This window comes from Sylvia atricapilla, chromosome 18 (genome assembly GCF_009819655.1).
Source record: "Sylvia atricapilla isolate bSylAtr1 chromosome 18, bSylAtr1.pri, whole genome shotgun sequence".
Classification (NCBI taxonomy): domain Eukaryota; kingdom Metazoa; phylum Chordata; class Aves; order Passeriformes; family Sylviidae; genus Sylvia; species Sylvia atricapilla.
The window spans coordinates 7251677-7318248 of record NC_089157.1 but is presented as its reverse complement, the minus strand read 5'-3'; the positions used below and the strand labels follow the sequence as shown (position 1 = coordinate 7318248).

The 66572-nt window shown below is 43.0% G+C and overlaps 2 protein-coding genes across 3 annotated transcripts; one reads left to right on the top strand and one right to left on the bottom strand.

The window, feature by feature from the left end:
• Positions 1-5178: 5178 nt before the first annotated feature.
• MMD (monocyte to macrophage differentiation associated) lies at positions 5179-22825 on the top strand. Of its 2 annotated transcripts, none has more exons than XM_066332154.1 (7): positions 5179-5342; positions 11340-11421; positions 17952-18112; positions 18849-18923; positions 19330-19431; positions 19821-19890; positions 20628-22825. In XM_066332154.1, the coding sequence occupies exons 1-7, from the start codon at positions 5314-5316 to the stop codon at positions 20826-20828; spliced, it is 720 nt and encodes a 239-aa protein (XP_066188251.1). In that variant the 5' UTR covers positions 5179-5313; the 3' UTR covers positions 20829-22825. The 2 variants fall into 2 exon arrangements, with proteins under 2 accessions (XP_066188251.1, XP_066188252.1); XM_066332155.1 differs by lacking the exon at positions 5179-5342 and adding an exon at positions 8818-8908.
• An 11836-nt stretch (positions 22826-34661) lies between these two features.
• HLF (HLF transcription factor, PAR bZIP family member) lies at positions 34662-66201 on the bottom strand. The gene is made up of 4 exons (XM_066332151.1): positions 65867-66201; positions 64369-64704; positions 38118-38338; positions 34662-34927 (listed from the first exon to the last, which is right to left on the bottom strand). Exons 1-4 carry the CDS (start codon positions 65970-65972, stop codon positions 34712-34714), a joined length of 879 nt encoding a protein of 292 aa, XP_066188248.1. The 5' UTR covers positions 65973-66201; the 3' UTR covers positions 34662-34711.
• Between the last annotated feature and the right edge of the window lie 371 nt (positions 66202-66572).

The window sequence follows — 66572 nt, the reverse complement described above, 5'->3', positions numbered from 1 at the left end:
CAGTTACATGAAGCACCTCCTGCCCTCATGTCAGCTTCTTCATTTAAGGAGAAGGTTATATTCAGAACAAGCAACAGCAAGGAATTTGATTAAAAAGATGAATAAATATAAAATTTGACCTTTATTGGTTTTCCCAATATGCATTTTGAAATCTTTGAAATGACCCTTTGTTTATTGGAAATGCAATACAGGACTATTGCAATACACAGGCCAGATGACTGCGAAATAATGTTTCTCCATTATTCTACTGGATTTAGACTTCATTAGTCACATAGATAATCATATTATAATTTCATGTTTGTCTCATGTTTTCAGGAGCTTCATGCTTATTGATTTGAAGTTCCTGAATCAGATACATTCTCTTTACATTTTGGTTCAAGATTTTTAAACAATCAGAGCTTACATTTTTGATGAGACATTTAGGTTTTATTTTCATTATAAAATTCCAGTCTCACACCAGATTCTAAATGTTAATAATTCAGCCATTACTTTTGAAGGGGTTCAATGGCTCCATTCACTGATGATTTAAACAGTCAATTTTCGATCATCACTTTCTTTTGAGAGTTTATAGCTGTGCTATTCCTTTCCCATTAATTGCTGCAATAGTAAGGATTCCTATTGACTGGAAGTACTTTGATTTTATTCCCCATGGTAACTGTTTATTATTCTCACAAAATCTTGTGGGTTTGTGGGACATGAAAAATATACCTTCCTCAGAAAAAGTGACAAAAGAGAAACCTTCAGCAGAATTTGCCATTTAATTATCCAGACTAATGTAATCTAATACGAGGCCCATCCCTCTCAAATCCCTTGTTTCACTTGCAGGAAGTCCTTCTATGATGTGGGTAGCAATGCTGTAATCCTATTTCAGGTTTAGTGCTGGCAGCAAAAGCTGGACATCAGGTAAATGTTTATGTTTCAACATTTCTTACTCTAAGTGCCTGTCAATGCCAAGAAGCCAGCCCTTCTTCGATACCTGTGTCATCCTGGAAAAGTTGTCCAGGCCAGAACTAATTCCATTAGTGTTTGGAAAGCTATTTATAAGCCTGCCTTCAGTGGGATGACCTTATTAATTAGATTGGGGGAAGGCTGAGGGAGGGAGAGACGCTCATTTCACAAGACCATTGACATGCATTTCCAGAAGCTATGCTTCTCCTTCACACTAGGCTCAAAAAGACTGTCAAATAAAGCAGAAATCTGGGTCAGTTTACAGCAAGAAAAAAAAGCTGTATCTATGCTGTCTGCAGGACCCAAAGCATAAACTTTTTACAGGGTAGTTCTGCTGCCACATGTCCTTGAACATGCTAACTAAGCCCAAACCCTCTGTTCTCTAAATCCAAGAAAAGCAAAGAGCTTTGCCACTAAAGCTTCTAAATCAAACCTTAATGAAACCACTGCCTTCCTCCATTATCATACACACCCCTAACACAGGAAGGCTAAATCCTCATATTGTTTTTTATGAAGCCGAAAGAAAGCAGAAGAATACTTCTCTCCCCCTTATTTACCCCAAATGCTTGATTTACTCTCCAGTGTAGACTGGAAGTGGAGTTTCACCTGCCAAACCCATTTCCTGTGCCTCACTAAGGCCTGTGCTGCTCTGCTCCCTCCCCACTACCTTTAACTGGCTCCCTGAGCCATGGTGTCGTGCTCTGCTGCCTCTGAAGCCAGCCCACCACCACTGCCAGCTCCAAAAAGTGAGTAGCTGGGAGCATTAGGAATGTCTTGTCACTAATACATCCATTCTGGCAGCTGAGGAACTGCTTCTCTGTTATCTGTTTAATAAATCAGAGGACTGGTTATTGTGCAGACCTATAACAAGAACTCATTTGTGCCAAGCAGCCAAAAAGAAACTCAGCTTTTGTGCAGATATTTACTGTTATCAATATAAACTGACAGAATCTCATTCACCACTGGCATCCCAGTGGCAATTACATTTTTCATCTTGGGTGGGGAAAAGGAAGTTTTCAGCAAATCCTGCCTATTCATTTGATGGATCTGTATAACCCAGGACAATTTTGCAATGCAGAGAAAACTACAGACCCCACTTCTGTGTCCCTCTTTGCATAATCCTATACAGATATTTAATGTCTCTTTCAGAATTCAGTATGTCTTTATGTGACAGTTTAATGCTCATCAATAGTCCAGGAGTACAAACTCCTCCACCACTAAAAAAGCAGTTCTTGTAAAGGGCTGGCAGGAGACTGTACATGGGTAACATTTGACCTAAAAATACTAAGGGCAAACCCCACAGCTCATGTGCTCCTAAGTGTCAAGAACTGTAATTAGTAACAGATTTGCTATGCAAATGTCTGTGAGGTACCAAATGGGTGTCTGTTGGGTATCAGACTGGGATTGCCTGGTTCATTTTGGAAACCCATTTTACAAAAACCTGACAGAACTAAAGTCTCTTTATCTCATGAAAAAAATAACAGGTTAAATGTCTTATTAATCAGCCCTTGGCTGTTCACGTTCAGTACATTGCTCCTTCCAAGCACACTACATGACTGGACCCCACAGCAGGAATGCATTCCGTAAGAAAAGTTCTTTCACCCTTCTTGTAACCCTGACTCATTTATTAAAATGCATTTCTGGCTGAGAAATATGCACAATGGCATATTTCTAGTCTTAGAACATTTTTAATCAAAATTACTTCAGGTATTTGAAGGTTCTGGTTTTTCTTACTTTGTAAATAAGAGTAACTAAAATTTTTGCTTCCTTAACTTTGCATGCTGAATACCAATTTTTAGGATTTAGACTTAATGGTTCCTTGGTCTCGTTTATTGTGATTTTTTTAAGGCACTCTGACTCATTCGATCATCAAAAGCAATTACAGAGATGAGTTCAACAAGAGTCACTGGTACTAAAAATATGTTATTGGTCAGGACTGCAATACCTGTGCTGAGTAATTAAGTGCTCTCCTTAATAGACAGAGACTTCCAGTAAAAAAAACTCCTTCCAGTTTTATGACCACTGTCATGATGGTTGGGGTGTTCTTAACCTAGTTCCATTCAGTTAAGCTTCATGATAAGAATGTTGTTATTTTCATTCAAAGTAAACAAGTCTGAACAGTGATTTTTTTTTTTTTTTACTGTATCTTGAATATGTATATCTTTGATGCTCCAGCAACAGGAAGTTACACCGGTTTCAGATCTGTGTCCACAGAACAAAGGTGGAAAAACAGGCTTTGAAAACTGCAGGGAGAAAAACTCTGTGACACCTTTCCAGGCAGAGTCTAGATCAAATGTCCAAGGCAGCGGGGAAAGAAATGAAAACGACAGTGGCTTGGGAGAAGGCAGAAGAAAGAGTCAAAGAGGAGCAGAGGGAATGAGAGGAGATGGAGACAAGATGCAACACCTCTGTGTGCACCTTTGAAGGTGTCAGTGCACTCATTTTACAGGAGTCAGCCCAGCTTTTTGCCAGAACCACAAAGCAGCCAGCCTTCCACTCACGGTGTACATATCACATGTTCCAGAACATTTCTACAACCTGAAAGTGCAAATTACTGGGGAAGTTGCAGAGGAATGCAAGGATGGGTGTGTGGTACTGAGCAGGAAGGCAGCTGCCTCACCACAAGCCCTACCTCAATATAAAGCCAGGATATTGGATACTGCTGGCACTTCAGCTGTTGAAATGCAGCTGTGTGCAGGTCTGGGCTCTTCAGCAGTGTCTTCAAACTTTGCTCCTTTTGGATTAACAGATAACACAGGCAATATGAAACTTTATTACCAGTGACACTGTTAAATCGGATGACAGATTGTACCAACATATTAACAGTGATACCTCACTGAGATTAATGGGAATATTTCTCAGGGAACTACCTTGGCTCTGCATCTCAGGAGTTCTCCTTTTCAGCACCAAGCTCTGCCCTCCTCTTTCAGAAAAGCTGAGCAGCTGTCCACAGAAATCTGCTGGCCCAGCCTCACCTATCTAGCAGCAAGCAAGCCCCTGTTGGAGAACAAAACCTGCAATTTGTATCAGAAGAGCATATTCTTTACTGGAACTACAGAAACTGAGCTGCAAGTCTTGCCACAGCAGTTTACAAAACTGTTACCACCTAATCCTTCTCTCACTGCTGGCACCAGGGAACAGTTGGTAAATGGGACTGAGAGCCACCAACAGTCAGATTGACCCTGACACGCAGCCAAGCTGTGACCTCACACTTCCCTGTGCTGGAGGTGGTTACCTGGCAGAGGTGACACGTTTAGCTCGGGAGATGACTTATAAACCATGGCACAGCTGCCAGCAGATCCCGTCTGTCTCAGTCCTACTATGAAAGATGTTGACATTGCGTATGGTTTATTTGTCTAAACCCGTGGTTGGTTTTGGTGTGCCTCTACTAATCGCTTTTGTTGAGGGCTGGAACTATTCGAAATCCCACTGTAAACAAGATATTAGATTAGAAGCATAGCGTGAAGAAAACTTAATATTCTCCTAATTCATGCCCTGATTTGTACTGTACAAGCAACACCACGTTCACCTTCCAGAAATATGCTTGACATGGTCCCTTCACTTAGGGAAATAACCTTGCTTAGCAAAGTTGGGTTTGAGTAGGTAAGATTAGGGCACAGAGATGGGTGAACTCCGCCAGCGTTTATCACAAGGAGTCTGGCCACTGTAACCTCGATTTGGAGCGGAGTAAATGACCCCACGTGCAGGTTTCTGTGACAGCAAAGCCACGACGTTTTGCTGTGCTCTCCTTTGAAGTCAGCCGGGTCAGTCTGTGCCGAATCCCTCCCAGAAAGGCTCCTGCAGCTCCCAGACTGGGAAGAGCCAAGCCCTCCTGTCTGATGAACGAGCTGTGACACTGAAGCGCTGTCCCCACCAGCCCCTGAGGGGCTGCGGGACGAGCTGCAGCCGGGCCCTGGGCACCGCCGGCCGCGGCCGCAACCATCCCCTGCCTCCGGAACGCCAGCCGGGCCGGGCCGGGCCGGGCCGCCCTCGGGAGCCAGGCCGCGGCTCCAGCCCCATTCTCCAGCCCCATTCTCCAGCCCCATTCTCCAGCCCCATTCCCGGCTCCCATCCCGCCGCTCCCCCGTTCCCCGCCGCAGCAGCAGCAGCCCCGCTCCCGGCCTGTCTCACAGCCGGCTCCTCCCGCGCCGGGGCCGGGCCGCGGTGGGCGGGCCGGGGCGGGGGTTGCGCGGAGCCAGGGCCGGTTAAAGCGGCCGCCGCCCGCCCGGCTCCGCGCTCAGCCCGCCCGGCGCCCGCCGTCCCCCGCGCCGTGGCTGCTCGGTCGCCAATGCGGGCCCGGAGCCCGGCCCGAACCGCCCCCGGAGCCGCCCGCAGCCCCCCGGCCCGACCCCCCGCCCCGGACCCATGCGGCGGCTCCGGGAGCGGTTCCGGAGGTGAGCTCGCCGCGACCCCCGGCGGGGATGGGCTCCGCCTTCGTGCCCGAGCCGCTCCCCGCGGGACGGGACCCCCGGGCGGCCTGAGGGGAGGTGGGGGAGCCGCGGTTTTCTCGGCGGTGCCGGGCGGGGAGGGCAGCGAGGTCCTGAGGGATGCGAGTGGGTGGTGGCGAGGAGGGTCTTTTGTTCGCGTGTTTGTTTGTTTCATCGCCGCTGTTAACCGGGTGAAGGTTCGCGCATCCGGCCGTGTGTCACCGCCGCGCATCGCGGGGCCCGACCTGTGGCTCGGGGCCGGGTCAGCGCCCGGCGGCTCCGTGTGGGGCCGTGGGCGCCGCTCCTTCTCCGCGGGCGCCTCGGGCATCAGTCACAGCGTGCTCCGGCTTGGAAGCGCCTTGGAACTAGTCTCCTTCCACCCCCTGCCATGGCCAGGGGTACTTTACACCAAACCTTGCTCCAAGCCCTGTCCAGACTGGTCCTGGGCACTTCCAGGGATGGGACGGCTGCAGCTTCTCTGTGGCAGGGCCTCAGCACCCTCACAGGGAAGAATTCCTTCCTAGTATCCAATCTAAATCCATGCTTTTTAAAAATCAACTCTCGTTCAGCTGAAGATGCTGCTGATGTTCAGCAGAGGTCCATTGGGTGGCTGCAGTCGTGTTCTTGGATAAACATCTGTGGGCTTTGGTTGTTCATTGCCCGGAGTGCAGATGGCAGCCCATCTCCTCGGTGAGGCCAGGTTCACTGTGCCTTCCCTGGCCGGGGACCTGCCCTAGGGCTGCCCTGCTCTCCTTTCGCCAACTTGCTCAAGAAACTGAAACCCAAGTATTAAAAGAGAAGTAAAACTGAAAGAGAAAAATATGAATGCGGTTGGATGTGGTTTCTGTGCTAGCCCACGCCTCGGTGGACTTGGTCCCTTGCCCCTAAGCTCGGATGTGCTGCAGCACTTGGGGTGACTTGTGATTGCTGCCCACTCTTTCCTACAATTGCTGCCTTACATACTTGCCAGAGGGCTGAGGAGGTCAGTGGGATGCACAGACACTTTTTTTCCATGACCCAGTCTGTGTATGATAGCAGAGTTGTTTGTGGGTTCGCAGAGTATTGCAGGTTTCCTTTTATCTTTAGTATCATGCTGTAAGTACTGAACCTTCACATTGCTTGTGATTTCACTGATATTTCCAAATAAGGGTACTGCTTCTGCTCTGATCTGAATTATTTCTGTGCCTCAGATGATCAGTGTTAGTAAAGATTACGTGAACAGTTACAAACAACAGCTAGATATTTTCAAATCCAGGAAGGAAGGTGCCTAGTGCAGAGGAATATGGATCTACTTTTAACTGAATGAGTTTGTAAAGAGGAAATATCAGCCAGTTTGGTCAAAGCAAGCAAGCTTTTTATAAATCCCTTTAGTTTCTCTTCAAAATCTAATCTAGATGGTCATCAGGAAAATGTAGTGAAGATCTGTTTTGACCTGCTTGTAATTTTTTTTTTGTTTTCCTCTTGACAACAAAGAGCCTAGATAACATCCTAGATATTGAAGCATATATTTAGATAATGAAGTAATTTTAACCCCATTTGGTGTATGCTACTGCTGGTTTTGTAGAGTTACGCCCACCTTGTTGCAGTTTCTCATATGCTGTTGTTTGTGGTTTGTTAGGTCTAAATGGCTTCTCCTGCTGCTGGAAAGCACAAAGAAAGGAAGGCACAAAAAGAGAGAACGTGCTTTTAAGCTGGTAAAAGGAAGCATGAAGTCTCTTGAGTCGAATAAAGGAAATATACTATCTAAAAAGACTAAAAAATCCAGATCTTTGAGGCCATTATCAGTGCTTGCTGTTTTTACTGACATTTTTCTTTGTGCTTAAAACAGTAATTCATTCAGCAGATGGGAGTCATCAATAAGGCAGGATTTGATTTCCCTTCTGCAGTTTGGGGTCTAAGCTTGCTGTGATGCCAGGCAAATGCCATACAGATATGTGCAATGGATTTGGGGTTTTGTAATTTATTTTTCTAAACTAGCTTTGCATGCAAAGACAAAGCATTAAGAACCCTCGGATTTTCCTTCTGCTTTGTCTCCCAAATACTATCTTCTCCTACTTCTGGAATCTCTGTGAAACATACAGCATCTGTTCCTTGGAAATGAATAGGAGCTTGAGATTAGGGTCTGTCACAAAGGATGGATCAGCCTGTATGTTTAGTATTTAAAATATTTGAAGTATTTCAAGATCAAAGCTCAAGTAGTGTGAATGGGAGGATATGAGTTTCTTCCCTCTTGTTTTAAATTGCCGTATGTCTCTCTCAATACCTTTCTTCTCCTGCTTATAGTGGGAATATGTTCATCAAAAGCTGCTTGTTTGCTGTGAAATTCTGAATCTTGGACTTCCTTGGCCTTGTGCAGATCCTGAGCATTAAGAATTTAGATTGTGAGAAGGAACTCACAGCTCAGTTCAGTGTGAAAACATTCTGCTCTGCTGGCTACCTGCAAGCAGTTCTTAGTCTCTTAATTTTGGAGATTTCGTATTCTGGTACTGAAGGCATTAATATTTTATCTTGGATATCTTGGATTGTCAGTATCTTAAATGGAGAAGTATTTATGCATCCTTGTGAAATGTGCTGCATATCCTCTGATTAAATGACTCTGGCTTCACCAGATTTGCTATTAAAGAATACATTAGAGATCTGCTAGACAATCAAAAAGGCTTCAATTAAAGGCATTTCCTGTAAACTGTAGTCCAGTTCAGTGGGATTTTATCAGACTGTCTTGCATTTGATAATAACCTTAATGGCTGCGTTATAGAGAGCCTTTGTCTAGGAGTAAACAGCATCTGAATGCTCTTCACCGAGCTTCCCCTTTTAGAAAGGTGAGATAAAATTCCCACAATTATCTTTTCCAGAAGAGGCAAATGTGACCTGTAGATAGGAGGAAGAACAATGTCCCTGTGTTGGAGTATTCACAAAGCAGGAAACAAGAAGCATCATTGTTGGTGTGGCATGAGGTTTATTTGCTTCTTTCTATATCTTTAAGAAAGAGCAGAGCTGTTTTGCCTCTAGAATGTGAATAAGTCTGCAAGCACATTCTTCTGCCTTCGTGTTGCAATGTCATACGTGTCTATAACTGCAGGAGTATATGACTGATTTCAACAGTGTGTGTCAGAATAATTTTCCTGGTTTTGATGAGCACATCAGTAATGTAACAGAGCAGCTATTTTCTGAATTCACATCTCTTTAGACATTAAACCTAAACTGCCAAGCTGGAAATGAAATGAACTTCCCAGAAGCCCTGCCTAGCATTATTGCCCTTCCAACCATCTTGCTAATGATCCTTCCTCTGAAGTTGTTCCTGATAATGTTTATAAATAGTTAATTATCAAAAGGCAGAGGGGAAGAACTGAAACTTTGCTTTACTAAGACTATTGCCTGTGAGTAGTGACCTGAGCAGATGCTTTCCTGTGTTGGGCATCAGGGTCTGCAGCCTGTTGAAGGCAATCCCTCTCAGAAGGGAGAGGTGCAGGTCCATGGAATGTGCAGCAGAGTTGGTGCTGGGGCATTGTGAGACCCATTTCTGCAAGGCAGAGGTAAAGCTGAACACTTCCCCTCCTGCCAAAACACACTGGTGGTGTTGGTGTTATTGGTATAAACACTGAGGTGAAGGGGATGGGTGAGGTGTTGCTAATGCTGAAGTTCTGCTGGAGCTGTGGTGCAGGATATTTGCATCACTCCTGTGCTGCCACAAACAAAACAGGAAAAAAAAAACCCAACTCTGTGTAGGTAACAGCAAGGATAGATTTGTTACTGTCTTTGTGTTCTACAGCTAATGTCTTTAAATTAGTGACAGTAAGAGGTCCTAATTTCTAAGGTGTTTATTCATAATTCTAAAATCTAACATTACTCCTAAATCCAATGTGATTGCTTTAGGAAGATGCAGTGTATTTCCTACTGAAAAAAAGGAGAACAAATTTAAAGTAGTCTATTGTAGGATAATAGAAGATCCAACTGGGAGCATCAATTATTTATAGATTTTTATATGAAAGTAGTATCTTATATAGAAATTTGGAGCAACAGGAATTATAAAGCTCCTGCAGAGTACAAGCTTATTCCTTTTGGCTTGAGTTTGTTTGACTTTTTTTATTTTTTATTTCTTGTGAGACTTCCAAGGTACCACCACAGAGAAATGTAATAATACTCTAGATGTGATAAGTGAAAAGTTTCCCATGACTTTGAATTTATGGAGTTGGACAAGGGCAGTCCAAGCCTGGCCACTCGCTGAGCCAACAGATGCTTTTATTTTTAAACATTTTCCTAACTTGGAAGCAGAACTTAGCAAACTGAATGTTCCATCTTTAGAGGAAGCCGAGATGGTGTTCAGCAGCTGTTGAAGACATACACTGGGAAAAAAGTAACTTTCCAAATATTCTGCAAGCCTTTGTGATGACAGTGTCATTGTCTTCTTGGAGAGGAGAGCAAGATGCCATTTGTCACAGACAAAAGAATTACCATTTTTAACCATATATTAACTCCTGCAGGATTACTGTTCTGCTAGCAACCATTTATGTTCTGTGTCTGTAAATTAAATCCACATTTTCTGAGCCTTTGTATTAGTAGCAATGAAACTGTTTCTTGAAATTGCCGGTTTTTGAGGAGGGATCATGATACAATGTTATTTTCCCAAGGCTGCTACATTTTCATTTATTAGTTTAGAAAGAAATGGTTTACAAGTCACTTAATAAATCAGTCAAGAAAACCAAGTGAAATATCCCAAAAATCTGGAACTGCTTATGCCAACTGTAAGATTTTGGTGGTGCTTTTTTAGTTGTCTGTTTGTTTTTCCCTGGTTTGAGGTCGGCCAATATTTTATAGATGTCATAAAAATAGGACTCATTGTGATTTAAACCAGGGAGGACATGGGGAAGAACCAAAGTTTGTATAACAAGCTATTTATATAAATCTTGGTAACAAAGGTGCTCTCCTTTCTGAGCATGCAGACATGTTCTGTATTTCTTGTGAAGCTGTTTCTGGCTTCTTGGATACCTGACTAATTGTCAGTGCATAGTTTTAGAATAGCCTGAAGTAAACTGGAATTATTGGTAAAAGATAATAACTTTTATAGGAGAGTCAGCAGTGCTGGGATAACAGACTGGAGCTGGAGGAGTTCACAGCTTTCATTTAACTGTTGCATATAGGTGTGTGCTGTCTTTTACAGGTGTTCCAACACAGATTTAAATTGTTGAGTTTCACAGAAACAGCTCAAGTGTTTGGGTTTTTTAATGCTCTTAAATGAAGCGTTTGCATTGGCAAGTTCTTCTGAAACTTTCTCAGGTTTCATCATGCTCTGTTCAGCTTGCATGGACTGCATTTGGTGTGATTGTTTGTTTGTTAGAATGTTTGAAAATTCTTAGAGAAAAGGGTGGAATGTCTGTGGCAAACCTCTTGAAATGTTTCCTCTTTGGAATTGACCATTAGAGTTTCCTTTCATCATCCCTGTGTAGGGGATGTTTGGGTCTTGGTTACAGACACAAGATTGGAATAAATGAGCCACTTCATGCTCCAAACACAAATACTGCTTGCTATAAGAGTCTAAAAGTCAGTGTTCCAAACTGGAATATTGCTGCAGTTTCAAGAACTTCTTAAAAGAAGACTAACCCCTGACAGCTATGATAAACTCCATATTTCAAGAATAATTTGAGTTCTTGCTGTGTAACTTAAATAGGAAATAGTTCATTCTTCATCTGACCAAACTGTCAGAAAAGAGGGAGTCTGTTCTGTGTGAAGTCTTGATTAAAGACAACTATCCCTTGCACCAGGCAGTCACAAGAATTTATTTAACCTGTGTGTCTGGTAAGAGGCTTTACTTGGGAGAACTTGCAGTTTAAATCACAGTTACTTTGAACATATCTGTACTTATAATTCTTAATACTACTAGGTTGGAAGTATTCCTTCATTTCCTTCATGACACTCGGAGAGATGTGTTAGTACCTTTCCTAAAAGTACTTCTCAATTATTCAACAGGTTCATGAACCACCCAGCTCCGGCCAACAGCCGCTACAAACCCACTTGCTATGAACATGCTGCTAACTGTTACACACATGCAGTAAGTACATTCTAGGCTTCTTTTCCTATTTTTTTTTTTCTTTAACCAGATGTTTCAATAAATTTTTGTGGGTTTGGATTTGCTAAATGCTTACCTTTGCCTCACTGTGTTCATATCTACAGCCTCTCTGTGGTTTTGTGCATGTAAGTGTTAGCTGTAACTGTCCAGAAAAGTAGACGTTTGGTAATGTTCTGAATCTCTTGAAGCTCCAGAGATAAGATTCCCTCTTACCAATGTTAAGGTCTTTTCTTGATATTTTCCCTCTGTTCTAGTCAAAGGATGCCTACAGTAAAGAGGGTATAGGCCACTTCTAGTTAGCCTGCAAGGTGGATTGCCCACGTCTGTGCTGATGTACTGTGCAAATTGTAAACTGGAAGTAGAAGAAAGATTTATCCATGTGGGAAGTGGGAAGGCTTCATCAGACTGGCTGTGGGTATGAGCTACAGGAGCTGGAATGTTTTAATTCTGATACCTACTGACTCTTCAAGAAATCTGCTAGTTTGCAAGAGGCCCCAGTAATGCTGACAGCCCTCCTGAAATTTCAAGTCTTTCCTTATTTTCGTGATGTAAGGACTTACTCTAGATTTGAATATATGATATTCACAAAAAGAATAACAAAAGCAATACCCCCCCCCCCCCCTTTTTTTTTTTCCTTTTAGTAATTAGGAAGTTTAATTTGCTGTCTGGCACTTCGAAGAGGACTTAAAAATGTGTTTGTTTGCTTTTTAAGATAGCATTTGCCCTTTTATAAAAGCAGCTTGTGCGTCTCCTCAATCCTTCAACTCCAAACATCTGAAGTGTGTTTGACTTTGTCCTCAGTCTCTTATCTCCAGTGTGTCTGAGTGAGTTGCAGATATGAAAGCTCAAAGTAGTGCCCAGGACTCTTCAGTTCTAGAAGTAGCTGTGTTCTTAAGGATCCCTTGTATGTATTTCATAAATAACCAACATACAGCTCCGTGGTGCTGGTAAAAACAGAATCACCTTGGTTTTGCATATAAACATAAAGTTAACTGAAGCGTCTGTGTTCTTAAGCCAAGGGTCTCATGTACAGCATTATGTAAATATATGCTTATTTGCCTAGGGAATGAAGCAACATTCTGTTAGTTAGCACAAATATGTAGTTTATCTCATAATCCTTGTGCAAATCTTGTTTGCTCTGGCCAAAAGGCTAGATTTCAAAATATCTGGCAGATGTTGCTGTGCTCCTTAGCAATTTCAGCTTTACCTAGTTGAAAAACAGGTATGTTTTACTCCTACCTGTTAGCAGGAGGTGACAGCCAAGGTGGATCAGTGTTTTCTGGTAGGCTGCAGTTTGTGGTGGAGCTAATTTTCTGAGCAAACTACCTGCTAAAACCTACTATGAACTGTTAACATAAATATGCAATAACTTTTGATCAATATTTGAAGTATTGAAATGGGAATCTAAGCTGGGAAAGCACAGAAAAAGCTCAGGGGGACGTTTTTGTCTCTTTGGTGTTGCAAACCTATTAAATGTTAGATGGTCAAATGACTGAGTCTTTGCTGCTAGATTACAGTGCAAGTTTTCAATTAGACATTGATTATACAAAACAGAATTCAACAATGGTTCTCCAATGTGTTTTTATTCCAAACTTTTATTCATAATTCAAGAAGCAGTCAGCTTCGAGTGTGGCTGTACTTCTCAGTAGGTATCCCATCTGGTTTTGGACTTAAAAATACAGAGGAATCAGTTTATGGCAGCTGCTTAATAAAAAAAGCAAACAAGCAACAAAAAATAAGGATAAAGGAGGTTCTAGAATCTCAAGTACAATTTTTTCGTACAATACTTAAAAGGCAGCTTTGTGTGGCATGGTAAGGTATCTTCAATTTCTTATTTGTAAGGCTATTTTAAATGTCTTGGTTTGGTTTTTTTTTTAGCTTTAAATGAAGCATTGACTTGCCTTCAGACACTGAGAGAGAGGAATAGCAGCAAAGTAGTTGAAAACAGAAAAAAACTGTTATGTGTGTTCAGAGGAACAGGAAGGAAACAGTGCATGAGAAAAGCAGAGGTTGTGAGAATTGGAGGGGTGAGATGGCTTTTTCATTGTGGAGCTTTCTTGTGTATGTAAGGTTTATCAGACAAAAGGTAGAGCCTGTTGTGCTAAAAATTCAGAATTTAGACATGGCTTGCTTTATATTGCTTTAAATGTTTCTTCCAACTGCCTTAAAAGGAGTAACTAGTCTTAAAATTTACAGTCTGTATTCCAGGTTGGGTTAGTGAAGTGCATGGAAAAACAGAAGTAGCATAAATATTTTAAAAATGAGACCTGGAGCATTTAGAAAGCCATTTGAGCATGGAAGAAGGGGTCATGAAAATTTCAGAAGGGCTCTTTTGATCAAAGTGTCTCCATTCCCACTGGGTGGTAGAAGCAGTTTCTCTGCTCTCTGTGTGTTGCACAGCCCAGGTTGCTTGTGGGTCTCCCCCTCCATGTTCCTGGTCTCGAAGAAAACTGCAAAGATGTGAGATGGTAACAGGAGTGCACTCCTGGAGCAGGCAGCTAGAGATGGGCACAGCCCTTCATGGTTCCCTCTTGTTGCCTCCGGTTTGCCTGCTTTTCACTGTTTGCATTTTGTTCTCACTCATCTTCAAGTAAACGATGTGTATTTTTAGAATTTATCCATTTTGTTTACATATTTCTCCTCTGGGAGGAGAAAGATGATTGATGGTGATGTTCACCAATGAGGTGGAAGAGGTGTAACCAATCTTTGGCCTCCTTGTCAAAGTGTGTATATTGGAGTCAGAGAAATAAAGTAGGGAGCTTTTCCTGCTGACCTTTCTGCTGCGTGCTTCGTTCTTTTGTGTCCCTAACAGTGACACACTCTAAGTGTCACATTTTTTTGGGGCAGGGCTGGCAGCTTTATTGCTCTTTCTGTTGCCTTCCTTTCCAGAAAGGAAGTGGGTGGACCATCCTTGTGCCCTTAGTGTTTCCCTCCCAGTGAGAGGCTCGTGAGATTGCAGCACAAAGATCATGCTCTGCTGCAGTGGCTCGTGCATCAAAGGGCATTGTTGCTGCCTGCATGATGTGCAAGGAGAATAACTTCATTTTCCAGGAATGTTATATACAAAAGCAAAACTCCCAGCAGGTTTTTAAAGCTCTCCGTGGCAGGAGTTGTCTGGAGAAATATGGAAAGAATACAGGTAAAATACTGACCAGTGGAGCAGTGTGCTAAACAACCCCAGTCAGGTGGAAGGTTCTGGATATTTTGCTGTAAGTTGGTAACCAGAGAGTGTAACTTCCCTCAAGTGACCCTGATCAGGTTCTCAGCTTATGGTGTCAGCCTCTTTCCTTGTGCCTGAAGGCTTTTTGCTCGTTGTGACAGCAGGGTTTGTGGTAGTCAGTTCTCCAAAATACATCACACAGAGGTTGTGCTGAGATCTATTATGGAAGATTACCACCTGTAGATGTAAATAAACATGTTTTAGTTCTTTACCTTTCTCCTTATTGCAAAGAGCTTTTAACATCAATCTCTAATTTTGTTCTGGCATTTCTCTAGAAAGCTTAGGAAACTGTTGCCTTCTCTTATTCTGCAAATCTCCTTTCCAGCCCCACTTCTGATGCAGCCAGGATTAATCAGGGTGCTAAAATTAGTAAATTTGCACATCACAGTTCTGAGTTTGCTCAGAGTACATTGAGTTACTGGGTTTGATGATATTCATTTGGAAGATTTGCAGTCTATGATGAGATAAGCCAAGATTTTGTGACTTGTAGCTGGATTTTTTTTTTCCCCAAGGAATATTGGCAGCTAAGTAATGCTTTGTCATGCTGTAAAATGACACAGCAAAATCCCACTCACTCTGTTAGTTCTGATTCTCTGACTTCTTTTTTGGTAAATTCTCCTCCTTTTAAAGGGCTCGTTAATGACTTTTCCATTCTGAAAACTGAAGATTAAAATGCGATTCTTTACAAGTAATTTTTTCAAATAAACATGGAAAAATCTGCCTTTTTTATGAACTAAAGTTTTGTATTTCTTTTTAAGATGGGTAAAGCTCTCTCTTCCATATGTTACCTGTTATGGCATTGCCATCTAAAGAACTTCCATCCAGTTGGCTGGAACAGCAGGGTGTCATTTCTGGATTTTGTATTTAATCTAGCTATTTTTGGCCGAAAAAAAGAGTAATAAAACATCTCTTGTTTTGTCTGACTGTTCCCATGGTGCCTATCAGGGACAGAGAGGAAAATGGTTCCAAAAAGAACACTCAGAAAAAATAATCAGTCCTTCTCATGGAATACAGTGCTGTTCCCTGTCAGATGTAGAACTGTTCTTTAAAGCAGGACAGGGCAAAAAAGGGACTAAAGTCTTCTTTCATGTGCTGTACTCTTGATTCTGAAGGTGCAAAGAAAGAAGTGATACGAGAATTGCTTCTTTGTTTTAACCATATCAGTTTATACACTGGAAAAATTACTGGAAAAAGTGATTGACATGAACTTTGTTTTTGCCCATTTGAGCATGCCATGTCACAGCTTAGCTTGTGAAATATTTATTTGAGGAGATTAGTAAAAAGCTGGAGTCTCTGTGTAAAAAAGGCAGGTTATTCTGTGTAACATCTAAATCTGAAGCCCAAAGAGGCTCTTTTCCTATGCAGTGGTCTCTGAGCAGCTCATACCTAGGCTGCTAGAGGGAATTAGTAGGAATTTGCTATCTTACCTGGTATTTATGGGTACTTAATCTCTCTGAAACGTTTTACTTCTCTGTCAAATTTAGTCAAAACTGAAATTTGCGCCAAAAATTGTGAAGAAAAGTGAGGAATGAGATACAGTGGGACTGCACAGCTTAGAGCCATGGCCACACCACCATTCCTGGGGCTGCATAGCCTCCTGTCCCCTGCAAAAACTAAATGAAACAGCTGTCACATGTCATCAGTTCCTGGCTGTCCCAGGGCCTTCAGCCACACTCCATTCACACTGTGTGTCATGTGTGGGAAACAGGAGTGACTGATCTCCTGAGGAGTGACACATTTCAACCTTCCCTGAGTTCGGGGGCTGTCCAGGATGTGTGAATGGAAACTTAGGGTTGGTGATAAATGAGAAGCCAGGCTGGCAGACTATTTCTGGCCTTAACGTGCCCCAAGTCAACTTCCATAGTTTCATTACAAGGCTCAGGAAGTATTTTCACCTCTAGTCCCAATGCTGTGAATGTATCAATGCCATATTTTTAATTTCCATGTCTCTACAGCTTTTGGCACAAATACACTGAATTTTGCAAAACATAAGGAAATTTAATAGTAATGAAGTGACAGCTGATGTACTTCAAAGCCAGAGGGAAAAGCCACTTGTTTTTTGTTGTTATTCTCTGGCTCAACCAGCTGCTTCTCAGATCCATTCAGTTTGCTGTGCATCCTCTGCACTGAGCAGAACCTCTATTTCCTCTAGTGTGTAATTACATAAAGGACAGACAGGTCAGCCTAGACTAGAACTTTGCAGTCTGAGCTATCAAACCTGTAATGCAAAGTGGCCAGATTTGTTTAAACATTGCTTGTTCCTGGCTTTATTGTTTAACATATGAGACTTGGGTTAAATTACCAAGAATTTAACCTAAGAAGCTTATTTGCAATTCAAGGGAATAAATTAACATGTGAGACATGCTGTAGGGCCTGGAAGGGAATTTGTGCAGTGTTTGTAACTTAGAAGGCTGACTTGATAGTGGAAGGAGATGGGTAGAAGTGTCTGAGTCAGTGAGCTCTCTACTTTAAATACTTGTTGGACATAACATGTTTTGTAGGCTTATTTGGGTTACTTCCTTCTTCCCTCCCTTTTCTGTTTGCCTTTTCCTGAAGGAGATAGAGATATATCATGTGTTTTATTCTGGAAGGGAGTGTAGTTTTAGATATATGGGAAGCTTGCAGCCATTTCTTGGGTGCTTCATGCAAGTGTTGATGATTTTATCATAATGTTTGAATGGGGCCTGTTTTGGAAGAAGTGAATTAAGGATGGTTGAGAGGGAGGTGGGAAGGAAAAAAGAGTTGGATATGCTGCATTAGAAGAACATCTTTGTGCATTAAAAATCTATTAATGAGAGAACTTTGCAGCTAATTTATTTATGATAGCTTAAACCCAAGTCTGCAAAATTATTGCTTAATTCCTGCAACTGCACTTTGCTAAATGCTTTGTTTTTTTCATTTAGGATTCAAGTTTATTTTGATCTGTCATGTGCTCTCTGTCTATGCACAAGAGGTGACTTAAATTCAAGCCTAGAGTAAGATCAACATGTTTTTAAAACATGAGGCAGAATGTGAAAATAAAACCACTGCTTAATTCTTACGACATTAGACAGAAGAATTTGCTGAAGAAAAGGCTAGAGGAGGTGGTAACCTTCCCTGCTACCGTGGGAGGAGAAATTTAGCAAAGCCAAGTCTAACCTATGCCTGAGACATGGTTGAATTCTGGTGCTGATGCGTCAGCTTAAAACGAAATGACAAAACTCTGTGGCTGGGGCTGGGCTCTCTGCCTGCTGGTGCTGCTCCGTGGGTGGCACCAGGGCAGAGACCTGACAATGGCCTTTTGTTCTGCCAGTTCCTCATTGTTCCTGCCATCGTGGGCAGCGCCCTCCTGCACCGGCTCTCGGATGACCGCTGGGAGAAGATCACGGCGTGGATGTACGGGGTGGGGCTCTGCGCCCTCTTCATCGTCTCCACCGTGTTCCACATCGTTTCCTGGAAGAAGAGTCACTTAAGGTAGCAGGAGAAAACATTTCACTTTCTTGTCATGTTCCTCCATTTCTCAGTCAAAACCAATTTTGCAGGAGGTTGGAGTGATACTTTCTACTGAATCATGATTATAAAAGACCAACTTGATTTTTTTTTGAAGTAATAGTGAGCCAAGCTTATGTACCAATGAACTTGAATGTCTGCTGCCTTGTCACAAAGATGATGTGTTTTCATAGGCCCTAGTGGCTCTTAATCCAGAAGCAGGATGGGCAGAACATAATGTAAGTGTTGATGGACAATATCCCATTGCAGATATAAAGATATTGTCTGGGACTATGGCATGCTCAAGTGCTTTGAGGAACACAGCTTTTGCCAATGCCCTGCTAAGAAGCAGGAAACCTCCTTAGGACCAAGGCAGCAATAGAAAAGCTGATACGTGATTTATTATTTTTATTTTTCTCTTGTAAGACCCCTAAATAATTCTGGGCCATAAATTGGATTTAGCCAGTAGTCACTAAATAGTAACACTGTCTGGATTAGGCAGAGTTGATGTGACAGGGATGCAAGGTGGGGTGGAGAAGGGAAGAGGACTGGAGAAGTGCTCATCTCTTATATGTCTCAATTCCTCCACATGGTTTTAAGAGGGATGGAGGTGATGGTATTTCCCCCAAAGTAATTCCAAGGCATATCAGGAAAATGAGATGATGCAAAAATCTTTCCAAAATATGTCATGGTGACCTGTTCTGTCCCTCTCTCTCCCTAGGACAATGGAGCATTGCTTTCACATGTGTGACAGAATGATGATCTATGTCTTCATTGCAGCATCCTACGCACCATGGTAAGAAAAGGGGACCACAGCTGCAGAATCAAAGCGTGCCCAAAGTAATGGCATTGCAGCTTTCCAAAATCTGTAGATGCTTTCTTGGATGCAATTGACCACATTCTGTGTTGTGACAGACAATGTAATGTAATTGTAGTCCTGGGCCTTGCTGAACAGAAAGTGATGGTAGAAAACATCAGAAAGTAGTTTATGTATATTCCACATACCTCAGTTTGTGCTTTCCCCCATCAGTGCAAACACCTTCTGCCTCTCTGTCGGTTGAATGTCCCAGTGTTTGTTCCCCCATCATTCTGTAGTTAAAGCCCTGAGTATTTATTTGTTTTTATTAATCCTTGCTGCTCTTCTGTCAGTGTGGTCTGTTCACACTCATCACTTCTGTCTCTTGGAATCTTTGTGCCTCCAGGTTAAACCTCCGTGAGCTGGGACCTCTGGCATCTCACATGCGATGGTTTATCTGGCTGATGGCTGCTGGAGGAACCCTTTATGTATTTCTCTACCATGAAAAGTAAGAATTATTCCTTGCCTTTATCTTTAAACTGAAAATTACCCTCAGACAACAAGACCAGACTTTTTTTGTTTTGGAGGTGAGCTACCAAGGTTCTCATGAAATAAGAAAATTTAAGTTGTCTCAGTGCTTTATTTTCACTGGTACCTACTGCAAGTGAAGGCATCTAGGCTGTATTTAGGGAAGGTATTTCCTGCAACTCTACAGTGCAGAGATAAACTAGTTTTGATTTTGTCATAAAACACTGGTTATCTGTCTGCATGAAAAGCTTTTTGAATAGAGTAATGACCCCATAGCAACACATAGTTTAAAATGTCCTTTTTTGCTGTTGAAGGAAATGTTCAACCTTTTGTACACCTCCTTAAATGACTCAAATCTTTCCTTTTTAGGTATAAGATCGTTGAACTCTTTTTCTATTTAGCCATGGGATTTTCTCCTGCTCTGGTAGTGACATCCATGGTAAGAAATGTGACCATTAACAGTGCAAACAAACAAAACTTGCCTTTTATAACCAGCTTAAATTCCAGTGCAGCTCTTTCCTCTGCAGAGATGTTCATTTTAGTACGCTGTACTTATAAACGTGCTCTGCAGAGCAACCAAATACAATCAGTTATAGTTTGGATTTCTAGTTCACATTTCAGTGAAATGCTGCCTTGTTTTGTTCAATCTGGGCTGCATTGTGTAGATAAAGAGAGCCTGTGTTTCTTGGTGCATCTGAAAAGCATCCTACTCCAAACTTATTTATAGTTACACATTTTAAATAATATTGATTAATCCTCTCTGCTGCTAATATAAACCTGACACATTTTCAAGTTAATGCCTTAACTGACTGTATCAAAGTCTTGCTGGTAGGAGCTGCATTAAACTCACTCTTTGCAGAGTAATGTGGTTTTCTTTGTCTCCATGTTTGTCTGCTCTGCTGATGAAGCAAACCATCAATCTTGTTTTAGTTCTTGAGTTGTCCCAATATAACTTCTCTAGTGCTATGGGGACATAGTATATAAACACATTATTGTGCATTTCACGAAGTGTAGTATAAATACACTGCCTTTCTCACTTGTCCATCTGTCCCACCCAACATTTTCTGAGCTGTCACAGCCAGCTCCCTTTGCTTTGGGGAGAAAAGCACTTTTGCATTTTGCCCATAAATACACTTTTCTGCCTTTACACCTTGACCTGTCCTTGTTCCCTGGCAGAGCAACACCGAGGGCCTGCAGGAGGTGGCCTGGGGAGGTTTGATCTATTGCCTGGGCGTGGTATTCTTCAAGAGTGATGGAGTGATCCCCTTTGCCCACGCCATCTGGCACGTCTTTGTGGCCACAGCAGCTGCTGTCCATTACTATGCCATTTGGAAGTACCTTTACAGAAGTCCTGCAGACATCATCCGTCACTTGTGAGATTATGTATATCTCTATATCCATAGATATATACAAAAAAAAAAAAAATCTGCACTTGGCCTCTGTAACAGTATTATTTGACTTAAAGAATTTGGGGGAATTGGAGAAATTGCACAGCAAAACTGCACTGACTTTGGTAGTTCTGTGAACACAATTACTGTGAACTGATGTTTGTGTCCTGCCATTGCCCATCACATGGCACGTGCTGTAAATAAGATACTGTACTGCAGTAACCAAGAGTCCATTCCACGGTAAAAGAACTGGCTACCTGATGTTTACAAAACAAATTTTGTATGCTAGTTTAATTTTGCAATTTTTAACTACGTGAATTTTTTCTAAATTAGTGATTCAAATGGTGAAGTCAGTGCAATAGTGAAAATGTAATGCTCTTGACCTGAAATTGGTTTCTATCACCTTTCCACGAGTCATTTCTTAACATGAATCCGAGACAACTAATCTACTGTTACCACCCATTATCTTGGTATAATGTGACTTTTATAGGAACTTTTTTTGTGTTTTTTGTAAACTTTAAAAAGTACATTTACTGAACTGAAGACACACAACTGTCATCTATGCAGTTACTCATGTTGCAAACTCTTGCAAGAAATGGTTACATTCCACACCCTGTCCAGAGGAGCAGACGTTGTACCTCTTCTGAAGGTTGTATTGCAGCTGCAATTGCAATAACCACTTTCACTAACTAAAACCTAAATGTGATTCTGCTGAGTTCTAACAAGGCAGCATTCTGCTCATTTACAGTACCACTGAACCAGACCTTAAGTTGGCTTTATCCGTGATGAAGAGCTGTGAAAGGAATAGCTGAGGTGATTTTTCTCCTCCACGTTCCCAGTTGTACTGGTGCTGCCCAGGCTGGGGGCTCATGTGGGGACTATCCCCCATCCAGGCCAGGGCCACTCATTTCCCCAGCCCATGGACACACATGTGGCATTGAGGCTTAGATTTCCAAAGGGACATAAACTGACTGGTAACACCAGCTTTTGGTGGGGTGAGATCCGGGTGGGAGCAGCAGCAGAGCACTGCTGAGCACCTGGAGCTCAGGGTTCTTCTCAAGCACAGCCTGGCAGGGAGCAGAGCTTGGAGAACTTGATAGGGTGTCACTTGTCATCCTGGGACTTCACACAAAGTCCAACTGGTCTTTGTTACTGTCTGTACAGGAAATCCAGCTGTGGTAGCAAGTCATGACCGTAGAACATGTGCTCTAATGAACAGTGTAGAAAAGTCATTGTAATCCTGTTTGTCCCAGAATTGTATCCTGTACCACTATGTAATGAATGTCTTATATTAAGATTGACTTTATCCTTTTTATAATTTACTCAGTTTTTCATGTCAGTATTTAAAAACAAAACCAAAATGTGTTGCCTTTTTCAGATTTTGTTCTGGATATTGCCTGTCTGCAAACAATAAATAGCAAGATAGGGATGTTTTAAAGGTCCTGTTTCACTCAGATTTGCCAGAGGGTTTCAAGTTTTTAGAATATTTACATTTGTATAGGGAATTTACCAGAGGGACAAACTTTAAATTAAAGACACTGAAGAATTGCTGTGTGGTAGTAGCAGGTGAGCAGAGAAGTGGCAGCACCATAGCAAACTCATGAACTGCCCCAAAGGAGAGCAAAGGGAACAGCTGGGCAGGTGATTCTGCTACAACAGTTGCACATCTGGATGCCTCAGTTTTTTAACATTGTGTCTATTTTAATATTTTCCACTTTTTGTGAGTCCATATATTTTGTTGAAATGCAGTACTTCTAAAACCACTAAAATACATGTAAAGGTTTTCTGTAGTCAAAAGTTGAACTATTGCTTGAATATGTTTGTTTTAATTTTAAGTTAATTTTTCATGGCATTTGCTTTTTGGAGTGTTTGAAATGGTTTTTAAAAAGTTTCAATTCGCCAAAAATATTTTGAATTTACTGTATTCTAGTCAATATGATATTGAATGTACTAGACTAACAATAAACATTTGGTGCAATTTGAAAACTCTTGTATTCTTGGTGGTTGCTTTTTCCCCCTTCATCACCTGGGCAGGGCAGTCAGGGACAGATGCTGTGGCCACTCCTCTGACAAAGGGATCCTGAGCTGAAGCTTAGGATCCTCATGCCTCATCAGCCAGTGCTTGAAAAACAGTAGGAAAGACTGCAATACAAAGTATTCAATTTTTAGCATGGAAAAAAAATATTTCTAAATTTTGGGTAATATTTAGAACTTGCTTTTTCCCTTTTGCTGTTCTGGGTCAATTTTCTTATACCATTATATACTGGGAATTTTTTTTTTCAGCTTAGAATATTGAAATACATAATTTTGCTCCTATCCCTGGTGGCATATCATTGCATAAAATATAGACAAGCTGAACTAAAAATGCGTTTCTGTCTGAAAAGCAAGCATATCAATTAGTCTTTTCTTTTTTTCTCCCTCCATCTAATTGCAGCTCTTGAGGCTGATTCCTCTCAGGAGTAAGGATAGTGCTTTTTTTCCTGTAATGCTTGCTGCAGTACAGAGATGGGATTTTTTTTTTTTTTTGTCTTCCCCAGGCAAATGTTTTTGAAAGCACTTGCTTCTGTGTTTTCTATGTCTCTAGGTTTTAGAAGTGCAACAAGTAGGCTGAGTCTGAATGAAGCAGTGATAGCAAACATTTCAGATGGACCTTTCCAGAAGATGTCTGGAATGCAGCAGGTACTTTTAATACTAGATATATTCTTAGGTTATGTTTTAATAACACAATATCTTGTGCTTCAAAAAATAATTCTATTAAATGCAGGGTTTCATTTAAGGATTTGTCTAGGAGTGCTCGTTTGAATTGTGTTGGTTTAAATTAAACAGCGAGGAATGCACAAAGACAATATTCATTTTTCTTCCTGTTAATGAAAAAAGGTCTAAAAGCAGGCTGCTGTTCCAATCCTGTCTGCTCCACATTCCTCTTAATTATTTGTGATTATGGTAAGAAACTGTGCTGTCATCTCCCAGTTCTAGGTAAGTCAGTCCTTTCCGAGGAGGCTTGAGTGGCCTTATGGGACCCTTCCAACTCAGGATATTCTATAAAATGCACCTTGTTGGGGCTGGAATGAGCAAATTAAAGATACTAACATTTTTCATAGGTTTTTTTTCTTGCTTAAATGCCCCTCCTGCTCAGAACCTCTACACAGTTCTTTACTTGGGTCTGGTGTGTTCAGCCACGAGATGTCCCTGAAGGCCAAGGCTGTCATGGTCACATCATGTGCTTGATTAAATCTTTTCTCCATGCTTTGCTATTTTTAAAGAATGCAGGATGTTGGGCTCTGCTGATTGCTTTCACCCATCAATAGGTGCCATAATGTTAAAGTTAAAAATAGTGGACAAAAGAGTGATCAGGGTGGCACGGCAAAGCTGGCTCCAGGGTGTGGGTGCTTTCTGCCTTCCCTTTCTCAGCCTGTGCCATGGACCACTGTCCTCCAACAGCCAGAGGCTGCTCCTCCATCCTGCTGCTCGGGAGTGTTTCAAACACCATTCCTCTGAATAAACTCACCAACCACTGTCAGAGGGAGGGGAACAGACATGAGACACTGAGATGTTCTCTCGTGGCTGTTGGAAGTGTTGGGATGCCTTGAACGTGGCATTCCCAGCACTGCCCAAGTGGCACGAGCAGCAGGGGTGTGGTAACACTGTCCCTGAGGCTAAACACCCCAGGCTGCTCAGCCTTGGGCTTGGCATGAGCTTTGCAGCCTGCCTAGAGAGCTCCTGTCCCAGCTGAGCACACAGAGAAGTCCCACTCACAGGTCCAAGCCCTGGGGAAAGCAGGGCTCCCTAGATAAAAAAGTTTTCAGATTTGTATTTGGGTGGTGGTTGGTGGACAGTGGTAGTGAGCTGTGTGTCTGGCACTGGGTTGTTTCCACCCCAAGCATCCTCCTCCTGTCTCTGGTGAGCAGTAAGGGTTGCAGTGCTTGTTCCCTTTGCAGAACCAGGGTGCTTGCTCCTAAGGATAAACTGGGGAACCAAAATCCTGTTGCAAAAGGCTGGCAGAGAGGCCAGTTTTATAACATAAGTTACATCACTGGCTAATGAAGCTCGTGTGCTCTCAGGGATCTGTTCAGATGGCTGTTGCTTAGCAGCCCCAGCCCTGCTGGCATGGCTCTGAGTGCCTAAAGCCTTTAGGTGCCTTTGCAAATCTCTCTTAAATTTTCAGAGGTGAAAAGCTGTTGGTAGAGACTGACTGAACGAGTGGTTTAGCTCCAGCAGCACCTCCTCACTGTCTGGTGCGTGCTGTAACTTCCAGGAGAGGCCCAGAGGTGGCATGTGGCTCTGTGACACAGCCAGCAACTGAGCCACGCTCCAACAGGACATTCAGAGCAGCCCACAGGATGTTTGGATGGAGAGCAGTAGTTACTCTGGATGTTGAAACACTGAAACCCATCCCATAACACCTACTGACCATGGGGAACCTGTGGCACTTTTGGCTTCAACCAGCAAGGATTTAGTAGCATCTTAAATGCTGGAGGACTGAGCATTGTTGCTGTGGGAACTCATTGCCTTCTCTAATCAAAACCCGTGAACATGGGAAGCTCAGGATTGGTCCAGGAGGAGAATATGGATTTTTTTTTTTTTTTTTTAACATGTGTCTTAATATATGAATATGTTTGAACAAAAATGGCTTTTGTCTTTAAGCTGATGGTGGTGCTGAGCAGCTTAATCAGCCTTCTGCCAAAACACTGAAAATAAAGATTGAAAGGACTGTGAGATATTTTTAGCCCCTCCTCTGCCTGCAGGCGGAATGGACTCTGCCTGTCAGTCCTGACAGGCTTGTTCTGAAAAGCCTCTAATAATGGGGATTTCACAATCCTTCCAGGCAGTTTATTTCAATGTTTCACCTGCTGACCTCTTGATTTTTATTTATTTTTTTTTTCTGGCTGCCCAAGCATTGTTTTCTTTGCTGTATTTTAAGCCTGTTACTCCTTGTCCTGTCTGCAGCAGCTCAGAGAAGAGCCCTTCCAGGCAGGTTTGCTGTAGCTGAAGACTCACTTCTTCCCTTGCTTTCTTCTCCTCTGGATTTAAACAAACTCAGTCCCTTCAACCTTGCTTCCCTGCTGCCTTGTTTGACAGAGCCAGAAGGGTGTTCCAGGCTCCAGACACTTTCCCCAGCTGATGCTGTGACACAGGGACATGAGAAATTAGTGACAGTGCAGAAAGAAGGAGGGAGAGGTGGAAACACGAGCTGTAATCCCACGTTTCAGGAGAGGGGCATCAAGTCAGAAAATTAACCCTACCCCCAAACCAGCACACACAGCATCCCAGGAAGGCAGCTTTTCTTTCTTTGTAGCAATGAGGAACAAAGACACATGAACCTCCTTCTTGCTTGCTCTGAGAGAAACCCTTTCTTGCAAAAACCCCAAGCCTTTTAATGCTCTAAACTTAAGCAAAACACGCAAACATTGGCTGCCTGCTGCTGTGGTGTCACTGTTCATGTGACTTTACCCAACCACCTTTTTGATCGAGTGTCCACATATCTCCCCAACCCATCCCTGCCCCACACACGAGGTGCCCACATGCCAGCCATACAATTTGTTCTCTGCTTACATGACCTATTTGTTACCTCGCTGTTAGCTGAACCTTTCCCACAGTGCTTTCTGGTGAGCGAGAGCGAGCAGAAGTTAACAGCATTTCTTATCTCCCACATCTCCTCCTTCTTGGTTTAATCAATAAAATCACACCAAAGACAATTAGGCCTTATACTACTACTAAATGTTTAAACCATACCCCAAGGAGGCTGCAGAGGTGGAGATGGAAAACAGGGAATGAGACACAGGTTAGAGGGATTAGGCTGCTGGGCCAAAATCCTGGTTACAATAAATTACTTCTGACTGGTTTCATCCATCCCAAATGAAACCCGGCTGTTGGGTGCTGTCTGTAGGTGGGGCTAATTCTCACATTTCAATTAAAATTGGGGCTGTGAATGTTGCAGAGTGAGGCAGTAGTGCTCATGGAGGTTACAGCTGCCGGCAGGGTAACAGAGGAAACAAGTCTTTGTTTTGTTAAGCTCGAGAATCCAGTTTTATTTCACCCCGGGCCAGGGAGGGAGGAGAAGACAAAGAGCCCGCAGGGTCGAGGGCTTTTGTGGGGTATCGCAGGGGAGGAGTGTCAGGGTGTGGGTCAAGGAAGGAGATAACACAAAGGAGAGCAAGTTCAGTTTTCACCCTCCTCGAAACAAGAGCACTCCACACGTGGGTGTGCAAAATGATTGAGCATCAACCTTTTAAATGTTTGACCCTTCCGGAGAGCAGCCGGGGCACCGTGGCCCCTCCAGCCCCCGATGTGTCACTGGCAGAGCAGTGGCCTGGCGAGGTGACACTGTGCCTGTCCCCTGGGCACCGGGGACTCAGATCTTCACAGGGTGTCACCGCAGCGAGGGAGGAACACCCGAGGGAGGATAAAGGCGATGCTCAAGAGGAAAAGCTGCCGGTGTTTTGGAGCAGATCCCGGCGCTCGGGAGCCGCTCGTGGCTCTTGTGTGACCTCTTGTGTCGGCTCCGAAGCGCTCTCAGCATTTCCACCGTGGAGCTCTCCCATTCCCCACTGACATTTGCATTTAGGGAATGATTGATTACATGTTAAAAAAAACCCCTAATAGCTGCCGAAACGCGCTGACAGTCACAGTGACAAATCCTATTTATTCCTCTTCAATGCAGTATCAAGGATTCATTTTTCACCGTGCAGACTTCCGTGGGTATGGCCGTGTCTTTGGCTCCTGAAGAGTATTTTTAATATTTTTAAGTAGCTGGGCAAGGCTGATAGAGGATTTAAAGCATCTCAAAGACACTGACATTCTCACAGGTTTGAAAGAAGTTGAAAAGAAGCAGCAAACCCAACTCTAAAGCAACGCTGGATGCCCCAGAACAGCCAGAGCTGGGGAAGTGCCTGGCCAAGGGAATGCCTTAGGATCGGACTTTTCCAGTCTTTTTTAAAAAAATATTTTTAAATCATAGATTTTTTCTGGGATCATGTCATCCATGAATGACCCCACAAATGTTAAATCCACCAAATTTATCCTGAGGTCAAAGCAGATGGGTTTAAACGAAAGTGCCAGCACCTCAAAGTGGCAAAAGCTCTGGAAAACTACTCCAAAATATGCTCTTGGCTCTTCATAAAGATGTTTTTGGGGTGTGTCTCCGGGGCTTGGAGTGGAGAGAAGACAGTTTCTTTTAAATACTTACATACTACAATATATTTATGCTATTTCTTTTAAATACTTACATATTAAAATATATTTATGTATTAATAATACTTCTTTAATTCTCTCTGGATATGTAAATGTGTACTAATAAATACCTCATCATATGTGAAAATCCTGTCATATAAAGTAAATTAACAACATCCCCAAAAGCATGTTTTATGTGTTATCTGTTCTATTCTTTATATAAAAATGCAACAATAAAAAGGCTGATTAAAGCACACACAGAGGCAGTCAAGGTCTTGTGTGTTTCTGCATAATAACAAATATATTTAGTACATAATAAATAACTTATATAGCAAATATAATCTTTGTAGCAGTAAACTGTAAATACAAATAGCTCTAAATTCATATTAATGAAGAAAATGCTGTTGAGTTGGCAGTGTGAAATATAATTATTAAAGTCTCCAGTTGTGTGCATGTAAAGATAAATGTGCATAAACACCTAGACAGGGTGAATGTGCATATTAGAAGAAACACATATTGTGTCCCACACATCATGTAATAATCTTAATAATAAAACCTACTTCAAATATTTTTGAAAAAAATGCAAAAATATAAATCTAGCCTTTAAAAACAACATCAAAATATAATTTTTTAAAATCCTTTAAACCACATTATTTTATACACGTGTCTCTGGGTAAAAATATTTCCCTTTTTTTAAACCTATGCTGAGTGTATACATAAAAACCTTTGTGACAGAGACACATTTGTACAGAGGGCTGCTGAGCACGAGAGTATTTCTGGGTTATTGAAACATTTTTGGTGCATAACATATACTGTATATTTACACTCAGATCTTTACCTGTCAGTGATGACAACTTTTAGATGAATCTTCATATAAAAATACTAGAAACCTTATGAATTGTTTCATATGCTATATGGAAATGAAATTATTTCTGACTAGACAGCTGGAGGGAGTGCACGTGTGTATGTGTGCACATATATGTGTACTATTTTTACAGCAAAAAAAGACTTTTACAGCAGGTAAAAATACGTAAAATTAGAAATATAAAAACCTTAACCTAGATTATTCAATGCTGCTAAGTGTGCTGTTTGAAAATATGACTGAATTTATATCAGTGTACACATCAGTATATGGACACACTACATATATACACACACATATATATGTATAGTATATATATACATATATATCTATAGATGTGTATATAAACACAAACACTTTCTCTCCAGTTTATAGACACCCAGAGCTATATGGGCACAGGAGAGTGTGGAAATGTACATATATTATGACAACTCTTGTGCCCAATTCACAGCAAGTATCCTAAAGGCAATATGATAACAATGAAATATTTTTATTGTTTCTAGCAATAAAATATTTTTCGTGTGCATGAAAAAGCTTTATTCAAGCAGTAAATTCTGGCAGCTTAAATGCAGTTATTAAACTTGTAAATCTATAAAACACGGGGAGAAAGAATTACAAGGATGTGTGTGCTCACACTGTGTTTGTGTATTGTAGCAATTATAGTTTGTGCATAACTTATGTGGCAAAGCCAGAATTCTATAGCAATAAACTTTAAAAAGCTCTAAAGGTTTATTAATAAAATAAATACTGTTAAATATTCTCTATGAAAGTATTATTAGCCAATGTATAGCTCTATGGATGCACAGAGATGTATGTGCTTGTGGAGATGTGTGTGTGTGTGTGGTTATTAGACCAAATACTTTCTGTCTCTTTTTGATTAATACAAAAAACTTTTATATTATTATAAAAGCTATTAATAAAGCTATCGATCTATTTATAAAGGTGTATAAAGATAAGAAGCTAAAAGCAATTATGATAATCATGGTATATGAAAATACAATTTTAATTTATATATTTATAAATTTATATGCACACGTACCTTTAATATGTGTATTAAAATATATGAATTTATATTATATCTATATATTTAAAACCAATGAAAGCATGCACACACAGAGGGGGGGATTAAATCAGTGTGTTATTAAAACATACATTTTGTGTATAATAGGTACTATGTGTATTAAAATGCAGACTTTTATAGGTTTGTGTGGCTATTTATCATTCTCTGTACCTCTGTACCCAGCTATAAATATATAGACACATATGTACACATATTTAATAACTTGTGTACAGGAAGGGTTAGTCCTGAATTACAGTTTTTCTCTCCCAGGCTGTGTCTATTTATATAAACTAGATATCTAAAAAACCTGTAGTATGTATTATCTGTCCATATAAAATATTAGCTATAATGGAGAGTAAAATTAATGAGTTATGCTGTATACTACAATAAAAGATACTCTTTGATATGCAGCATTTTCATGAATTTACTGTATGAATTGACAGTGAATTAACCCATGATCACATCTCATGATATAAAAACTGTATAATGTATATAGGAAAAGTGCTTCCACTGTACGACTTCATTACTTGCATATATATATACAAAAGAAAATATTTTTGTAAAAATAGTAAATAGCACTAATTATAGTATAATTTGATTTCATCTCATGTAAATACACATCTGCTGTGGTTACACCCAACCCTGGAGGCAGCTGGGAAGGTTGGGGGATATTTGCTCCCCCCAAATTAGCTGGGATCCATCCCCTGGTGGGACAGACCAGAGGATGGGGGAGAAAATTCCCTCCCAAAAAGCCCCATGCCCTGATACACCACTGATACACCAGAAGCTGAGAGAAGAAAAATTTAAAATTTTATTAAACATTAAGAATAACAGACAAAAAAAAAAAAAAATTGGGCTGAACAGCATACAGGATGCAAACCATTTCTTGTCATACAGATAATTTGATCTATTTGTTAAACTTGTATTTAATTCTGTCTTGTGGTGTTGCCAGAAATACAATGGTTGATCACATGTAAGTTTTAACATAATTTTTTTTTCTTCACATAAAAAAGTCAACAAAATAAACAGCACATCTCTATTGTAAAATTACATGCAAAAATAATTTTAAAGCAATAATTGGGGGTATTACAAACCCACAGAGGCAAGATATTCAAATGAGAGGGCTCTGAAATGATCCCACCCCTGGTGCTTGCTCCAGCTCCTCCCCTGCATTCTGAATTTCTTGCTTTTGTGGATTCAAGTCAGAATTTATTTCCATGGTGCTTGGTTTAGTGACTTAAGCACCACCTCCAAACAGAAAGAGAAATACCCCTGCCCTGCCTCCTCTGCCACAGGCTTTCCCACAGAGGCCCTCAAGGTGCTCAGATGCACAAATCCATCTGCAGTCCCACTGATTTCTAGAGGGCAGTCTTTTGTAAAAAGAAAAAAAATCCATTCTAAGTTTCAGAAAAAAAAAAGAAAAAACAAGCATTTTACCAATGCTTATAGTGTAATAGAGGTCAGTGAATTATTTAGATAAGCTATTAATTATTCTGCAAATATATATATTTCTATTTTTATAAAATTACAATTTCATATACTTAAAAGCTCCTTCATGAGCAACAAAGCCATCAGAGGTGTGATGAGCCCAGCTGAGCTGTCCTTGGGAACTGAAAATGAGCTGAATTTCCATTTATTTACTTTCATTTTTATTTAAGGGAAAAAAACTTGGATAGTGAACCTGGGGATTTCCCAAGTTCTAAGCCCACATATTTTGCCTTTTTTTTTTTTTTTTTTTTTTCTGTTTCATTTTTTTTTTCCCAGGTGAGCTTTTTAGAGCAGACAGAGTACCTGAGTCCCACAGGCTCCTCAGAAAGTGCCCACCCCAAAAGAGAAGCTGCAGCCTGTGACATCCCAGTCCCAGCATGAAGCAGTTCTAGGGTCAGGAACCTCTGTGCTCCTCTGTGGCCATGCCTCAACAAACCTGTGATATCCAGTCTTCAACCACATCCCACCCCTTCCCTGCCCATAGAAACAAAATAATTTTTTTTTTCTTTATCAAGCTGCTTTTTGCACGTTACACAAAGTTCTGTGGTCACAGCCTGCCCTAACAGTGGCACCACTGACCTCACTCTGCTCTTGGGTTACCTCAAAAATCCCCTTGGTGGGGGTGATCAGAGGTAATTTGCAATTTGCTGGGCTGCTGTAAAAAGTGTGTCCACAGCAGCTCTGAGCCCTGCCACGGCTTCTGCCAGAGGGAAAAGCCAGAGGTGTTCCCAAGAGGCTGCAGCAGGGACCCCAATGTGCCAGAGCCTCCTGTCTCCTGCAGTGCCTTCTGCTGATCTTTAGGGAGTAACTCACTGCACTCCAAACCTTGCTGTAGCACATGGAAATTAAATTTGCTGAACAAATGGTGCACGAGGGCAAGCACTGCACGTTACAGGACACCGACAAGCCAGGGATGTTTGTGGAAAAATACCAGAGAAATGCCATCCATGCAAAGGTGTTTTTAATGCTGACCAAAATGCTGAGTTCTTTGCAGCCATCTCCTGAAGCATGAACAATGATTTAATGGAATGAACAACCTTTTTACTTGAAAATAATGTTAGAACACTTGGAAAACTGTGAGCAAGACATGTAGCACCGTACAGCTGTGTACAGGATCTGAGCTGTTTATAACAAAAAAAATTCAGCTGGAAAAAGATTCTAGCAGCAGCAGCAGCAGATTGGAAATGACCATGAGTGGTTTTGTGTTATAAATTATTTTTTCTGCCATTACAAAATGTTGTAATGTCCAATCAATAGTTGACTAAAATCCATGTTGTGCTTTGTCCCTGTTAAACAGTTTCTTTATGTGTTTCTGATGGAAAATAAAAAAGCCTCTCTTTTTCAGTAATACGGAACATCCTGGAAAGCCATATTACTTCCATAAAAATTTAATTTAAAGCACAGAACATGCCAGTGTGCCAGGCTTAAAACATTACAGATTTAAAAAAAAAAAAAAAAAAAAAAAAAGAAGAAGAAAACAACAACCAACAAACCCCTAAGCATTTCCTTTCTATACATAATGGAGAATATATATCTTTGCTATATATTTTAAACATGGAATAGCTTTTTCTTTTTGTTATATATATGTCTTTCAAAATACATTGTCAGTATTTGTACTTGAAAAATACTGTACAAAACAAACATACTATAATTATTCTGTATAAACTTTATACATTTTATAATATCTATCCTTTTGGTCTAGAGTAAACACTTAGATTGATTGGATTAACCACAGTATATGACAACACCATCCCCTCCTGAAATACACCAGTGTCTCTTACATTCATTTTTCAGAAGTCCACTTTATATTAGAACATACATGTTCAAAAGCAGAGAGTTTAAAACAATAAAGTTCAGAACCATCAGTTCATGTCACACTCAAAACAACAATCACTAGGAAAAAATGGGCTTTGCAAACCAGTGACTTCTAACTGAATAAAAGTGATTTTTTTTTTTTTAAACAGCAAGATATAATCCACAGAAAATATATTACAAAACATGGGGGAAAAACCAACTTAATTTAGGTATTTATTCAACTTTTAATCACAAAATGGAGTAACTAACTGAAAACAGAAAAGCCCCTCTGATTTCGACATCGGCTCTGATTTGACGCTATTTAATTTTGTTCTCGTTTTCAACTACTGATCCTGCTCCTTACACATGCGCTCCCCCACGGCAGGGACACGGTCAGCATGCTCATGGGGACGTGTCTGGGACATTTTGGAACTCCTTGTTAAAGACATCTAGACTCCTGTTGGGTAGGGAACCACCCCACGTCCACTGGGAACATGCGGGCAGCATGCACGCAGGATTATTGCTTCAGGTACAGGCAGTGCAAGGTACACACTCTGTGCTCTACCAACAACTCCTACCGACCGACCTGGGGTCCGTGGACAGGAAAGGAACCTTAGTAGCTACAGAGAAGCCAGTATGGGATCTATCATGAGTATAGCTAAACTCAGTCTAACAGCACTTTTAAATCTGAAGACAATTATCACCAAAACTTAAAAATACAACGAAAGCGATCTATAAATTAATAGTTCTGCAGTGTAGTACTAAATTATTATTTGTGCACTTTATTAGCATGTTAACTTTTCTGATTAGACAGACTTAAAACGATAGCTTGTTACTCTCAAAAAAAACTGAGATCTACTTTTTTTTTCTTTTTTTTCTTTTTTTTTTTTTTCCTTTTTTTTTTTTTTGTAATTTATGCTGGGATCTTTCCAAGTAAATCAGGAGGATGGAACTGATTACGAGAACATAAAACCCCTACTCTGAAGCAGCACTGAAGAGAAAAAAAAAAAAGGTAATAAAAAGCTTACTGTGGCGGTTCTCAACAGTCCAGGTAAAAATGTGGCACCCTTTGAAGAGGGCTGATAAAAATGGGAAGTGCTGAGATGCACACTCACACCCACGCACATGCACACCCACAGACACAGACCTGGGCACACACACACACACACACACACACACACACACAGGGACACGTACACGCAAACAAAAAAGGGAAAAAACAAAACAAACCAAACAAAAAAATCAAAAAAAAAAAAAAATAACCACCAACGTTAAGTCAGTTTTGTTTCTGCTTCTGGTAAAGTGCTGAAGACAGAAAGGTTGGTTTGGGTGTGGTGCTATCAAACAGGAAACACATTGTCCATCTAGTCAAATGCCAACCCGCGAAAAATAAATAAAAAAAATAAAAAAAAAAAAAGGAAAAAAGAAAAAAATATTAAAAAAAAAAAAAAGAAAAATAAACCCAAAACACCCCACTTCCCCCCCTCTCCACTCAGATTTACAGGGGGCCGTGCCGAGCTTCGTACTTGGCCAGGACGTTCTTGCACTTGCCCAGCTCTTTCCGCAGGTCGGCCACCTCCTGGCGCAGCGCCGAGTTCTCCTTCTCCAGGAAGGAGGCGCGGATGGCGATCTGGTTCTCCTTCAGCCGCCGCGCGTCCCGCGAGCGCTTCGCTGCCATGTTGTTCTTTCTGCGCCGCGCCCAGTACTTGTCGTCCTGCTCGGGACACACGGACAAGCAGATAAAGGTGTTAGATTTTGGTGTGAAATAACAGCAGAGATGTTGTGGTGATAGGATGTGAAATAATGCTTGGCTCCAGTGAGGAGGCAGCAGAAATCACAAGGCTTTTTTTTATAATTCATTCAGCCCTTTTTATAATGTGCTGTGCTAAAGACACTTATTGGTCCACAAGGCTGACACCTCTCCCATTGGCTAAGGAACAGAAATAGAAAACACCTACTCACCTCTTGGGAAAGGAATATTGTTTATAAAACAGTAAGGTCTGCAAAAACAAGGTTGTTTTGGGAAAAAAGAAAACTGTTGTAAAGTTTCCCTTGGGAAGAGCTCAGCAATTCTCAGGCTCAGAAAATATGGAGCCCACAGCTGCCCGTGGGAGCCACTGCCAGCAGCCACTGGGGTGGCTCCAGTGTCACCCCGGGGCACGGCAGGATTGGAGTTACAGCTTGGCATGGCACAATCCGCCCTGGCAGCGTAGATGCCCTCACATGTTTCTGTCAAAATGCTTACACTAACCCCCTCATCCTCCTGACAGGGAATTCCTCCAAAGAAAAGTGAAGCAATGCTCAGGAGGTAGAATCCATCTCCCAGCCAGGATGACCTAGTTAGCACATCCACCTTCATGACTCACCCTGCACGGTGGCTGCAGCAGCACTAGTTACCTCTGGCCTGCCCAGCACTGCCAGCCAACACCTGGTTCACTCTCTGTGTTGCTGTCACCCATTTCATCTACTGCTCTGCTCTTTTGTAACGTTCAAAGCACTCTACAGAACCCCAAAATGTTCCTGTCTGCACCACTAAATCACTGCAAGAGGATTCCTTGGCACAGTGATGATGGCTGCTCTGGGACCAACCACAGAGATTAGTGCAATAGGCTTTGACTGTGGAAAAAAGAAAAGCACTGGACAGAAATAGGTCCACTACCCCCTGAGGTTTCATAAGCTAACACATTCCCAAAGTGTTCCCTGAAGATTTGCCTCTAGATCACCTTACTGCATTGGTGTATCAAAGACTTGAAGTAACTACTGAATTTCACCTGATTTTTCCACTCTTCCAATGAAGTGGCCTTCAGCAAAATGGAAGTTTTGACGTTGCTTCATAACTGAATTAAGTTCTAGAATTTTGGCACAACTCAGGAAATACAAAGCAGGCATAATCTCTCGTGAAAAGTGAAATTCAGTGCCCTGCAGAGTACGAGTGATGCAGTGACTCAACCCTCATACTGCCTGGCCAAGTCACAGAGCTCAAACTCCCTCTTTCTTCATCTTAACATGCTTCCATTTCCCTCTGCAGCTCCCAAGGACCAGCACAGAACAGGAGACCACAGGAGATGCTCCTATGCTGCCCTGAGCAAACACCCAGCACTCCTGGGTCCCTCAGCCCAGCCGAATCCTGCTGCTCTGCACCTTCTGCTGCTGCACAAGGCAAAGCAGGAGCAAAACAATTGCTGGCAGGAGGGCTCTTGAACTGCTTTCTACCAGTTTGGCCCAACAAAGTGTGCAGGAATGCTGATCTGGAGCCAGCATTATCTCTAAATGGCTCTTCACCTGTACGTAGATGGGGGCCTACAAAATCCTCCAAAATACAAGCATGGAGCAAAAAGCTATGACCCAAATCTTGTTTATAATTTCCCATCTCAATTCACTCCATAAAAATCAGCTTTAAGCAATTTATTAGTGTGCCACCTAGGCTTCATCCCTCTTTATTTTAACAAATTGCTATGGCAAATCCTTTAATCCAGGCCTGAAAGAGGTAAGGCTGGCATTTCCAAATCACATGCAGCCCAGAGACGATTGACTGGTCTAATCTGCTTACCCTCCCCCAGAACCCAGAGGCTGCTCCACATGCCAGGGCAGAAGCAGCACTTGGGTCAAGTGCTCAGAAACGAGTCAAGGGCAAGCAATGGAATGAACCTGAGGGAATGAGGGACCCTGAGCTCCTGCTTCAGTCCTGTGCTGCACTGCTGGCTTCCACCTCTGGCCAACGGGACCTTGGCCAAAAGCTTGCTTCGATGTGTAAATGTACCTGGGAGATGTGACAAAGGGAGAAACTCCAGCCATTCTTGCAGCAAATACCTCTCCCTTGGGCACTGCAACCCAACAGGGCATCACAGGCAGTACAACTTGCCCAGGGAAGCAACAAGGCAGGCAAACCTTTGCAAAGGAAAGCTGAGTGACAGCAACTTGGACACTACTGCAACTGTGATTTCTGTGGTTTTAACTTGCACCGCAGCATGCTTAGGGATAAAAATAGCTACTTTCCCTAATGCTATCAATCTGGTGCAAACACATGGCATCCCAGGCTCCCTGCACATGCAGCCAGGGATTCCCACTGTCTCCAACAGCCTTTCAGCCTGTGTCTCTTGGGGGCAGTAGCAACAGCAGAATGAAATTCTGCCCTGTCTCTGATAAAAACGATCCTCTTGGAAAGCACATACTGGGAAAACAACTTTGCAAATAATATTCAGAGTGTTTGATAACCTGGATCCATTTTCCTGCTATCTTCCTGCACTTTACTCTTCACATCTCAGAAGCACTGAGTGGCACAGACCATTTCTTCTAACATATTGATGTAGTATTGTATTTTATATATTGTATTAAAACACACCTTTCATCGGAAAAATTCTGTTTTCTTTTGTTTTCCTACCACTTGTCTAGATTCTTTCACCTGGATTAGAACCTATAGTGTTCTAATTCATTATTAAACACAGAACTACAGCAACTTCCAAATAAGATACAATATACTTCAGTTTGTCATCAGGGTCCTCCATTCTCCTGGAAGGATTCACAGCCTCTGCTGAAGAGACAGAGGACGAAGAAAAAAGAAACATGAATAGAAAGAGAATGAAGAAAAAGGAAATATGATCAGGCTGTTTCATAAGTGGGAAATATGGGACAAAGCAAGCTTGTCCAAGGTCAAGCAGGAAGTTTCTGGCATACAAAGGAAATGAATATTGAGCTCATGAATTTCAACTGTTGCATAACTAATAAGGGACATCCTCCCTTCAGTTTAATTCAGAACACCGAAGAGTTTTATTCTACAACAAAGTCAGATTTAGATTCAAAGATTTATCTTACATGACAAAAGAGGTTCACGCTCCAAACCTGTACCTCAGTGAGCAACTGTCAGAGACCCTGTAGGAATCACCTTGTCACCAGTTCCAAATTACCTTCAGGTCATCTGGGATGAAGACTTTGCGAGCTTTCTTAATCATGGGCTGGGGTTTCAGCTCTTCTTCGGAGAACTTGCGCTTGCGAGGATCGAACATCTCCTGGCCAGGAATGCTGGACAGAGCAAGATCTGCAGGGTCAGGCTCGTAGCCGACAGGAACTTGGATAGTCTCAGGATCAATGGGGCTCGGTGTATTCCGGTTTGCTGGCAAGATCTGACCTACAGAAATGCAGGATGAATACAGCTGGGTTAGAAAAAAAATATGTTAATTGTATCGAAGGATTCTAGAAGATCTCTACTTCACAAGCAATAATTCTCTCAGCTTTTCCTTCAGATTTGGTACCTATGCTTGCTAAATATTAGATTGCCCATTCTGCAAGGTGCATATTCTGATCCAGACATGCTAATGGCCTTTATATCCAGAATCTGTTCCTAACTCTGGTTGCTGATCTTGGATTCCCACATAAGATCACTGAATCAAACACTGAGTTGCACTGGACTGCAGGCAGAAGATATATTGCTCCAACCTGTGCCACTTCATTAGGATCCCATCCTCAGGAACAGATCATAAGTACTGTCATTCAGTTCAGATCTATCAGCACACTGCAACCCCTCGCAGTTATACCTCTGAGGGTATGTTCATTTTACAATCAAACAACGTACAGTACTTGCCATGAATAGCATCTCATGAAAGTGTACTTTCAGCTGTGCTGAAGCACTCCAAGGAGACTGCTATTTATTCTGCAAGAAATCCTACCAGGGATATTCTAAAAGCCAGTGAAGGAAACCAGCAACATGAAAGGCTACAAAGATTCCTTAAAGATGCTCTGCAAAAATGAAGAAGACACTTATTGATGCTGCATTTCTCTTTTATGATATACAAAATCTAATAAAAAGGAGCATATCCCCAGAAAATGAGTAATATAGCTTCAATTTTTCTCTTTTTGATTTTAGATAAAGCCTTCAAAATCCTACAGCACCAATTTGGGCACCATTCCCACTAAAAATCCAATTTAAAATCTCAACCAAAGGTTCCAAAAATAGGATCCTGAAGTCAGCTGCCTCAACATGGACTATCCCCTGAAGCAAATTTTCAGAAGTTTTGACATGCCTCAGAAGTAGAAGCCTCACAGACTTCAGAGGGAGGACTTCTGATTGAAGCAAATATTGTTTTATAATTTTGGCTATTTGGTAATTCACTTTGACTTCAGCCATATGACGGCTTTCATGATAACTACAAAAACATCCTGTGGCTGTGTAATATTTCCTTACTTGTGCCCGCATCTGCAATATTTAGGGTGTAAAAGAGTAAACATTACACGCCATTTCTAAGTCCAAGGCCAGCATTAACAATGTGGCTTTTATTTTAATAATATGGGAAACACACGGTAAACGCACCAAGGGAATTGCTAAGGGAGAGCTTTTGTAACTGCTCTTTTAGAGCTGATAAAATCAGCTTCCAGGAAAGGCCGGTGAGGGCCGGGGAGAGGAGAAAAGGAGGATCAAAGTTTTCAAGGCGCAGATGTGGCTGCAGGAGAGGCAGCGGGAGGAAAGGATGCTGCACGCATTGTGCCACTGCGGAGCGCTGCCGCCCCTGGCTCGGGATGCGCCGCCGGGAACGTGGCGCTGTCCCGGTTAATCCAGCCGGGATCTGGCGCTGCCAGCGGCTTCTCCCTGCTCTCGGGGCTAGGAATGTGGCGTTCCCAGCTGTCTCCCGTTAATACAACCGGAGAAACGACGGCGGCATTTCCCCTGCCCGCGGGTGACGGGTGCGCGTTCCCAGCGCAGCGCTCCAGGATGACCGGGACAGCCTCCGGGAGGCTCGGCCCGCACGGCTGTGGCTGCAGAGAGGCTTTTCACAAAGCTGCATCCCTCCTGGAGACGGCGGTGTGCGGGTCTGAGTGACCTCCCCGGCCCGGGGTCGCCTCCTGCTCAAGGGATGCGCACCCCGGCAGCCGTGGGGCCAGATCCATCGCTGATGGATGGATGGGGCTGCCACGGCCTCGTTTGAAGGAGGGAACACAGGGAAAGCTCCTTGAGTGAGCTTTGCCTGTTCCGGAGCAGCCAGGGATTCCTTACTGCAGACAAATACACCTTTAATGTAAATATGTGTACATATGTGTGCGCCTAGAAATGGTGCGCGTTCTGTAATAAACACAACAATGAAGGAAGACGTGAGCTCTGAGTATTTTTGTAATATTTCTGGTGAGCCTGCAGGGTGTTTCTAAAAGTCTAATGGATTGTGAAATCCAGCCCAGCTTTCTAATTGTCCCACGTAAGAGAGCTGGTATTTAAATATTGCTGAAGTTCTTGATATACAGGATCAGTTTGCATATTATCATTTATCTATAATGTGCCATATGACACAATTACATGAGCTCTGTAGTCACTGTCCACAAGAAATTTTATAATATCACCCTGGAAAAAAAAGAGCAAAAATGCTCCTTTAAACACGGGAAAATCGAGGCACTGCATCTTAGCAATGCAAGAGCAAAACAAAGAGCGATGCAGGTCCACAGCGGTCTGGAGAAGACACGGCAGTCAGGGTCCTCCCTTCACACCTTTCCTCTTCCCTGCTCTAGGAAGCTCTCAGGACTGCAGACCCGGCTCTCCAGCAAACACAAGATGTTCCCGTGCCAGTGAGAAGCTCGTTCAAGGGGAATGGTGCTCACTAAAGCCTGAACAAACCATGTGTCTAAACACCGTCACTAGGAGTCCCAAGAGTGCTGCCCTGTGAGATATCCTACACCCACATGGCACACACACCTCTGCCAGTCTCTGTTCTGTCACGCTCCTGCAAATGATCAGCAACTCCATCAAAGACAACAGAGTTAACACGGGTATCTCAAGCCCCAGGCAGAAAAACCAGAAACGCTTCGTCCAGCATTTTACATTGGGCAACTCCTGGCACCCGAGATAGTTTTATTTATTCTACCAAGTTTTGCCAACAAGTGCAAGCCAGGAACCTGTCTTCGTTAGTTTGCTGGCCGGTGGCCATGACATCTCCGTGGTGCTGGAACTTGCTGTAATCCAAGACGACAGCGTGGGCTGTGCTGGCCTTGGCAGGGCTGTCACTGCAGGAGCAGAGCGTGGCCTGGCGTTACACCGCTCCCCGGGCTCCTCTCCCCGCGTGTGCACCGCGCTTTCGCTCCGCATCCTCCTGCCAAAGTCGTTTGGGGTGTTATTTTTATGCGCTGAATTCCTCGCAATCAGAGGTAGGTCAAATAAGCACAGCAATCTGAATGTCATGTGCCCAGCAGCCGACTAATCCCAGCATCAGCAAGTTTCCCAGCTGTCACAACAGCCACGGAAAGAGCTGCTTGGAGGCTCCCGTGCACAAGGAACTGGCCAAGGAGGAAACCCACTCTGCAAGGTAAGGCCCCTCAGCCTTTGCCAGGGTCTGCATTATTTAAACACTCTGTGCTCACAACAGTGGCCAAATTTTCACAACAGTGAAGTGGCTGGGCTGTTTAATGTGCTCTAAGCTTTGTTCTCAATGGGGGCTGATGACTGCCAAGTGTTTTGGAAAGAACTTAGCCCCTCTATTTAAGTTGCTGAAATGAGAACTCTTGAGCATTAAGCTCTTTTGGAAATCCAGCTGCAGAGCTCCACAGTGGTGGTGGTGGTGGTGGAAGCAAGCCGGGAACAATTGTTAATGGAAATTTCCCCTCATACCACCCTAGTGATGTGTCTCAACCATGGCCTGGAGAGACCAGAACTATGTCAACACTGGCCTTTTGTTTGGAGGCTTTCCCACTTGCAGAACTCCACTCAAGCAAGGAGGAGTATGCCAGGACAGACTCAGCTCCAGGTGTCTCCTGGCAAAAGGACCAGCAGGTTTTGACAACCTCAGAAATTCTGCTGCCCTAACATCTTGCCTTTGGCTAATGCTTTTTGTGTTGCTCTGGCAGATACTAGCATAGTGGAAAATTTTCCAGAAAAAAGGACTTTAAAGAAAATTTGCTGTTCTAACATTTCCAATCATCCTCCTCCTCTCAGCAAAGACTGCCAGTGAGAAGTCCAATGTAATGGCAATATTTTCAGTGTGGTTCTTTTTTCAGAGAGAAGTGGATTAAGGCCATTCCCTTGTGTCATCTAGGTGACCAACTGCTGGTAAAAAAAAAAAAAAATAAAAAAAATAGCAGCTTTAAATTGCTTGCAATAATTAAAATTCACCATTCAAAAGTATAGCAGCGCTTTTGTATACCTACAAAACCCCAAACGCTGATCTGGTATCATGGGGAGTTCAATCACCATATCCTGACTCTTAATTTCCCTTTTTTGAAACATCCCACCTACCAGCTGTGCCCAGGAGAGTGAAGACGGAAATAACCTCTTCAGCTGCACTACTGCTTGGCAGACTTTTTATCTGTGCTGCAAGAGATCCCTGGTAAATTATGTGGAACACAATTCTGAATCATTCAACTCCCAGAGAAATGTGTCTGATTTTCAGAAAATCTCTCTTCTCACAGCCCTTCTACACACTCCTCATCAGCTCAACAGCTGGCTGCAGAACAGCACCAAGAGGAAGAAAAGGGAGTGAAAATGTTCTAATCAAAATATTTTTCCCTATTTTTTTACACACATTGGAGGGAAATAAAAGAGGAATTTCCTACTCAATTTATCAGCAGCCCAGAGATAAAACATGTGTTTGCTAATAATTTTTCTTTATATAAACGGAAGGCACCATGTGTGTGTCAGTCAGGCTCTGCAGCACAGTGGTTAAACTGACAAATAATCCTCATCCAGAGCTGCTCCAGAGCTCTCCATGTACATTTTCCAAGTCATCTATCCCCTTGGCAGCTGGCCAGCTATTTGAGATAGTTCCCTTACTCCAAATCACAGCTGGTCCTAGACTAATCTGTCATCCAGCTCTGCATTAACTCCTTCAGCCTCCAGGAACACATGGCCAGAGTGCAGGGATTGAGACAGGCAAAAATCCCCATGGGAAGCAAAGCAAAAGAGGTATTCTGGAGGTCAAAATTTATCTAAGGACAGCATCTTGTCAGGTTATCATTCCTCATCTACAATATTATAAGCAACCTTTTATCTATCCTATCTTATTCTATGTGATTTCCCAGCTATTAGGATTGTAATTGTTTCCAGAAACCAAAGCATTTAGGTGGATAGGACTAAAGCCACAAATTGGAATCCACCTACTCTCAACTGGAAGGACAAACTCAACCACTCTCTGCCTTGGGGTGAAGAAGACACTACACTTCACCTCTGGGTGTGTTTATCCAAGCAGTTATTACAGGAGCTTTATTTTCTTCCCAAGCAACAGGAGATCTGTGTATTCTGACCAGGGCTCCAAGCTGGCACAGACATTCCTCTATTCCTTATCTTACACAAACTTGATTCTGCTGAATATGGGGTGACCTCAAACACTTCCTGAGGAAAAAGGGATCTCAACCCATTGCAACCACAACATAATTTGCTGCTTTTAACACGCACTATAGGACTGGCACACGAAAGTGTTTTTAAAATGGGCACTTTTTAAAGATACCAGCATTGTTTACAAACCGTGTACATTTAATTACGAAAGAATTGTCATTTCCCCTCTCAGCATTGTGTGCCTCCTGCTCCAGGCCTCTACAGTATTATCCCAGGCAGGAGAGGTAGTCTTATTAAGACTGTCTGACACTTCCCATTAGAGGATGCTGTCTTCAGTTCCTTCGGCCTTTGCCAGATTTCAACCATTCTGTTTGGATTTCTTGTGTCCCAACTGCGTTTCTGCCAAAATGGTTCTACAGTTTCCTGAAAAAGGTTCCACAAAAAAGACTTTGTTTTGAACCTGTTAAAAATTTCTGTCAGACTTTTCATTGCAGTGTGCTAGTGGCCTGTGCATTGGAAGAGACGGCAGCTCTTGGGTCAGTGTTACTTCAGAGAATCACAGAATCACAGTTTAGACTGGAAAAGCCCTCCAAGATCATCAAGCCCAGGCCTTAACCCAGCACTGCCAACTCTACCACGAAACCATGTCTTCAGTGCCACAGCTACATGTTTTTTAAAAACCTCCAGAGCTGTGATGCAACCACTCTCCTGGGCAGCATGTTCCAACTGTGGGCATGCTCAGGCTGGAGGAGAAGGGGAAGATTTCATTAAGTGATTAGGACTCAAAGCTGAGAAGATGCTAAGGAGGTGAGGAAGGAGAGGGCTTCCTCAGAGACTGGCAGCCAAAGATGAGAGGGAGAGAGCCAGGAAGGGAAAGGCTGTTCCAGCAAAGTCTGTGATGAATGCATTCAGCAGAGGAGCACTGTTGAGAGGAACAGGGCAGGATCAGCCTGTGCTGAGGGTACAAACACTGCTCCAGATTCCCAAGTGCCACAGATTCTCTTCAACGAACAAAACACTGGCAAAGCTCCCTGTCCTCCTTTCAGCTCCTTACAGAGAGGGTCACTTGTCATCCTCTACTCAGTCCCAACAGCAGAACACTGTGGGGTGCTGTCAGATCCATTTCTACTCGTTTCCAATGGGCCTGTAGTAAGAGTGGGACATGAGAAAGTCTGTGTTGTCTTTTAAATTTGTTTTTAAAATTACATGCAAGAGCTGTGTGGGAAGTACAGTCATGGTTGCAACAATCTTAAAAGCTTCAATCACATACTATCTTACCCAAATTCTTTCCTCCTTAAGGAGACACTTGTTTCGCCCATTTTGATTTATCCAAATAAATCTGTATAATATTTGCCATGAATTATTCCAGCCTCCTGTAGAGAAAGAATTTCAGGAGTTCCCTCTGGCACTGACAACTACTTCATCTGTGTGCTTCAGAAGCAGCTTCTTCCCCACAAGACTCCCATGAAAGAAGGGGCAACACTTCTCTTCACAGATGAAGTACAGATATTTTAAATAAAATCATCATTCTCTCAGGTAGGCAAATTGTGTAGGCATTGGCTGCATTTCAAATTGACTATCACAGGCTTCTGCGGCTGTGGGACACAGGTGAGAGCCACCCAAGGTGTCACATTGGGCTCCTCACAGAAAGGGAAGCAGACACATGGTGTGACACAGCCACAAAATTAAATTAATTGTTCATAATTCTGTTGAAACTTTAAGCCAAGTCCAGACAAAATCCCTCAGTCCTTCCTGCCAGATTTTCCTTTCTCCTCCCGCTGTTCCCTGCGTCCTCTCACATCTGCAGTAAATGAGGTCAAGATCCAAGATCCTACAGACAACCACTTCCTTCCTGAAACGGCCCAGATTCAGCCCAGAGCTGGTCTGAGCTCCGCAGGCAAAATGGGAAAAGGGGAAAGAGGAGGACAGAATGTAATTCAAGCCTGCATTTCCAAGGGTTTGCTATCCAAAGCTCCACACGTGGCCTTCAGTTGTGTGTTTGCAGCTCTTTGGGAGATTCACTCGCCAATCCTGCCTATGGTTACCACGGAGTGCATGGAACACCCTCTGCCTGCTGGCCCAGCAACGTTCTGCCCTTCAAAACAATAAAAAGGCAAATAGGAGGCACAAGCAGGTAAAATCTTCCACTACATCTCCTGGACTTCAGACTCACCTCTTCTCTAAGATCCAGACTCTGAAAGCCCTTCCTTGAATTCAGCCTGTGTGAAGGCAGCACTTACAAGTTCAACAAGGCTTGATCTCTGAAAACCACCAGGAAATCCAATTTTTATTCCCTTCCAAACGACCCCTGCAAGATGCCTGGCAGTAGTTGCTCCTGCTCTGAACAATCCCCTTGCAGACTGGCTACATGGAGGAACAGAGAGTTTGATTCCGCTCCCAGGACACTGAAAAGGGATTTTAAAATTCTTGAAAAGCACGAAATCCACAGTATTCCTACACGCCTTTCTGATTTTTCTGTAGGATGCTGCTTTCCTTAAAAAGATCAGCTAAGATAGAATTCAGTGAGGACAGGGCCTGAAGAGGAGCTGCAGAGAAGAACGTTCACACCGGTATTTAATTTTAATTTACACTTGGCTTAGAAGCATGTCTCAGTTCAAGATGCTTATGTTCTCTGGTACATTGGAGCTTCTTGACATCCTCTGGCATATTTTTGTTATCTGGCAATTCACATGCAGTGAGATTCCTCAGAAAGTACAGTAATTCTTTTCTTAAAGGGAAGATTCCAGAGAAGCATTGGAACTGTCAGAACTTGCTCTGAAAGAAAACTGATGAAAAACATCCATTTTCCTTTACCTTGGACAATTACGTATCCGGCTTTAATAAACCAGTAGATTTTAGACAGAGCCCATGGTTTAGGTAACAGCCTCATATAGCACAGAGTCACAGAATCACTGAGGCTGGAAAAGATCTCAAAGACCATCGAGTCCAACCTGTGCCCAATCCCCACCTTGTCACCAGCCCAGAGAACTGAGTGCCACGTCCAGGCCTCCCTTGGACACCTCCAGGGATTAGGACTCCAAACCTCCCTGGGCAGCCCCTTCCAATGCTAAACCACCTTTTCAGTGAAGAAATTCTTCTGGCATCAAGCAAAAACCTCCCCTGGTGCAGCTTGAGGCTGTTTCCTCCTGCCTTGTCCCTTGTTCCCTGGGAGACCCTCACCTTGCCATAACCTCACCATCCACAAACGTGCCCTCCTGAGGAATTCTGCTCAAAAACAAAGACAACACTTGTCCTCAAGATGTGTCTGTGCCACTGCCAACGTGCTTTTCAATGCTTCAGACCAAGTCAGTCCCTTTCCTATTGTTCTGTTTATTTGTCTATCTAGGACAGCACGCTCTCAGTAAACAGGTCTTGCAAAGAGCCCTCCTGTAATTCTGACAGCATTTGCCACCCATGACTCATGGATCTATTACCCAGTTCTGGTACCCAAGCCCTGCTTGCCTGGGTGTGTTATCAAAACACAGCCAAGGGAGATTTCAACTGGCATGGAGGAGCCACGTGAAGCAGGTACATTTCCTCTGCCTCCCAATCAGCAGCTAATGGGGAGCCCAGAGACAGACAACAGATGCTATCAGCAGCACTGGAATACATCCCTGAAGGAAAAGAGGTCACTGGGCAGAGTTACAGGACTTGAAAATCTCCTCTTCTCTTTTGATCTGCTCTGTGCATACAAATCAGAACTATCTGTTGCAGTGACTTTTTACATTTTTTTTTTCAATTTTACATTTCACTAAAACAAAGTACATTTTTAATGTGACAATTTATTGAGGGTGATTTGTATCAAATAATCAAGTTTTAAGAATTAGAGCTGCCAGAATGGCGACCCAGTGTTCCCAAAACCTAAGTAAGGCTGAAAAAATTTTATTTTCTCTCCGCCTTAAATTAGGATCCTCTAAAATGTTTTGGGGAAAAAAAAAACCCCAAAAACCAAACAAACAGCAAAACCTGAAAAATTACACTTGGGTTGTTACAGCCCAATGACTGCAGAGGTCTAACTTGCTTTTATACACTTTTATTTAGCTTTATTCCCAAGGAGCACCCATTAAGTGTGTGTGGTTGTAGTTTTCTCCATTGATGCATTTATCTCCATTTATAAACCAGAGATGCATCAGGCCTGGGTAGCCTGATAAGGGGGGCAGAGGGAGGAAAGGAACACATCACCACTCAGAGAAAATTCCAGGAGAACAGGCTGTTGAACATTAATGCTACCCCATGTCTGAAATGACTTCTTTACAGCTGCTGCATAAAACAGGTTTTGGTGGCGTGTTGGACAAAATCAGATAACTTCAAAAAGCAAGCCAAATTAAAAGATATTACAGCACTGAACACTAGGCACTGATAAATTCACTTCTAAATGTGAGGGAGTCACTGAGCACCAGAAAATGGCAAGGAACTGCTTTGCTGAGGAGCCTCCAAACCCAAACTCATGCCCGCAGAGATTTCTGTGGCTCCCAACAGCACTTGCACGGACCAGACAGAGCAACATGTACCAAAAACTTTGGGTTACCCTTTAAAAACAGAGGCAGTGAAAAAACTTGGTGGTGGAATATCTACTGAAGAAATCCTGGAATTCTAATACTTATATTCCTTATTGTGACCTCCTCTGCAAACTGCCCACAGCCCTGAACTAAGCCTCTGAACACACTACTATGCATGTTCTCAATGAAACAGGCATGCTGAACCTATGAAGATTGTGAATGATGTCAAAAATTAAAATGCCTCAAGACACAAAAATCAAAAAGCTTTTGGGATGATCTGTGGGGAGGACAAGACAGGATGAAATCCTTTATGTTCTTTCCCCTCCTATTTCCAGGTCAGCTGCAGAATTCCCCCCGTGTGCCCCTGCTCAATGCAGTATGGGGTCTGCAGGAGTTGGCCATGTGGAAAAAGGTGATTATTCTGTGCCCACATGGAAGGAGAAGCACTGGAGAGCTGGAAAGCACTGCAGGCTCAGGGCAGCAGCAATTCATAGGCTTGGAAAATTATGTGGGCTTTACCTTTTACACTCCTGTTAACTCTGATTTTCATGAAGTAGGTGGTGTTGCTACAGCAACTGTCATATCACATCATTTCTGCTGTCTCTGTCACAGGGATCATCTTATTTTATCTTAAACTCAGATATGCAGCTTTTCTTCATCTATTCTAAAGCCCTCTGTATTCTGGATACGAAAAAATTATACAAAATAGAGCTGTGTCATATAAATGATATTTTTTTAAAATGCAGCAAAGCTTACAGAACATTTTTATTTGTCCTCCTTTTACAAATGCAGAAGGAATAAAGAAAATGGCACTAGCAGATTTATGGTGCTCCAGATTTTCAGAAATAAATTAAGAGCTCGTCTCATGATGAAGATGTTTCATGCCACCTTTAATGTGTTCTCTCTCCAGAAGCTAACCCTGTGTTCCTGTGCACCTCAGCAGAAGTAACCCATCTATTCACAGGTGAACACATCTTACTTCCTCATGCCCAGGCTATTTATGCACCTGCATTCCACACAGCTCACACCCAGCTCAGATGCTGCTGCCTGCCCACAACACAACCCCAGCTTCACCTGCTTTACCTGCAGCCTGGAAGAAGCACTTAGTGAAGCAGAAGTCCCAACCCACCCTTACCTGGTTCAGAGGGTTTGTCCAAGCTGTCAGGGGTGAGGTGGTCACCCAGCTTTGCAGCTACCTTGCTCAGTAATCCCAGAATTTGGCTCTACCTCTTTGGCCTCCATTTTGCTGCCTGGAAAAGGCCTTTGAGGGTTCAATGCACAAGCAAAACTCAATAAAATCCTGATGATGGAAAGGGTCTTTTCAATTTTTGCTGTTAACATGCATTCCAACATGTGCAGTCACAGATCTTCCTTTTAAAAATTAAAAAAGCAATGTGGGACAGAAGTAAATATCCAGTTACACCCTTGGGCTACTCAGGAAACAAAAGAAAAGTCCTACCTATAGTCAAAGGTTATTTCACAGACCACTCAGCCAGCACAGCTCAGACATCCAGATCAAGCTCTGCCATAGCCCAAGTTGAAGAGTATTTTGATCTGCTTTTCCTGAGCATTTCCAGCCACTTCCAAAACAATCAGTGCAGCCACCAAATTACACGTCAGTGCTCCAGACAGGTCCTGGGCAGACAGAAATCTGCCAGTGTGGATCCAACCTGTGGGCAAGAACTGTATCTAGTGCACTTGGTTAATGGCCACATACAAAATTTAGATATCAAACAGCCCTTCAGTTCCTTCAATTGCTTTGCAAACTTCATTTCAGTCTCCCCAGCACTTGACAGTTGTTCTTTAACTGATTTCCCAGAGAAATGAGTTTTGTGCAGTCCTGCTGTGCACGTCTGTCCAGCCCCCTCCCAAAGGCTTGGGAAATTGTTGGCCAAATCCCAACAAAACTGGCAGCAAGGCATGCGTAGATGCTACCAGCAAGCTTTGTGAAAACAATGTAAATAAAAGAAGCTCTTCCCTCCCTGGCTGCAGGAGCCTTCTTACACATCAGAAAACCCACGGAGGTTGTGCTGCTCACGGAGCCAATTCCTTGGGCAGGAGGCAGGAAGGAAAAAAAGAAAAATATTCACCAAGTCACTGTTTGTTAACGGCAGTCAGGAAACCCATTTCATCTTCTTGCTCTCTACTGGAAATGAGAATATCTCTTCACTTTATCCTACCCACTCATTTACTATTTTCAGTAACCATGAGCAAAATGATTTGTTTCACAACTGCACTGTCACTTGACAATCCCTCTGAATTCCAAGCAGACACATCTGGTATTGATAGCCAGCAAGCAGCCATGCACATAGCCTGTCTTAAAAATCAATGCAGAAGACAGTCAGATGTGGACAACCCAGCTGTCTGCTATCATCTGAGCATTTATTTATTTTTATAGCATGTACTGAAAACCAGAACTCTACTAGAAAGAGCTTTTTTTATATTATCCCAAGCACTTATTATGCAAGCAATTTAAACTTTCCAACCAAGACGCAGTAGGAGTATTTGGGAATCAAAAAATTTGCTCTGGCAGTGATGAAACATTCATTATCAGCTTTGAAGTAAGGAGGGGTTTGGTTGGAGGGGGGAATTTCTTTTATTTTCCTATGATTTTGTTAAAATGTGGACAAAAAGCTGGTTGAGGTATGCTGGGTAGGACTCAGCTAAGAATGACGATGCTGTAGATTTCTGCTGGAAGCTGCCTGTCTGTCCCAGCTGAGGGATGTGTTTTTAGTGTGTAAGGTCACAGATCCCCTCTGACTGTCCCCCCAGACTCTCCCTGCTGCTGCTGCCACGTTACACACCCACAACTACCCAGGCTTGGGGAACAGTGGGTTAAACTTAGTGAAGGAAAAAACACAAGCAAGAGAAACACCTTTCCTCTTTCTGCTTAACTGGATAATTGGTGAGCAGGAACCTGCTTGATGAGTTTCAGCAGCTCCTTGAGATCAGCCAGGGCTGTTTCTGAGAGCAGCTCAAGCTGCCAACTGGATAAACACCAACAGGGCACCCCTTGCTAAGGCTTTTGATAAATAAAAATTTCCAGAAGGCAGTGAAGCAGTTTGTATTCCAAAGACTCATCTGAACCCATCCGAACCCAGTAAGAGCAGGAAGCTGAAAAGGCAGACTATTTTATATACATAAAGCTGTCTTACAGTCAGAATAAATAGATGAGTTTAAAAGAAAAAATAAAGACTAAACAGTTTTTACTGCAGTGGAGAGAGTGCAACAGTAAAATTCAAACGAATAAATTAACAGGTTCTGTCCTAAGATTTTAAGGGGCCAAGAAAATTCTAATCCTGCTCTGTACAATCCTCTGGGCTTATTACTTGATACCATTTATCTAAAATGCAAAGATCTTATTCAAGTACTTAGTGATTTTGAGTCCAGCTGGCTGAAATAAAAGTACACAAGGATTGATTTTCACATAGGGATTATCCTGTCCTACCTGTATCAGATGTGTGTGCAAGCACGTGAGTTAAAAAACCAAAAACAAACAGAACCAAACCCTGGTAAAAGCCTGCTGTAATTTCAAACCAGTCTCAGCTATAAAATCACCAAAGCAGCCCCTATGGCAATCACTGTCCATCTTAATTTCTATTTATTCACATCAGTGTTTCAATTAACACTACAACTGGCAAACAGGCATTTAGACATGCTGGGTTTTAAGATCAAGACACAAAGCTCTCCCTTGCTGAAGCTCTGCCAGTTGACTACAGATGAGAGCCTCACCACTGGGCTCTCTCCCAGGTTCCCCCCTCTCTGAGGATGCAGGAAAGCTTAAGAGGAAGCAAAAATATATTTATATCCTAAACAACAACATGCAGATTTGGGGAAAAGTACTTCAGCTTTGCCAGTGTTGATCTGTTCAGACACAGCTCAAAGTTTTTGATGAAATAACCAAAACCCCACAACTCAAGGCTCACCTAAACCAAACCCCTCCACACACATTAGAAGAGTGATGCCCCTTTGGAAGATGACAGCAACTGCCCCTCAAACACTGCCCCTTGCCCTCATATTTTGTACCCCTTTCCCAAGCATCATGTCTTTTTGTGCTGCTTTTTCATACAAGGGTGCCCTTGGAGATGCTGGGGTTTCAAACTCAGAGCCAACTTTCCGAAACATGCTGCATTTTGAAAAGCCCCTTTTTGTTTCACAGAGAAATAAAGGAGTTTGCATCATAAAGCCTTTAACCCCCCCCCCAAATTCAAAGCTTCCCATACAGTCAAAAATCAAATCCAGCTTTATTTTCCTGCATGAGTCAGGCTGCATGCAAACAGCTTCTGAGGAAGGTAGCTTGGGGGGGAGAGTAAAACTGAAGGAAGAAATCCAGAGAAAAGAAATTCTTCTAACAGCACACTCCTATTTTCCCAAGACATTTGCGAATATTTTCATTTTAAAGCGAGAGGAAAGCCACCCCCTTCCACCCCAAAAGAAGTTTTAAATATTATAAAGACACACAAGGACACACTTTATTATTTTAACAATTACTGCTATTTTCAGGGCTCCAGCACAGTTACTTCCTTCCATAATTGGACTTCAATCAAACCCTACTGAAGCTTTTGATCGTGGAAAGAGTAACAACACAGCTCTGTTATCAGCACAGAGGGGGAAAAGAGTAGGACATCCAACATTTTTCAATAAAAGAAAGTTAATTGCTTTGACTTATATTTATCAAAGGTCACAGCTACAAGTTCTGAGTGCACACACATCATGGGGCACACTGAGAAATCTCATACAGACTGGACAAAGTGTTGGGATTATACTATCTGCGTGCATTAAAAAAAAAAAAAAAAAAAAAAAAAAAAAAAAAAAAAAAAAAAAAAATAAGAAGAAAAAAACCAGCAAAACAATGCTAGATTACTATCCAAATATACCCCAGTGGATGTCCTGCCAAAGAGCAAATATGTGGCTGTAAGCTCCAAACTGAAATAAAAGCTTGGCCAGCAGCCCAGAGCTTCACTGTATTTTGCTCAGCCAGCCATAATCTGGCAGAACAGAGTGAACACATTTGCAGCCACGTGACGGAGAAGCCCGTCGGGCCAAGCCGATTTCCTTGTGTTGGTTAAATGTGATCTTCAGACTGTACACACCAGAGACTTGGGAAAACGTGAGAGTGGGAAACAACCAGCCACGGGCTGCAAACTGAAGGGCAGCAGACAGAACTGCTTAAGGAGCTGGCTTAAAGGTTTGGGTTTCCAGTGGTGGATTTGAACGAGGTGTTCACTGGGCTCCCAGGGCTGAGCACCCGGCTGGGTCTCCACTGGAGTTACACACCACCAGCTCCTGCAAGGATGCAGATCCTGACAGAAGCCGGTTGGAAAAAGGCACTGGAAATTCCTTGTTGGATAAGATTGACAGCTACCCATCAGTGTTTCAAGAATGCAGAATGCTGAGTGATTTTGAAGTCCACACTGAGCAGACTGAGAGGTGCTCAGACATGCCAGGATGTGGGCCAGGATGGACGGTGCACAACGCCCAGGGTTCAGACTGTGCAGATGGCCCTTGAACAGCCACTGCTGAGCACAGAGAAACACCCAAAAAGTAAAACAGAACCCAACCAAAGGATTCAACCTGAAAAACGTGTGGGATAACAGCTGCCCCCATGATCAGGTATTATACTTAGACAGTAGTGATAATAATGCTTTTAAATAATTGACTTAGGGAGAGACAAACAGCATCCCTGGCCAGCATCGGAGCTGCACATGATCCCTGAGGGCAGATTACATGTGGATGCAGAAAGAAAAGCCCCCAAACACAAGACCTCAGAAGTACATCCCTGCTGCAGATAAGAGTAACTTGGCTGAAGCAGTCAGCAGAGTACATAAGAAAAGTGAGATCTGTTTACTTTCTAACAGAAATAAATTGATAAACCAGACACGTGCAGCACCTGGTGAAATCAGAGACGCACACAAGTTGACAATTACACCTCCAGCTCTTTCCTTCTCCTTGGCTAATGACTCCTTTTCACGTGTTCAGAACAGCTTCCAGACAGAGACTACCACAATTTTCAACAATGACATCAACCATGTCGCACTGAGAAAATTGAGCAGATAAGAGACTGTAGAAAAGTGCTTCTTAAACCTGGTGATGAGCACGGGCCAAGTGGAAGATCAGCCTTTCTGAAGGCAGACACGTGATGATCATGGATGCAGCAACATCAGGCCTGGGAGCCTGGACAATCCATGTCCTGATTGTTTAAGTGCAAGGCACCCATCCACAGGCAAAGTGTTTCAGACACCCAAAGCACTGCTGTCCAACACGTGTTACTGAAGGCTGGTGGTTTCACCTCCTCAGAAGGCAGATATGCAGGTTAACTTCAAATATGCTGCACTCTTCCCCAGTTCTCTCACGTAAGTATAGAGTTGAGTGATGCAGGTGTTTACAGGGTCAGCTTCCTGCTCCACTTTACTAAATTGATGTTACTCTCAAAAAATGCTCTATTACTCCAGAAGCAATTCAGAAAATGTTCTACCACTCCAGAAACACCTTCACCTGATAAGCAAGCCCTGTGGCTTTTTGTCTTTGTGAGTTGGTAGAGTAACACACATTAACAAGACATGGCTGACGAGCATGACATAATCTAGATATGTGATTTATTAACCTGATCTGTTATTTATGCTCTTCTCTCCCAAGAGAATCAATCTTCACTACAGGCAGAGTAGTGCCTGTAGTGACTCCTCAGTTTTCAGTGTACAGCTCTTGATACAGAGGGCAGGCTCTTAGACAGCTGGTGACAAAGGTCATGTAAGATCAGTCCATCATGACTGACCTGCTTGGGTAGCTCAGGTCCCTGGAAAAGTCTGGAAAACCAGAGCAGGAATTAAACAACAGTGCCCCAAAGTATGTGTCATTTCATGTCCCAAAGTCTTCACACTCTATTAATCAGAGCAGTGATCACTCAGCTGGACAGGGCTGTGATTCTGTTCACCTTTCTTTACTACTCCACCCTCACCCAGCAATAACCAGGGAGAATTGGGCTGTTTCACAGGGCAAGCCCAGTGTATAAAAAGGATACACCAAATCAAATTATCTCAGGATGAATGCTGCACCAAAATCAAAACAAAAACAAAAATCCAAAACCACTGAGCAAAAATATACTACTGTAAAAATTTGGCATTGATATGCTGCTGTGGTATACTTCAAAAAACAGTGAGCTCAGCATTCACAGTTATTTCAGAACTGTATCTGCTTTTTCACTCTTCAAAAAAGGCAGACAAAAAATTGCAGCATTTCCCAATAAACTTTCCCCAGCTTAATCCTGAGGAAGCAGGAAGAAACTCTTAAGTGTCTCTTTAAACAAATTTTTTCTTTTTTAGAGACATTTAATACTGCATATACCACGGCCACACCAAACAGGTTCTTAGACCTCAGGTTAAGTGTTACCTTATCAGAAACGGTACTAAAATGTCTTCATGCTGTGCTGCAAACAGAATGTAGGGACACAGAGAAGCTCTCTCAGGTTGGTAAATGCCCTGCCAAGGATATGTTGGGGGAGAGAGAGCAGGGGAGTCCACCCAGCAGTGCTGCATTACACCGAGAGTGGGTTGTGTCACTACAGCTCTATGCCGACACACCCATATTTTACAGCACACAATGTACTGTACAACTCACAACGCCAAGAAACTCGACATATCTAATCTGGCAGAAAAACCAAGTCATATCAGGTTAATCCAATTCTTAAATTGCACAACTTTGAAAAGCCAATAGCAAAACAAATCTTCCCCCTCACTTGTGCTCCCCCAGCCCTCCTCCCAGTGCACATACCCTGCCACGACCTACTTTTCCTCTTTGATCCCTCAACATTTTTAGCCCACTCTCACTCTCCCCTGTTCTTCTCTGACTCCTGACCTCGCTGCAGCCCAGACCCCGGTGGCAGGGTGGAAAATTTCCCAGATCAGAGCCAGCCAGCTCCGTGTGCAGTGCGGGTTGAGCAGCGGGATGCGCGCACAAGGTCACTTGGACGCCCGCCTGCATGTGACACTGCAAGAATTGTGATCCATCAAAGAGCCACCAAATCTGAAGTTAGATCACTGCAAGGTAGTTTCAAACGAGGCAGCAAAGCTCGGGTGACTCTGCTGCACAAGAGGAAAAGGATACAACAAGGATGCATAAAGCTGGGAAAATTTCTCAGTAAAATAACCGTGCTTGGTTTTGGAGAGGATCAAGACCATTCCATTGCATGGGACCAGAACTCTCAAGATCTTATTTACAAACCTTACAGCTCGTTTGCTAAATTCTCTTTTTAAATGGAACTCCAGAGTCTCATCTAATCACAGAACCTGAGAAGCTGAGGAGTTCCAAGGAAGACGAAGAAGGGCAGAAATGTTTGTGACTCCCATCCCTCCAACACACACTAAACCAATAAAATTTGGTTTCTTGCAGATTCTTTTCTCAAAGAGAATTGGCATCTCATGGTGTCTAAAAGGGTGTCAGCTTTTCTAGAAGTATTTCACGCAAATCAGGCATTTTAAAGGTCTTATGTACCTTTTCTGATGTAGAAAACACACATTTGCATTACCCCTGCTCAGTAACACATTCCCAACCCTGTATCCACTCACACATCCACTCATTCGTTTTCATGAAATTTTAGGCCCATAAGCAATTCTTCAAAATCACAACTTCCTTGCTACATTCGGTTAAAATCTGCCGATATAATCAAAAACCAGCAAACAGGAATACGCAAGAGGCCATAACACACCTAGCATGACCAGGTTAGTTTGTTTTCATAGAAAAACAGTAACAAAAAAATACCCCAATGCTCATCTCTCACAAGCAAATGCTGCAGGAGTTATGTGCCCAGAAGGGCCAGTGCTCCACCAAAGGGCTGCAGCTGCAGGGACTGCAGACATCACCAACATCCGTATTTCCACTTTGCAGCACAAAGAGAGGCAGCAGTTGAGGGCTGATTGCTGCAGGGCCCTTCAAATTCAGTTTAACCCTCTCTGTTGTGATGAGGAATAGGATTTGGGTTTGAGTGCTTAGTTCCTACTTACTAAGCATGACTAAAGCAAGAACAGAGTTTTTTAAGCAGACTTCTCGGTGGAATGTTGCAACGAAGAGTTGGTAAAAGTGACTGAATTGTTTTAAGTCATCTCTGCTTCAGCACAAGCCTTGAGCCTGTGCTTTTATGTTCTGCAGCCTTCTGCAATGTGCTCTTCTACAAGAAGGTTTAGTGCTGTTATTCAATAATCTTGCTGTCCTAAAAGTATTGATTGCTCCACTGAATGCATTTCTGCAGTATTTTGTGCTTTGAAGTTTCACATTATTGTTCCTTCACTTTTTCCAAATGCAATTTACAGTTTCCTTCCTCTTCACGTTTCATTTCTGTTGGAGTGCTTTCACCTGTGCCATGAAGTGACCAGGTCACCTCAAAGGCACCAATGGCCACATGGACATTAAGTAAGTAGGAAGGCCTTGCAAGTGTTTTAAATGAAACTTAAGATCCAATCACTGCCACACAAATTAACTGATCTTGCTGTAGACAGAGAACCCTGTTCATTCATTTGTTTATTAAACTCAGGAGAACCAACCAGTTCTGTAATGAATTACTTAATCTTTGACCTATTGTCCATAGCCAAGTTCCAGAACAAAGAATTTACAGCAAGCTGAGCTCCCTAAGGCTAATTGGAAAAGAATGCCTTTTTTTAAAATCATTCTCCATCTTCGACAAATCTTTGCCAAACTCTGTATTTTTGCCTCTCTGCTTTACAACTATGTATTTAAGGATGACATTTGGTTACAGGTGAGTTATTGCTCCAATTCACTGTAGCTTCTGCTCGAAGGAAACACATACTAATGCATCCATCTGCAGGTTCCTGTTATGAGTAGTAATCTACATTCGTGTTCCAGTTAACAAGGAGCTGAGTTTTCTAGAACCCTAATGCAAGCTGGATTTTTTTATTTCCTCCTACAACAGCCATACACCAAAACAAAGAGCTCCAAGATGCTCAGTGCCTGTTTTCATTAAATTGCAAATAATATGAACAAGAGAATAATGCCAGTGGGATGAAGAGCTAGAGCTGTTTCTCTCAAAGTTGAGAAGAGAACCCTGAAGCAAGAGCTTGCCACATCAGAGGAGCTAAGCAATGGTGTTGGAGGGTGCACAACAAAAATCTGGCCCAAATTCAGCCCTGGCAAAACTTAGTTGAGAGAATGGGACAGGGGAAGCAGAACTGTACCACAGCTTCAAGTGTGTGAGAAATGTGAGAGGCTGAACAGTATTTTGCATTTGTTTAAGACTTGATGGATAACACCTCAGTCATGCAAAGCTGAAGTGCTGTGAAGAGCATCAGAAGAAAAAAAACCAACAACAAAAGAATATTGCAACACATGCTGCCTTACCCACCTGTGTTAGCTCTCCACACTGCAGCTCTCAAGACCAAATTCAACTTTGTGATAAACAGAGAGCTGCTTTATCACCATTTGTTCATTTTAAAAAAAATATACAAGCTACAAAAAACCTGTTTGTCATAAATTCATTTTGACACAGCTGTGCATTTTACACTCATTTTCTCTACACCAAGTGATTATGTATAACTTAGTCCATTAAGTGGAATAGATCTGAGATTTAAGTAAATGGTTTTTTCCAGAGTTTTCATTATCTACTTAAGATCAACCCACAGTTTTTCTTGAAAATAACTTAGCCGAAATATTTTTTCTGATCGCCAGTCTTCTGTGAAATTCAGACAAATATTGAAAATATATTTTATTTGTTATGAAAGGAAGACTTAACAAAAGAAAAAAAAAAAAAAAAAAAAAAAGAAACCTATGCTCATGTTTTGTGTGATATAAATACTAAACAGCTCCACAGCATACTGCCAAGCAACCAAACTTGATTTCAAAATGCACTAAAGTCCTTTTAACTGATGGTGACTAAGTCCTTTCATCCTGTAAAAACTCCACTGGTCACTAAGAGCTGTTACCCCCTTAAAAAAATTCCAGAAAGATGAATGACAAGAGAGTGAACGGTGACATTTTGCTGCTCCACCAGGGAGGTGATGGAGAGCAGTCAACAAGCTGCCTACCTGCTGAGCAATACAGAAATCAGGGACACCACATGAGGAGCAAAGTACTTATTGCTGAGATTAATTGGCAGAATCTGGCCACTGCAGCTCCCACAATTGCCAATTTGCTGTCACCAAAATATGTAAGATTGAACAATTTAATGTGTTTCCTAGTAGCTTCATCTAATCAGATAATAGCAGTGTCTTTGTATACATCTCCTGATGAGGTCTTCTCTCTTCACAATAATATATTGTTTTATGAAAGACTTCAGGGTGTACTTGCTCCTTAAAAAAATCTAATCACTGCACTGAGAACCATTCAATCACTCAGCAATGCATTCTGAGATGGAAGCAAAGCTCTGAAAAATATATCATACTTTTCTAAGTAATTGTAACAAGCTTGACACTCAAGACACCCTTGAAATATCTTGAAGAGGACAACAAAAACCCCACCCTAACCCCAAATCCTAGGTCTTGTGCTCTCTTCCTAAATCTGCATAGCCCTTCCTTGCCCAAGGAGCTCTCCCTGCACAGCCTAACACCTGAGATCATGCTGTTTACTGTTTGAATTCCGAACTAACTTAAAGTTCTTTTACACAGTCAAGCAATTATTTACCCAATAATCAGCATTTAACTGTGAATATTAAAATCAGCTCTCTCGAAGGAGACACAGTGTTCTCGCTTCCAGCATTAACAAGCCTGTGTGCTCAGCACTTTTTTTCTTCCCCCCCCCTCCGTTACCATGTGACAGGCTATTTTTAATATTTGCCTGAATATATTTTGCATCTTCCTTTGATCCATGCAGAGAGCAGTTTCGCGAGGCTTGCCCACGGATTTCACTTCCTTGGCAGTGGCAGCGCAGGGCGCAGCTTCTCCGTGTCGGCGCAGTTTGGACCGGCGCTGGCAGGAGCTGCACAGGGCAGGGACACGTGCCTGGAGCACATGGGCCTGCAGGCACCCACAGCCTCACGTGAGGCTCAATGTGAAGAGCAGCTCCTGGTACCAGCCTGGCCATGCTGGAGCTTGGTCATTCCCATCCTCACGTGGGAGGCCGAAGGTCAGGAAATTCCCGCGGAGAGCCCTCGGCCTCTGGGAGAGAAGGGGTTCCTGCTTGTAAACAGTGATTAAAGCTCAGGAGAGGATTCCACGCGCAGGCTGGCAGCTGGGAATGCTGCCCTCCGCTCTGCCAAGCTGGGCTGGAGGAGGAGGTGGAGGTCAGGTTAAGAAATGCAGGGGAAGGACGGCTGCAATACAGGGAGTGCTGCACACACACCCTTTGGGGGCTGCCCCGGCACCACCTCAGCCCGGGATGAGCTGTGTGGAGCAAGAACAAGCCTCTCCCAGCTGGCTGCTGTGCCTGGCACAAACACAGGCTCCAAAAAAACACTGAAACCCACCCAGTGGTGCCTGCTGTCAGTCGCTGCAGCTCAGCGCCTGTGCAAGAAGCCAGAGGTGATGGATACTATGCTCTAGACAGAATGTCTGGACTGATCAAACAAACCACAGCACCTCATAAAAAGCTTTGGGGGGTGGGAGGTGTAACTGCACTTCACACGGAAACAATTCTCAGCTTTTTGATTAATGTGCCTCTAATTTTACTTTTTTTTAAGTGAAGACTCGTAGATATCGCACATAGGTACATTTCTGCAGTGGATTACAAAGCTTGTGGGGTTTTTTTCTTTCCTTAAATAATCTTTGGCAAGCAGTCTAAGGCACCCAGCCATGCAGGCAACACAGACAGAAAATCACCATCAGAGAACACAACGGAGGGAGCTCTCCCAGAGCCCCCAACAGCCCTGTCCTCCTCTGGAGCAAGGCAGAAACACCACCTGGTTATCACTGTTCCAGCCCTGTGACACAGCCCCACATCCAAGGCTTTGGTGGCAAACAGAAAATTCTGATCTTGACTACTAAATCCCAAAAACCTTCTAGTTAGGATTCTCCACCAGATCTTCCCTAATTCACACCTTCCAAACCCTTTATAGTACCTGCCCCAACCACCTCCACCAGGGCTACACGGGGAAAAGAGCCAAGTAAAAAGCAACAACCAACTAGTCACCTGAAAAATATACACCCTTCCTTTACATACAAACAGCTAAAAATTACTTCAGATTTCCTTAAGGACTCTGCATTTAAATGGAATTACATTCCACCAAAAGACTACATGAGGTGTGCAACAGATGAAGAACCACAGAAGTGTGTTTGCAGTAATGAGTTACTTCAAAAGCTTCATAAAAATCTGACAACCTTTTTCTGAAGAGACCATAGATTTCAACCAACCTACCAGCATCCAATACCAAGATAAAACAGAGGTTTTAAATGCATTTACACGTGACAATGAATGTTGGTCTGCAACGCTAAAATTAATCAAAATACTATTTTTTATTAATATAATCAGCACTGTGAAAGATAAATACGTGGTTTCACTCTTGCAAGTCATTATCCTGTGTCCCTCATCAAAACAAAGCCAGAAATTTCTGTAACTACATTCCCTGAACAGAAATGGGAAATATGGGAAGTAGGTGTTTGTTTGCTTTGCTCTTTGCAGATGATAAACCGGTGAGCCTAAACATCTATCCATTGACCAGACAATCTGAGCTGCAAATACAGAATTAAATTATAATCATACAGATCCTTTCTGTTGCCATTACGTTTTTTAGCAGGAAGAAAGAAAATCAGTGTGGATTTTGGTAATGCCACATCCACAGTCAGGGTCAGCAGAGTTTTGCTGAGCCTGATGACACTCAGGGAACACCAGTGCAGATCTCCTGGTCTCTTCCACACACGGCACAAAACACATTTGGGCAACACCACTCACTCCTACAGACAGATGAAGCTTGTGCGGGAACACGTGCACAAAATTAAATCTCCTCCTGCTGCCCTGCCATGGACCATCCCTGGCCCGGGCACGTCCCTGAGTCACAGCTGGGGCCCCAAGGGCAGGGGGAATGTCCCCCTGAGCCAGGGCACAGCCAGGGCGGCAGCTGTGACCACCTCCTGGTGCTAAACCCGCAGAGCCATTTAAAGAGGGACAGGAGCATCACAGGACTGGACCCTCTCTCTAGCCCCACACGCTCACACAGGCTCCCATTACAAGGCAAAATTCAGAAAACACACCAGTGAAATATTTTTAGAATTACTGTCACCTAAAACATTCAGTTTTCCTGAAAGTAATAAGATCACATGGAATCAATCTGTATTGAAATTGTATACTTCCTACTACTTGTTCTTTGCTTTATTATGGTACTACAAATCACAAGGCTATGCCTACTGGAGTGATAGCTCACACCAACTAAAAACATTTCTTTATATGACAATTTTAAAAAATCTGTTTTAAATGTCTTCAGATACATTAACCAACAGGCTTCATTACAATGATTTTAACATTTACCTCCCAATTTCAAAGCAGCACATTTGCCTTGGCCCTTTTATGATAACTCTTAAATGCTGATTTTTACTTTTATTATTTTTTCTTAAAAAATATATGCTGTTATATTCTCAAACTTCCTCAAATGCTAAACTGTGAGATGGTCGTCTCTTCAGTACTGACTGTCAAAGAAAGATTTTCACATGATAGCATGTAAAAATTTCAACAATCTGATGATAAACCAGACTACTGTTAATTAAGTCACACTTCCTATCTGTAATGGGGGACAAAAAATACTATTTAAGAAGTGAAATGAACTGCCTTTAAAAAAAAACAACCCAACCAACCAAACCAAAAACACACTTAATAAAAAAATATTCTTATTAAGGCAAGATGGTGTTGGGAAAAATACCTGCAAATTGAGATGTTTTATCCTACCCCAAGAGACATGACGTCCTTTACAACAGTAAAAAAGTGCAGCAAGTTTGTAATCCTGAGCTGCAAAGGGCTCAGGAAAAACTGGAAAAAATCAATGAGTTGAAAAGTCACACAGATAGCTGATTACAAATAAATTCTGACAGGTGATCATTAAAAGCCTGGCTCACTACCAGGCTCCTCTGGGAAAAAAAAAAAAAAAAAAAAAAAAGAGAGAGAGAGAGAATCAGGACAGATAAATGATCTGCTTTTAATTTTGTGTGTGCACAAGTGACAGAAAACAGTGGAGCACATATCCACTATTTTTAAAGCTGGTTCAGAAAAAGCAATGGGTTTCATGTTCTGCTCTTGCCTACTCCAAATATATTTTAACTTTGGACACCCTTATAAGTTATTAGTTAACCATGGAAAGCCTTGAAACTGAAACACAAAGCAAAGTCAAATCCACACACAGCAAAAGTAAGTAAATGAAATCCATGACTGAACACTTCTGACGGGGGGCCAAGGAGTCTGTTGACAGGTTTGGGGAGCTTTAGGGGATATTTTATTGCTTTTTAACGAGACAGGAACATTGCAGACTAGTAAGACACTTCCATTTCATGCTGCTCCACAACTTTTGCCTCTCTATTTATTTATTTTTGCCTCCTTAACAGATTATTCTGACAATGACTGCACGCTGAGCATGGCAAATGATCAAGCAGAAGGGAAAGGAGAGGTTTCCTGCTGCCAAGAGCACACTTTGCTCTAGCACACCTTGTGTGAGCAGAAGAGCCCAATAAATAAGTCACTCTCTGTACTTTTGGGGTTTTTTTAAGGAAAAAGGCAACGCTCCATATTTCCCAAACTTCAACACTGACGCTCGCCACTGTCCATGATCTCAGCCACGCTGGTGTCAAGCCAGAGCAGCTACTCTGGATTCGGACTGGTGTCTCTAAACGAATGATCTCAAGTGCTAATAAAATAATAAAAGACTTCCACTGACATCAGATGGGCTGGAATTGTGCATTACAACCAGGCCTTGGACTCCACGGTGTTTTCTTAAGCTTAAGGTGACTACAGATGCAAGTTATGAACTCAGGTCAGAGTTACACTCAGTTTATGCCAATTTAAGCAAGATTATAATGTTGTTCCAAAACTCAGTTCCTGTGGCAAATTTTACTTTGCTCAGTAGAGAGAAAGATTACGGCCAAAATTTCAAGTAAGAAGCATTAACCTTTAACTCCAGAATAACTGCCCAGTCCTGTATTCTCACATCAAATATTGGCTGAAGGAATATTCTCTTTCACAGAGTTTTTCCTTGCTCTTTTAACACTGTGGCATGTGTGACATTCTGTCTGTGGTCTTTTTACTTGCTAACAGCTAAGATACCAACTAAGATAGCCAAGTTTCCTTGGGATTCCCAGAGCTTTCCTTCAATAATTTAACAAAAATCCTGGCGGAGCAGCTTAGCGATAACTGGAGCTATTGTTTTTATTTGCTGGAGTGTGAGTGACAGGAATCCTCTGGGCTCAAAGCTGCCTGTCAGATGCACAGGGAGAAGCAGTGATTTACAGTGGGGAGCAGGGGTTCATGCCAAATTCCACAGGGAAGTTCTAAGGGCTGATTTACCTGGTCTGACTGGGCTCTGCATGCAGTTCTGCGACACCATGCCTGGATGGACTGAAGTAGAAGCCCTGCTGCTGAGGTCCATGACAGAAGGTGATGCTGAGGTAGCTTGCTGGAGACCTGACTGGTGTGGGCTAGGCTCGTGCTGGTTTGGGCTGGGTGGAATGCCATTTTCTGAGAGGAATTCTTCCAGGTCCATGTATTCCAACTGGAAAGTGTCTCCATCATATGGCAGTGTCTTGTCCCATAATGTTGGACCCAAGAAAGCTGACTGAGGGACTGTGGTACCAGTGCTGTCATCATCTAACTTCTTCTCTTTGTCTTTTTCTTTACCGAATGCTTAAACAAAAACACATAATAAACATGTAAGAACTCAGCAATTAAAACATTAGCTACTACTAATGTGTAAGAAAGGAATACTCTCTTCGAAAAAATAACTCCTTTGACTCACTCTACTTGAAAGAGAATTGAAGGGTCATGTCACCGAGCACCTTTGTGGGAACTAACCACATTTTTGAGATTGCACTTTGTTTTTACTTAACAATTCCACCCCATGCACAGCTTTAAACGTCAGCATCAAAAAGTACTCAGCAGACTTAAAAGTAAACATTTAAGTATTCCGGCAAACTGGAAGTTATTGATATATTCAGTTGAAACAGAACAGTCTTAGCCTAAAATCCCTGGGATCCTGTCATTCTTTTAAACTAAGGTCCAGATCTTGCTAGTCCTTGCACAAGCAAAGCAGTCCTCAAATTCTGCACTTCTGAATGTTACTAAAATAGAGTGCCAAAGGCTGAGAGAACGTAGTTTTGAACGTGCACAAGAGACAACAAAATATTCAAAGGTAGAAGCAAAAAAAAAAAAAGTTAAACTGAGGCTTCCTCATTTCTGCAGCCCCCAGTGATTTCAGTGCACGTTTTATAAGGGAAACGCCTGATTTCCCTGCAAGATCTGCAAGGATCTGAACTCATAAAGCTTCCTGTCAGCTACCAAGACTTCGCAGCATTTTATTTTTAACCTCGTACAAGAGCCCCGGTGAAATCCTGCGAGTGGCTTGGCAGTGTAACTCGGAAAGACGAGGAGACAGGAACTGCGAGACCTTCCCTCAGTTTGTTGCTTTTCGGGCGCGCTCGATCCATACGCGGCGCGGGTATTCCCGAGCTGCCTCCGCTTCCCGGGGAAGCCGCAACTTTCTCCCGTTGGACGGGGGGCCGTGGGGCCTGAGATGGGGGATCCCGGCCCCCTCTACCCGAGGCACCGAGCGCCCTTGGCGTCCATCCCCGGGACCGGCGATGGGAGCACCGAGCGCGTCCCGTTAGACGGGGCCGGGGCGGCCGCAGAGCGCCCCGAGCGAGGCGTCCCGGGGCTGCAGCGCCCGGGGAGCGGCCGGGGCGGGGAGCGGGGGTGCCGCGGAGGGGAGGGAAAAGGGAAAGCGACGCCGCGGACCCCGAGTGACGGCGGAAGCGGGGAGCGATGTGAGGGGGTCCCGGGGAAGCCTCACCGTCTTCGTGAGCGAGCGGCAGCTTGAGCGGGTTTTCCAGAAGGGACTTCAGCACGCCGTAGGTGGGCGGCAGGAACGGGGGGTTCAGCGGGAGCGGCCGCGACATGGTCGATGGGAGCTGCCCGCGGCGGCGGGGAGGGGGCCCGAGGGGGCAGCTGCGCGGCGAGCGGTTCCTTCCCCCTTGCTGTGGCCGCTGTCGCGGCGCGGGTGAGCCGGGAGCGGGGCCGGGCCGAGCGCCGGTGGCTAGGGGCGCTGGGGCCGCGGGACAGGGCGCGGACCGGGCGCGGGTCAGGCCCCTCCGCCGCGCAGCTGCTCCGCCGCCGCCTCTCCCGCCGCCCGCTCTGCGCCGCTCTGCGCCCGCCCGCCCCGCGCCCACGTGCAGCCGCCGCCGCCGCTGACGTCACGCCCGAGAACGGCCCCGCCATTGGCGCGCCGGCCACGCCCCTCCCCGGTACCGGCCACGCCCCCCCGGACGCCCCGCCCCGGCACGCGTGCGGCCGGTACCGGGGAGGGAAGCCCGGGACACCCGCCCCAACCCCCCCCGCGGGGCCGCAGCGCCTCCCCGGTAACCGGGAGGAATGTGTTAATGAGATGTTAATGAGCCTGAACGTTTGACCCCGCTCGGGGCATCCGAGCGTGGCGGCTCCCCGGGGCAGCGGGACCCGCGGTGTGAGGGGTCCGGGCTGCGGGGCACGGCGGGTGGGGA

What these genes read in the sequence shown, in the direction of transcription:
- MMD (XM_066332154.1), top strand. Translation starts at nt 5,314, where the DNA reads ATGCGGCGGCTCCGGGAGCGGTTCCGGAG. An exon ending in TGGAAGAAGAGTCACTTAAG is followed by an intron (nt 18,113 to 18,848) that starts GTAGCAGGAGAA and finishes CTCTCTCCCTAG; the next exon opens with GACAATGGAGCATTGCTTTC. An exon ending in CTCTGGTAGTGACATCCATG is followed by an intron (nt 19,891 to 20,627) that starts GTAAGAAATGTG and finishes GTTCCCTGGCAG; the next exon opens with AGCAACACCGAGGGCCTGCA.
- HLF (XM_066332151.1), bottom strand. Translation starts at nt 65,972, where the DNA reads ATGTCGCGGCCGCTCCCGCTGAACCCCCCGTTCCTGCCGCCCACCTAC. An exon ending in GCCGCTCGCTCACGAAGACG is followed by an intron (nt 64,705 to 65,866) that starts GTGAGGCTTCCC and finishes TTTTTGTTTAAG; the next exon opens with CATTCGGTAAAGAAAAAGAC. An exon ending in TCATCCCAGATGACCTGAAG is followed by an intron (nt 34,928 to 38,117) that starts GTAATTTGGAAC and finishes TGTCCCGAGCAG; the next exon opens with GACGACAAGTACTGGGCGCG.